Source organism: Atractosteus spatula, chromosome 17 (assembly GCF_055471065.1).
Source record: "Atractosteus spatula isolate fAtrSpa1 chromosome 17, fAtrSpa1.hap1, whole genome shotgun sequence".
Lineage (NCBI taxonomy): Eukaryota > Metazoa > Chordata > Actinopteri > Semionotiformes > Lepisosteidae > Atractosteus > Atractosteus spatula.
Window position 1 is genome coordinate 804,152 of NC_142722.1, and position 71,684 is coordinate 875,835.

Genomic DNA, 71,684 nt, shown 5'->3' on the forward strand with positions numbered 1-71,684 from the left:
CCCAGTGTGCAGATGTTGTCAAAACGTGTTTTTCGGCAGAAATAAACACGTTTTGGCAACTTTGGTCACCCCCATGTAACTTATGGGGCAGGAACAGCACACTTTTCAAAACGTGTTTTTCAGCCGAGAAAAACACGTTTTTTAAACTTTGGAATGCCAGTGTAGCTGCCTGGCTCAGAAGAGCACACTGAGTCAGCCCTTAACCCCAGTGTGCAGAAGTTGTCAAAACGTGTTTTTCGGCAGAAATAAACACATTTTGGCAACTTTGGTCACCCCCATGTAACTTATGGGGCAGAAACAGCACACTTTTTAAAACGTGTTTTTCAGCCGCAATAAACGCGCTTTTTTCAAACTTTGGAATCCCAGTGTAACTGCCTGGCTCAGAAGAGCACACTGAGACAGCCCTTAACCCCAGTGTGCAGAAGTTGTCAAAATGTGTTTTTCGGCTGAAATAAACACGTTTTGGCAACTTTGGTAACCCCCATGTTACTTATAGGGCAGGAACAGCACACTTTTCAAAACGTGTTTTTCAGCCCGAAATGAACGCGTTTTCTCAGCCCTTGGAATCGCAGTGTAACTGCCTGGCTCAGAAGAACCCACTGAGTCAGCCCTTAACCCCAGTGTGCAGAAATTGTCAAAACGTGTTTTTCAGCAGAAATAAACACGTTTTGGCAACATTGGTCACCACCATGTAAATTATAGCGCAGGAACAGCACACTTTTCAAAACGTGTTTTTTAGCAGAAATAAACGTATTTTTTCAAACTTTTGAATCCCAGTGTAACTGCCTGGCTCAGAAGAGCACACTGAGTCAGCACTTTACCCTAGTGTGGAGAAGTTGTCAAAACGTGTTTTTCAGCAGAAATAAAGACATTTTGGCAACTTTGGTCACCCCCATGTAACTTATGGGGCAGGAACAGCACACTTTTCAAAACGTGTTTTTCAGCCGAGAAAAACACGTTTTTTAAACTTTGGAATGCCAGTGTAGCTGCCTGGCTCAGAAGAGCACACTGAGTCAGCCCTTAACCCCAGTGTGCAGAAGTTGTCAAAACGTGTTTTTCGGCAGAAATAAACACATTTTGGCAACTTTGGTCACCCCCATGTAACTTATGGGGCAGAAACAGCACACTTTTTAAAACGTGTTTTTCAGCCGCAATAAACGCGCTTTTTTCAAACTTTGGAATCCCAGTGTAACTGCCTGGCTCAGAAGAGCACACTGAGACAGCCCTTAACCCCAGTGTGCAGAAGTTGTCAAAATGTGTTTTTCGGCTGAAATAAACACGTTTTGGCAACTTTGGTAACCCCCATGTTACTTATAGGGCAGGAACAGCACACTTTTCAAAACGTGTTTTTCAGCCCGAAATGAACGCGTTTTCTCAGCCCTTGGAATCGCAGTGTAACTGCCTGGCTCAGAAGAACCCACTGAGTCAGCCCTTAACCCCAGTGTGCAGAAATTGTCAAAACGTGTTTTTCAGCAGAAATAAACACGTTTTGGCAACATTGGTCACCACCATGTAAATTATAGCGCAGGAACAGCACACTTTTCAAAACGTGTTTTTTAGCAGAAATAAACGTATTTTTTCAAACTTTTGAATCCCAGTGTAACTGCCTGGCTCAGAAGAGCACACTGAGTCAGCACTTTACCCTAGTGTGGAGAAGTTGTCAAAACGTGTTTTTCAGCAGAAATAAAGACATTTTGGAAACTTTGGTCACCCCCATGTAACTTATGGGGCAGGAACAGCACACTTTTCAAAACGTGTTTTTCAGCCCGAATTAAACGCGTTTTCTCAGCCTTTGGAATCCCAGTGTAACTGCCTGGCTCAGAAGAGCCCACTGAGTCAGCCCTTAACCCTAGTGTGCAGAAGTTGTCAAAATGTGTTTTTCAGCAGAAATAAACACGTTTTGGCAACTTTGGTCACCCCCATGTAACTTATGGGGCAGGAACAGCACCCTTTTCAAAACGTGTTTTTCATCCCGAAATAAACGCGTTTTCTCTGCCTTCGGAATCCCTGTGTAACTGCTGGCTCAGAAGAGCCCACTGAGTGAGCCCTTAACCCCAGTGTGCAGATGTTGTCAAAACGTGTTTTTCAGCAGAAGTAAACACGTTTTGGCAACTTTGGAACCCCCATGTAACTTATGCGGCAGGAACAGCACACTTTTCAAAACGTGTTTTTCAGCCCGAAATAAACGCGTTTTTTCAAACTTTGGAATCCCAGTGTAACTGCCTGGCTCAGAAGAGCACACTGAGACAGCCCTTAACCCCAGTGTGCAGAAGTTGTCAAAACGTGTTTTTCGGCAGAAATAATGACATTTTGGAACTTTGGTCATCCCTATGTAACTTATGGGGCAGGAACAGCACACTTTTCAAAACGTGTTTTTCAGCCCGAAATAAACGCGTTTTCTCTGCCTTCGGAATCCCAGTGTAACTGCTGGCTCAGAAGAGCCCACTGAGTGAGCCCTTAACCCCAGTGATCAGAAATTGTAAAAACGTGTTTTTCAGCAGAAGTAAACACGTTTTGGCAACTTTGGTCACCCCCATGTAACTTACGGGGCAGGAACAGCACACTTTTCAAAACGTGTTTTTCAGCCGAAATAAACGCTTTTTTTCAAACTTTGGAATCCCAGTGTAACTGCTTGGATTAGAAAAGCAAACTGAGTCAGCCCTTAACCCCAGTGTACAGAAGTTGTCAAAAAGTGTTTTCGGCAGAAATAAACACGTTTTGGAAACATTGGTCACCCCCATGTAACTTATGGGGTAAGAACAGCACACTTTTGAAAACGTGTTTTTCATCTGAATAAACACGTTTTTTAAACTTTGGAATCCCAGTGTAGCTGCCTGGCTAAGAAGAGCACACTAAGACAGCCCTTAAACCCAGTGTGCAGAAGTTGTCAAAACGTGTTTTTCGGCAGAAATAAACACGTTTTGGCAACTTTGGTCACCCCCATGTAACTTATGGGGCAGAAACAGCACACTTTTCAAAACGTGTTTTTTAGCAGAAATAAACGTGTTTCTTCAAACTTTTGAATCCCAGTTTAGCTGCCTGGCTAAGAAGAGCACATTAAGTCAGCCCTTAAACCCAGTGTGCAGATGTTGTCAAAACGTGTTTTCCGGCAGAAATAAACATGTTTTGGCAACTTTGGTCACCCCCATGTAACTTATGGGGCAGGAACAGCACACTTTTTAAAACGTGTTTTTCAGCCGCAATAAACGCGTTTTTTTCATACTTTGGAATCCCATTGTAACTGCCTGGCTCAGAAGAGCACACTGAGACAGCCCTTAACCCCACTGTGCAGAAGTTGTCAAAACGTGTTTTTCAGCAGAAATAAAGACATTTTCAAACTTTGGTCACCCCCATGTAACTTATGGGGCAGGAACAGCACACTTTTCAAAACGTGTTTTTCATCTAAATAATCGCGTTTTTTCAAACTTTGGAATCCCAGTGTAACTGCCTGGCTCAGAAGAGCGGACTGAGTCAGCCCTTAACCCCAGTGTGCAGATGTTGTCAAAATCTGTTTTTCAGCAGAAATAAATACGTTTTGGCAACTTTGGTAACCCCCATGTAATATGTGGCAGGAACAACACACTTTTCAAAACGTGTTTTTCAGCCGAATTAAACGCCTTTTTTCAAACTTTGGAATCCAAGTGTAAATGCCTGGCTAAGAAGAGCACACTGAGACAGCCCTTAACCCCAGTGTGCAAAAGTTTTTAAAACGTGTTTTTCGGCAGAAATAAACACGTTTTGGCAACTTTGGTCACCCCCATGTAACTTATGGGGCAGGAACAGCACACTTTTCAAAACGTGTTTTTCAGCCCGAAATAAACGCGTTTTCTCAGCCCTTGGAATCGCAGTATAACTGCCTGGCTCAGAAGAGCCCACTGAGTCAGCCCTTAACCCCAGTGTGCAGAAGTTGTCAAAACTTGTTTTTCAGCAGAAATAAACACGTTTTGGCAACTTTGGTCACCCCCATGTACATTAGGGGGCAGGAACAGCACACTTTTCAAAACGTGTTTTTCAGCCCGCAATAAACGCGTTTTCTCAGCCTTTGGAATCCCAGTGTAACTGCTGGCTCAGAAGAGCCCACTGAGTGAGCCCTTAACCCCAGTGTGCAGATGTTGTCAAAACGTGTTTTTCAGCAGAAGTAAACACGTTTTGGCAACTTTGGAACCCCCATGTAACTTATGCGGCAGTAACAGCACACTTTTCAAAACGTGTTTTTCAGCCCGAAATAAACGCGTTTTTTCAAACTTTTGAATCCCTGTGTAACTGCCTGGCTCAGAAGAGCCCACTGAGTCAGCCCTTAACCCCAGTGTGCAGATGTTGTCAAAACGTGTTTTTCAGCAGAAGTAAACACGTTTTGGCACCATTGGAACCCCCATGTAACTTATGCGGCAGGAACAGCACACTTTTCAAAACGTGTTTTTCAGCCGAAAAAAACACGTTTTTTAAACTTTGGAATGCCAGTGTAGCTGCCTGGCTCAGAAGAGCACACTGAGTCAGCCCTTAACCCCAGTGTGCAGAAGTTGTCAAAACGTGTTTTTCGGCAGAAATAAACACATTTTGGCAACTTTGGTCACCCCCATGTAACTTATGGGGCAGAAACAGCACACTTTTTAAAACGTGTTTTTCAGCCGCAATAAACGCGTTTTTTGCAAACTTTGGAATCCCAGTGTAACTGCCTTGCTCAAAGAGCACACTGAGACAGCCCTTAACCCCACTGTGCAGAAATTGTCAAAACGTGTTTTTCAGCAGAAATAAACACGTTTTCTCAGCCCTTGGAAACGCAGTGTAACTGCCTGGCTCAGAAGAGCCCACTGAGTCAGCCCTTAACCCCAGTGTGCAGAAGTTGTCAAAATGTGTTTTTCGGCTGAAATAAACACGTTTTGGCAACTTTGGTCACCCCCATGTTACTTATAGGGCAGGAACAGCACAGTTTTCAAAACGTGTTTTTCAGCCCGAAATAAACGCGTTTTCTCAGCCTTTGGAATCCCAGTGTAACTGCCTGGCTCAGAAGAGCCCACTGAGTCAGCCCTTAACCCTAGTGTGCAGAAGTTGTCAAAATGTGTTTTTCAGCAGAAATAAACACGTTTTGGCAACTTTGGTCACACCCATGTAACTTATGGGGCAGGAACAGCACACTTTTCAAAACGTGTTTTTCAGCCGAGAAAAACACGTTTTTTAAACTTTGGAATGCCAGTGTAGCTGCCTGGCTCAGAAGAGCACACTGAGTCAGCCCTTAACCCCAGTGTGCAGAAGTTGTCAAAACGTGTTTTTCGGTAGAAATAAACACATTGTGGCAACTTTGGTCACCCCCATGTAACTTATGGGGCAGAAACAGCACACTTTTTAAAACGTGTTTTTCAGCCGCAATAAACGCGTTTTTTTCAAACTTTGGAATCCCAGTGTAACTGCCTGGCTCAGAAGAGCACACTGAGACAGCCCTTAACCCCAGTGTGCAGAAGTTGTCAAAACGTGTTTTTCAGCAGAAATAAAGACATTTTGGAACATTGGTCATCCCCATGTAACTTATGGGGCAGGAACAGCACACTTTTCAAAACGTGTTTTTCAGCCCGAAATAAACGCGTTTTCTCTGCCTTCGGAATCCCAGTGTAACTGCTGGCTCAGAAGAGCCCACTGAGTGAGCCCTTAACCCCAGTGTGCAGATGTTGTCAAAACGTGTTTTTCAGCAGAAGTAAACACGTTTTGGCAACTTTGGTCACCCCCATGTAACTTACGGGGCAGGAACAGCACACTTTTCAAAACGTGTTCTTCAGCCGAAATAAACGCTTTTTTTCAAACTTTGGAATCCCAGTGTAACTGCCTGGATTAGAAAAGCAAACTGAGTCAGCCCTTAACCCCAGTGTACAGAAGTTGTCAAAAAGTGTTTTCGGCAGAAATAAACACGTTTTGGAAACATTGGTCACCCCCATGTAACTTATGGGGTAAGAACAGCACACTTTTGAAAACGTGTTTTTCATCTGAATAAACACGTTTTTTAAACTTTGGAATCCCAGTGTAGCTGCCTGGCTAAGAAGAGCACACTAAGTCAGCCCTTAAACCCAGTGTGCAGAAGTTGTCAAAACGTGTTTTTCGGCAGAAATAAACACGTTTTGGCAACTTTGGTCACCCCCATGTAACTTATGGGGCAGAAACAGCACACTTTTCAAAACGTGTTTTTTAGCAGAAATAAACGTGTTTCTTCAAACTTTTGAATCCCAGTTTAGCTGCCTGGCTAAGAAGAGCACATTAAGTCAGACCTTAAACCCAGTGTGCAGATGTTGTCAAAACGTGTTTTCCGGCAGAAATAAACATGTTTTGGCAACTTTGGTCACCCCCATGTAACTTATGGGGCAGGAACAGCACACTTTTTAAAACGTGTTTTTCAGCCGCAATAAACGCGTTATTTTCATACTTTGGAATCCCATTGTAACTGCCTGGCTCAGAAGAGCACACTGAGACAGCCCTTAACCCCACTGTGCAGAAGTTGTCAAAACGTGCTTTTCGGCAGAAATAAACACATTTTGGCAACTTTGGTCACCCCCATGTAACTTATGGGGCAGGAACAGCACACTTTTCAAAACGTGTTTTTCATCTAAATAATCGCGTTTTTTCAAACTTTGGAATCCCAGTGTAACTGCCTGGCTCAGAAGAGCGCACTGAGTCAGCCCTTAACCCCAGTGTGCAGATGTTGTCAAAATGTGTTTTTCAGCAGAAATAAATACGTTTTGGCAACTTTGGTCACCCCCATGTAACTTATGGGGCAGGAACAACACACTTTTCAAAACGTGTTTTTCAGCCGAATTAAACGCCTTTTTTCAAACTTTGGAATCCAAGTGTAAATGCCTGGCTAAGAAGAGCACACTGAGACAGCCCTTAACCCCAGTGTGCAAAAGTTTTTAAAACGTGTTTTTCGGCAGAAATAAACACGTTTTGGCAACTTTGGTCACCCCCATGTAACTTACAGGGCAGGAACAGCACACTTTTCAAAACGTGTTCTTCAGCCGAAATAAACGCTTTTTTTCAAACTTTGGAATCCCAGTGTAACTGCCTGGATTAGAAAAGCAAACTGAATCAGCCCTTAACCCCAGTGTACAGAAGTTGTCAAAACGTGTTTTCCGGCAGAAATAAACACGTTTTTGCAACTTTGGTCACCCCCATGTAACTTATGGGGCAGGAACAGCACACTTTTCAAAACGTGTTTTTTAGCAGAAATAAAGGTGTTTCTTCAAACTTTTGAATCCCAGGTTAGCTGCCTGGCTAAGAAGAGCACACTAAGTCAGCCCTTAAACCCAGTGTGCAGATGTTGTCAAAACGTGTTTTTCGGCAGAAATAAACACGTTTTGGCAACTTTGGTCACCCCCATGTAACTTATGGGGCAGAAACAGCACACTTTTTAAAACGTGTTTTTCAGCCGCAATAAACGCGTTTTTTTCAAACTTTGGAATCCCAGTGTAACTGCCTGGCTCAGAAGAGCACACTGAGACAGCCCTTAACCCCAGTGTGCAGAAGTTGTCAAAACGTGTTTTTCAGCAGAAATAAAGACATTTTGGAACATTGGTCATCCCCATGTAACTTATGGGGCAGGAACAGCACACTTTTCAAAACGTGTTTTTCAGCCCGAAATAAACGCGTTTTCTCTGCCTTCGGAATCCCAGTGTAACTGCTGGCTCAGAAGAGCCCACTGAGTGAGCCCTTAACCCCAGTGTGCAGATGTTGTCAAAACGTGTTTTTCAGCAGAAGTAAACACGTTTTGGCAACTTTGGTCACCCCCATGTAACTTACAGGGCAGGAACAGCACACTTTTCAAAACGTGTTCTTCAGTCGAAATAAACGCTTTTTTTCAAACTTTGGAATCCCATTGTAACTGCCTGGATTAGAAAAGCAAACTGAATCAGCCCTTAACCCCAGTGTACAGAAGTTGTCAAAAAGTGTTTTCGGTAGAAATAAACACGTTTTGGAAACATTGGTCACCCCCATGTAACTTATGGGGTAAGAACAGCACACATTTGAAAACGTGTTTTTCATCTGAATAAACACGTTTTTTAAACTTTGGAATCCCAGTGTAGCTGCCTGGCTAAGAAGAGCACACTAAGTCAGCCCTTAAACCCAGTGTGCAGAAGTTGTCAAAACGTGTTTTTCGGCAGAAATAAACACGTTTTGGCAACTTTGGTCACCCCCATGTAACTTATGGGGCAGAAACAGCACACTTTTCAAAACGTGTTTTTTAGCAGAAATAAACGTGTTTCTTCAAACTTTTGAATCCCAGTTTAGCTGCCTGGCTAAGAAGAGCACATTAAGTCAGACCTTAAACCCAGTGTGCAGATGTTGTCAAAACATGTTTTCCGGCAGAAATAAACATGTTTTGGCAACTTTGGTCACCCCCATGTAACTTATGGGGCAGGAACAGCACACTTTTTAAAACGTGTTTTTCAGCCGCAATAAACGCGGTTTTTTCATACTTTGGAATCCCATTGTAACTGCCTGGCTCAGAAGAGCACACTGAGACAGCCCTTAACCCCAGTGTGCAGAAGTTGTCAAAACGTGCTTTTCGGCAGAAATAAACACATTTTGGCAACTTTGGTCACCCCCATGTAACTTATGGGGCAGGAACAGCACACTTTTCAAAACGTGTTTTTCATCTAAATAATCGCGTTTTTTCAAACTTTGGAATCCCAGTGTAACTGCCTGGCTCAGAAGAGCGCACTGAGTCAGCCCTTAACCCCAGTGTGCAGATGTTGTCAAAATGTGTTTTTCAGCAGAAATAAATACGTTTTGGCAACTTTGGTAACCCCCATGTAACTTATGTGGCAGGAACAACACACTTTTGAAAACGTGTTTTTCATCTAAATAAACGCGTTTTTTAAACTTTGGAATCCCAGTGTAGCTGCCTGGCTAAGAAGAGCATACTAAGTCAGCCCATAAACCCAGTGTGCAGAAGTTGTCAAAACGTGTTTTCCGGCAGAAATAAACACGTTTTGGCAACTTTGGTCACCCCCATGTAACTTATGGGGCAGGAACAGCACAGTTTTCAAAACGTGTTTTTTAGCAGAAATAAAGGTGTTTCTTCAATCTTTTGAATCCCAGGTTAGCTGCCTGGCTAAGAAGAGCACACTAAGTCAGCCCTTAAACCCAGTGTGCAGATGTTGTCAAAACGTGTTTTTCGGCAGAAATAAACACGTTTTGGCAACTTTGGTCACCCCCATGTAACTTATGGGGCAGGAACAGCACACTTTTCAAAACGTGTTTTTCAGCCGAGAAAAACTCGTTTTTTAAACTTTGGAATGCCAGTGTAGCTGCCTGGCTCAGAAGAGCACACTGAGTCAGCCCTTAACCCCAGTGTGCAGAATTTGTCAAAACGTGTTTATCGGCAGAAATAAACACATTTTGGAAACTTTGGTCACCCCCATGTAACTTATGGGGCAGAAACAGCACACTTTTTAAAACGTGTTTTTCAGCCGCAATAAACGCATTTTTTTCAAACTTTGGAATCCCAGTGTAACTGCCTGGCTCAGAAGAGCACACTGAGACAGCCCTTAACCCCAGTGTGCAGAAGTTGTCAAAACGTGTTTTTCAGCAGAAATAAAGACATTTTGGAACATTGGTCATCCCCATGTAACTTATGGGGCAGGAACAGCACACTTTTCAAAACCTGTTTTTCAGCCCGAAATAAATGCGTTTTCTCAGCCCTTGGAATGGCAGTGTAACTGCCTGGCTCAGAAGAGCCCACTGAGTCAGCCCTTAACCCCAGTGTGCAGATGTTGTCAAAACGTGTTTTTCAGCAGAAGTAAACACGTTTTGGCACCTTTGGAACCCCCATGTAACTTATGCGGCAGGAACAGCACACTTTTCAAAACGTGTTTTTCAGCTGAAAAAAACACGTTTTTTAAACTTTGGAATGCCAGTGTAGCTGCCTGGCTCAGAAGAGCACACTGAGTCAGCCCTTAACCCCAGTGTGCAGAAGTTGTCAAAACGTGTTTTTCGGCAGAAATAAACACATTTTGGAACTTTGGTCACCCCCATGTAACTTATGGGGCAGGAACAGCACACTTTTCAAAACGTGTTTTTCAGCCCGAAATAAACGCGTTTTCTCAGCCTTTGGAATCCACGTGTAACTGCCTGGTTCAGAAGAGCCCACTGAGTCAGCCCTTAACCCCAGTGTGCAGAAGTTGTCAAAACGTGTTTTCGGCAGAAATAAACACGTTTTGGCAACATTGGTCACCCCCATGTAACTTATGGTGCAAGAACAGCACACTTTTGAAAACGTGTTTTTCATCTAAATAAACGCGTTTTTTAAACTTTGGAATCCCAGTGTAGCTGCCTGGCTAAGAAGAGCACACTAAGTCAGCCCTTAAAACCAGTGTGCAGAAGTTGTCAAAACGTGTTTTTCGGCAGAAATAAACACGTTTTGGCAACCTTGGTCACCCCCATGTAACTTATAGGGCAGGAACAGCACACTTTTCAAAACTTGTTTTTCAGCCCGAAATAAACGCGTTTTCTCAGCCATTGGAATCGCAGTGTAACTGCCTGGCTCAGAAGAGCCCACTGAGTCAGCCCTTAACCCCAGTGTGCAGAAATTGTCAAAACGTGTTTTTCAGCAGAAATAAACACGTTTTGGCAACTTTGGTCACCCCCATGTAACTTATAGGGCAGGAACAGCACACTTTTCAAAACGTGTTTTTCAGCCTGAAATAAACGCGTTTTCTCAGCCCATGGAATCGCAGTGTAACTGCCTGGCTCAGAAGAGCCCACTGAGTCAGCCCTTAACCCCAGTGTGCAGATGTTGTCTAAACGTGTTTTTCAGCAGAAATAAAAACATTTTGGCAACTTTGGTCACCCCCATGTAACTTATAGGGCAGGAACACCACACTTTTCAAAATGTGTTTTTCAGCCCGGAATAAACGCGTTTTCTCAGCCCATGGAAACGCAGTGTAACTGCCTGGCTCAGAAGAGCACACTGAGACAGCCCTTAACCCCAGTGTGCAGAAGTTGTCAAAACGTGTTTTTCAGCAGAAATAAAGACATTTTGGAACTTTGGTCACCCCCATGTAACTTATGGGGCAGGAACAGCACACTTTTCAAAACCTGTTTTTCAGCCCGAAATAAATGCGTTTTCTAAGCCTTTGGAATCCCAGTGTAACTGCCTGGCTCAGAAGAGCCCATTGAGTCATCCCTTAACCCCAATGGGCAGAAGTTGTCAAAACGTGTTTTTAGGCAGAAATAAACACGTTTTGGCAACTTTGGTCACCCCCATGTAACTTACGGGGCAGGAACAGCACACTTTTCAAAACCTGTTTTTCAGCCCGGAATAAACGCGTTTTCTCAGCCCATGGAATCGCAGTTTAACTGCCTGGCTCAGAAGAGCACACTGAGACAGCCCTTAACCCCAGTGTGCAGAAGTTGTCAAAACGTGTTTTTCAGCAGAAATAAAGACATTTTGGAACTTTGGTCACCCCCATGTAACTTATGGGGCAGGAACAGCACACTTTTCAAAACCTGTTTTTCAGCCCGAAATAAATGCGTTTTCTCAGTCTTTGGAATCCCAGTGTAACTGCCTGGCTCAGAAGAGCCCACTGAGTCAGCCCTTAACCCCAGTGTGCAGATGATGTCAAAACGTGTTTTTCAGCAGAAGTAAACACGTTTTGGCACCTTTGGAACCCCCATGTAACTTATGCGGCAGGAACAGCACACTTTTCAAAACGTGTTTTTCAGCTGAAAAAAACACGTTTTTTAAACTTTGGAATGCCAGTGTAGCTGCCTGGCTCAGAAGAGCACACTGAGTCAGCCCTTAACCCCAGTGTGCAGAAGTTGTCAAAACGTGTTTTTCGGCAGAAATAAACATATTTTGGAACTTTGGTCACCCCCATGTAACTTATGGGGCAGGAACAGCACACTTTTCAAAACGTGTTTTTCAGCCCGAAATAAACGCGTTTTCTCAGCCTTTGGAATCCCCGTGTAACTGCCTGACTCAGAAGAGCCCACTGAGTCAGCCCTTAACCCCAGTGTGCAGAAGTTGTCAAAACGTGTTTTCGGCAGAAATAAACACGTTTTGGCAACTTTGGTCACCCCCATGTAACTTATAGGGCAGGAACAGCAGAGTTTTCAAAACGTGTTTTTCAGCCTGAAATAAACTCGTTTTCTCAGCCCTTGGAATCGCAGTGTAACTGCCTGGCTCTGAAGAGCCCACTGAGTCAGCCCTTTACCCCAGTGTGCAGATGTTGTCTAAACGTGTTTTTCAGCAGAAATAAACACATTTTGGCAACTTTGGTCACCCCCATGTAACTTATAGGGCAGGAACACCACACTTTTCAAAATGTGTTTTTCAGCCCGGAATAAACGCGTTTTCTCAGCCCATGGAAACGCAGTGTAACTGCCTGGCTCAGAAGAGCACTCTGAGACAGCCCTTAACCCCAGTGTGCAGAAGTTGTCAAAACGTGTTTTTCAGCAGAAATAAAGACATTTTGGAACTTTGGTCACCCCCATGTAACTTATGGGGCAGGAACAGCACACTTTTCAAAACCTGTTTTTCAGCCCGAAATAAATGCGTTTTCTAAGCCTTTGGAATCCCAGTGTAACTGCCTGGCTCAGAAGAGCCCACTGAGTCATCCCTTAACCCCAATGGACAGAAATTGTCAAAACGTGTTTTTAGGCAGAAATAAACACGTTTTGGCAACTTTGGTCACCCCCATGTAACTTACGGGGCAGGAACAGCACACTTTTCAAAACGTGTTTTTCAGCCCGAAATAAACGCGTTTTCTCAGACCTTGGAATCGCAGTGTAACTGCCTGGCTCAGAAGAGCCCACTGAGTCAGCCCTTAACCCCAGTGTGCAGATGTTGTCAAAACGTGTTTTTCAGCAGAAATAAACACATTTTGGCAACTTTGGTCACCCCCATGTAACTTATAGGGCAGGAACAGCACACTTTTCAAAATGTGTTTTTCAGCCCGGAATAAACGCGTTTTCTCAGCCCATGGAATCGCAGTGTAACTGCCTGGCTCAGAAGAGCCCACTGAGTCAGCCCTTAACCCCAGTGTGCAGAGGTTGTCAAAACATGCTTTTCAGCAGAAATAAACACGTTTTGGCAACTTTGGTCACCCCCATGTAAATTAGGGGGCAGGAACAGCACCCTTTTCAAAACGTGTTTTTCAGACCGAAATAAACGCGTTTTCTCAGCCCTTGGAATGGCAGTGTACCTGCCTGGCTCAGAAGAGCCCACTGAGTCAGCCCTTAACCCCAGTGTGCAGATGATGTCAAAACGTGTTTTTCAGCAGAAGTAAACACGTTTTGGCACCTTTGGAACCCCCATGTAACTTATGCGGCAGGAACAGCACACTTTTCAAAACGTGTTTTTCAGCTGAAAAAAACACGTTTTTTAAACTTTGGAATGCCAGTGTAGCTGCCTGGCTCAGAAGAGCACACTGAGTCAGCCCTTAACCCCAGTGTGCAGAAGTTGTCAAAACGTGTTTTTCGGCAGAAATAAACATATTTTGGAACTTTGGTCACCCCCATGTAACTTATGGGGCAGGAACAGCACACTTTTCAAAACGTGTTTTTCAGATCGAAATAAACGCGTTTTCTCAGCCTTTGGAATCCCCGTGTAACTGCCTGGCTCAGAAGAGCCCACTGAGTCAGCCCTTAACCCCAGTGTGCAGAAGTTGTCAAAACGTGTTTTCGGCAGAAATAAACACGTTTTGGCATCATTGGTCACCCCCATGTAACTTATGGGGCAGGAACAGCACACTTTTCAAAACTTGTTTTTCAGCCCGAAATAAACACGTTTTCTCAGCCTTTGGAATCGCAATGTAACTGCCTGGCTCAGAAGAGCCCACTGAGTCAGCCCTTAACCCCAGTGTGCAGAAATTGTCAAAACGTGTTTTTCAGCAGAAATAAACACGTTTTGGCAACTTTGGTCACCCCCATGTAACTTACAGGGCAGGAACAGCACACTTTTCAAAACGTGTTTTTCAGCCCGAAATAAACGCGTTTTCTCAGCCCTTGGAATCGCAGTGTAACTGCCTGGCTCAGAAGAGCACACTGAGACAGCCCTTAACCCCAGTGTGCAGAAGTTGTCAAAACGTGTTTTTCAGCAGAAATAAAGACATTTTGGAACTTTGGTCACCCCCATGTAACTTATGGGGCAGGAACAGCACACTTTTCAAAACCTGTTTTTCAGCCCGAAATAAATGCGTTTTCTCAGCCTTTGGAATCCCAGTGTAACTGCCTGGCTCAGAAGAGCCCACTGAGTCAGCCCTTAACCCCAGTGAGCAGAGGTTGTCAAAACATGCTTTTCAGCAGAAATAAACACGTTTTGGCAACTTTGGTCACCCCCATGTAAATTAGGGGGCAGGAACAGCACCCTTTTCAAAACGTGTTTTTCAGCCCGAAATAAACGCGTTTTCTCAGCCCTTGGAATCGCAGTGTAACTGCCTGGCTCTGAAGAGCCCACTGAGTCAGCCCTTAACCCCAGAGTGCAGAAATTGTCAAAACGTATTTTTCAGCAGAAATAAACACGTTCTGGCAACTTTATCACCCCCATGTAACTTATAGGGCAGGAACAGCACACTTTTCAAAACGTGTTTTTCAGCCCGAAATAAACGCGTTTTCACAGCCCATGGAATCGCAGTGTAACTGCCTGGCTCAGAAGAGCCCACTGAGTCAGCCCTTAACCCCAGTGTGCAGATGTTGTCTAAACGTGTTTTTCAGCAGAAATAAACACATTTTGGCAACTTTGGTCACCCCCATGTAACTTATAGGGCAGGAACAGCACACTTTTCAAAACGTGTTTTTCAGCCCGAAATAAACGCTTTTTCTCAGCCCTTGGAATCGCAGTGTAACTGCCTGGCTCAGAAGAGCCCACTGAGTCAGCCCTTAACCCCACTGTTTGTGCAGAAATTGTCAAAAACCTGTTTTTAAGCAGAAATAAACACGTTTTGGCAGCTTTGGTCACCCCCATGTAAATTATAGGGCAGGAACAGCACAGTTTTCAAAACGTGTTTTTCAGCCCGAAATAAACGCGTTTTCTAAGCCCTTGGAATCGCAGTGTAACTGCCTGGCTCAGAAGAGCCCACTGAGTCAGCCCTTAACCCCAATGTGCAGATGTTGTCTAAACGTGTTTTTCAGCAGAAATAAAAACATTTTGGCAACTTTGGTCACCCCCATGTAACTTATAGGGCAGGAACACCACACTTTTCAAAATGTGTTTTTCAGCCCGGAATAAACGCGTTTTCTCAGCCCATGGAAACGCAGTGTAACTGCCTGGCTCAGAAGAGCACACTGAGACAGCCCTTAACCCCAGTGTGCAGAAGTTGTCAAAACGTGTTTTTCAGCAGAAATAAAGACATTTTGGAACTTTGGTCACCCCAATGTAACTTATGGGGCAGGAACAGCACACTTTTCAAAACCTGTTTTTCAGCCCGAAATAAATGCGTTTTGTAAGCCTTTGGAATCCCAGTGTAACTGCCTGGCTCAGAAGAGCCCATTGAGTCATTCCTTAACCCCAATGGGCAGAAGTTGTCAAAACGTGTTTTTAGGCAGAAATAAACACGTTTTGGCAACTTTGGTCACCCCCATGTAACTTACGGGGCAGGAACAGCACACTTTTCAAAACGTGTTTTTCAGCCCGAAATAAACGCGTTTTCTCAGCCTTTGGAATCGCAGTGTAACTGCCTGGCTCAGAAGAGCCCACTGAGTCAGCCCTTAACCCCAGTGTGCAGAAATTGTCAAAACGTGTTTTTCAGCAGAAATAAACACGTTTTGGCAACTTTGGTCACCCCCATGTAACTTACAGGGCAGGAACAGCACACTTTTCAAAAAGTGTTTTTCAGCCCGAAATAAACGCGTTTTCTAAGCCCTTGGAATCGCAGTGTAACTGCCTGGCTCAGAAGATCGCTCTGAGTCAGCCGTTAACCCCAGTGTGCAGAAATTGTCAAAACGTGTTTTTCAGCAGAAATAAACACGTTTTGGCAACTTTGGTCACCCCCATGTAACTTATAGGGCAGGAACAGCACAGTTTTCAAAACGTGTTTTTCAGCCCGAAATAAACGCGTTTTCTCAGCCCTTGGAATCGCAGTGTAACTGCCTGGCTCTGAAGAGCCCACTGAGTCAGCCCTTAACCCCAGTGTGCAGATATTGTCAAAACGTGTTTTTCAGCAGAAGTAAACACGTTTTGGCACCTTTGGAACCCCCATGTAACTTATGCGGCAGGAACAGCACACTTTTCAAAACGTGTTTTTCAGCTGAAAAAAACACGTTTTTTAAACTTTGGAATGCCAGTGTAGCTGCCTGGCTCAGAAGAGCACACTGAGTCAGCACTTAACCCCAGTGTGCAGAAGTTGTCAAAACGTGTTTTTCGGCAGAAATAAACACGTTTTGGCAACTTTGTCACCCCCATGTAACTTATAGGGCAGGAACAGTACACTTTTCAAATCGTGTTTTTCAGACCGAAATAAACGTGTTTTCTCAGCCCTTGGAATCGCAGTGTAACTGCCTGGCTCTGAAGAGCCCACTGAGTCAGCCCTTAACCCCAGAGTGCAGAAATTGTCAAAACGTGTTTTTCAGCAGAAATAAAAACGTTTTGGCAACTTTGTCACCCCCATGTAACTTATAGGGCAGGAACAGAACACTTTTCAAAACGTGTTTTTCAGCCCGAAATAAACGCGTTTTCTCAGCCCTTGGAATCCCAGTGTAACTGCCTGGCTCAGAAGAGCCCACTGAGTCAGCCCTTAACCCCAGCGTGCAGAAATTGTCAAAACGTGTTTTTCGGCAGAAATAAACACATTTTGGCAACTTTGGTCAGCCCCATGTAACTTATGGGGTAGAAACAGCACACTTTTTAAAACGTGTTTTTCAGCCACAATAAATGCGTTTCTTTCAAACTTTGGAATCCCTGTGTAACTGCCTGGCTCAGAAGAGCCCACTGAGTCAGCCATTAACCCCAGTGGGCAGAAGTTGTCAAAACGTGCTTTTCAGCAGAAATAAACACGTTTTGGCAACTTTGGTCACCCCCATGTAACTTATGGGGCAGGAACAGCACAGTTTTCAAAACGTGTTTTTCAGCCCGAAATAAACGCGTTTTCACAGCCCTTGGAATCGCAGTGTAACTGCCTGGCTCAGAAGAGCCCACTGAGTCAGCCCTTAACCCCAATGTGCAGAAATTGTCAAACAGTGTTTTCGGCAGAAATAAACACGTTTTGGCAACATTGGTCACCTCCATGTAACTTATGGGGCAGGAGCAGCACCCTTTTCAAAACGTGTTTTTCAGCCCGAAATAAACGCGTTTTCTCAGCCTTTGGAATCCCAGTGTAACTGCTGGCTCAGAAGATCCCACTGAGTCAGCCCTTAACCCCAGTGTGCAGATGTTGTGAAAACGTGTTTTTCAGCAGAAGTAAACACGTGTTGGCAACTTTGGAACCCCCATGTAACTTATGCGGCAAGAAAAGCACACTTTTCAAAACGTGTTTTTCAGCCGAAAAAAAAGCTTTTTTTAAAACTTTGGAATGCCAGTGTAGCTGCCTGGCTCAGAAGACCACACTGAGTTAGCCCTTAACCCCAGTGTGCAGAAGTTGTCAAAACGTGTTTTTCGGCAGAAATAAACACATTTTGGCAACTTTGGTCACCCCCATGTAACTAATGGGGCAGAAACAGCACACTTTTTAAAACGTGTTTTTCAGCCGCAATAAACGCGTTTTTTTCAAAATCTGGAATCCCAGTGTAACTGCCTGGCTCAGAAGAGCCCACTGAGTCAGCCCTTAACCCCAGTGGGCAGAAGTTGTCAAAACTTGCTTTTCAGCAGAAATAAACATGTTTTGGCAACTTTGGTCACCCACATGTAAATTAGGGGGCAGGAACAGCACCCATTTCAAAACGTGTTTTTCAGCCCGAAATAAAAGCGTTTTTTCAGCCTTTTGAATCCCAGTGTAACTGCCTGGCTCAGAAGAGCCCACTGAGTAGGCCCTTAACCCCGGTCTGCAGATGTTGTCAAAACGTGTTTTTCAGGAGAAATAAATACGTTTTGGCAACTTTGGTCACCCCCATGTAACTTATGGGGCAGGAACAACACACTTTTGAAAACGTGTTTTTCATCTAAATAAACGCGTTTTTTAAACTTTGGAATCCCAGTGTTACTGCCTGGATTAGAAAAGCACACTAAGTCAGCCTTTAACCCCAGTGTGCAGAAGTTGTCAAAACATGTTTTCGGCAGAAATAAACACGTTTTGGCAACATTGGTCACCCCCATGTAACTTATGGGGCAAGAACAGCACACTTTTGAAAACGTGTTTTTCATCTAAATAAACGCGTTTTTTAAACTTTGGAATCCCAGTGTAGCTGCCTGGCTCAGAAGAGCCCACTGAGTGAGCCCTTAACCCCAGTGTGTAGATGTTGTCAAAACGTGTTTTTCAGCAGAAGTAAACACGTTTTGGCAACTTTGGTCACCCCCATGTAACTTTTGGGGCAGGAACAGCACACTTTTCAAAACGTGTTTTTCAGCCCGAAATAAACGCGTTTTCTCAGCCTTTGGAATCCCAGTGTAACTGCCTGGCTCAGAAGAGCCCACTGAGTGAGCCCTTAACCCCAGTGTGTAGAAGTTGTCAAAACGTGCTTTTCAGCTGAAATAAACAGGTTTTGGCAACTTTGGTCACCCTCATGTAAATTAGGGGGCAGGAACAGCACCCTTTTCAAAACGTGTTTTTCAGTCCGAAATAAACACGTTTTCTCAGCCTTTGGAATCCCAGTGTAACTGCCTGGCTCAGAAGAGCCCACTGAGTCAGCCCTTAACCCTAGTGTGCAGAAGTTGTCAAAAAGTGTTTTTCAGCAGAAATAAACACGTTTTGGCAACTTTGGTCACCCCCATGTAACTTATGGGGCAGGAACAGCACACTTTTCAAAACGTGTTTTTCATCTGAATAAACGCGTTTTCTCAGCCTTTGGAATCCCAGTGTAACTGCCTGCCTCAGAAGAGCCCACTGAGTCAGCCCTTAACCCCAGTGTGCAGAAGTTGTCAAAATGTGTTTTTCGGCAGAAATAAACACGTTTTGGCAACTTTGGTCACCACCGTGTAACTTATGGGGCAGGAACAAAACACTTTAAAAAACGTGTTTTTCAGCCCGAAATAAACGCGTTTTTTCAGCCTTTTGAATCCCAGTGTAACTGCCTGGCTCAGAAGAGCCCACTGAGTAGGCCCTTAACCCCAGTGTGCAGAAGTTGTCAAAACGTGTTTTTCAGCAGAAATAAACACGTTTTGGCAACTTTGGTCACCCCCATGTAAATTAGGGGGCAGGAACAGCACACTTTTCAAAACGTGTTTTTCAGCCGAAATAAACACGTTTTTTCAAACTTTGGAATCCCAGTGTAACTGCCTGGATTAGAAAAGGAAACTGAGTCAGCCTTTAACCCCAGTGTGCAGAAGTTGTCAAAACGTGTTTTCAGCAGAAATAAACACGTTTTGGCAACATTGGTCACCCCCATGTAACTTATGGGGCAAGAACAGCACACTTTTGAAAACGTGTTTTTCATCTAAATAAACGCGTTTTTTAAACTTTGGAATCCCAGTGCAGCTGCCTGGCTAAGAAGAGCACACTAAGTCAGCCCTTAAACCCAGTGTGCAGAAGTTGTCAAAACGTGTTTTTTGGCAGAAATAAACACGTTTTGACAACTTTGGTCACCCTCATGTAACTTATAGGGCAGGAACAGCACACTTTTCAAAACGTGTTTTTCAACCTGAAATTAACGCGTTTTCTCAACCCATGGAATCGCAGTGTAACTGCCTGGCTCAGAAGAGCCCACTGAGTCAGCCCTTAACCCCACTGTGCAGAAATTGTCAAAAACCTGTTTTTCAGCAGAAATAAACACGTTTTGGCAGCTTTGGTCACCCCCATGTAAATTATAGGGCAGGAAAAGCACAGTTTTCAAAACGTGTTTTTCAGCCCGAAATAAACGCGTTTTCTCAGCCCTTGGAATCGCAGTGTAACTGCCTGGCTCAGAAGAGCCCACTGAGTCAGCCCTTAACCCCAGTGTGCAGAAGTTGTCAAAAAGTGTTTTTCAGCAGAAATAAACACGTTTTGGCAACTTTGGTCACCCCCATGTAACTTATGGGGCAGGAACAACACACTTTAAAAAACGTGTTTTTCAGCCCGAAATAAACGCGTTTTCTCAGGCTTTGCAATCCCAGTGTAACTGCCTGGCTCAGAAGAGCCCACTGAGTCAGTCCTTAACCCCAGTGTGCAGAAATTGTCAAAAAGTGTTTTTCAGCAGAAATAAACACGTTTTGGAAACTTTGGTCACCCCCATGTAACTTATGGGGCAGGAACAGCACACTTTTCAAAACGTGTTTTTCATCTAAATAAACACGTTTTTTCAAACTTTGGAATCCCATTGTAACTGCCTGGCTAAGAAGAGCACACTGAGTCAGCCCTTAACCCCAGTGTGCAGAAATTGTCAAAACGTGTTTTTCAGCAGAAATAAACACGATTTGGCAACTTTGATCACCCCCATGTAACTTATAGGGCAGGAACAGCACACTTTTCAAAACGTTTTTTTCAGCCCGAAATAAGCGCGTTTTCTCAGCCCTTGGAATCGCAGTGTAACTCCCTGGCTCAGAAGAGCCCACTGAGTAAGCCCTTAACCCTAGTGTGCAGAAATTGTCAAAACGTGTTTTTCAGCAGAAATAAACACGTTTTGGCAACTTTGGTCACCCCCATGTAACTTATAGGGCAGGAACAGCACACTTTTCAAAATGTGTTTTTCAGCCTGAAATAAACGCGTTTTCTCAACCCTTGGAATCGCAGTGTAACTGCCTGCCTCAGAAGAGCCCACTGAGTCAGCCCTTAACCCCAGTGTGCAGAAATTGTCAAAACGTGTTTTTCAGCAGAAATAAACACGTTTAGGCAACTTTGGTCACCCCCATGTAAATTATAGCGCAGGAACAGCACAGTTTTCAAAACGTGTTTTTCAGCCCGAAATAAACGCGTTTTCTCAGCCCTTGGAATCGCAGTGTAACTGCCTGGCTCAGAAGAGCCCACTGAGTCAGCCCTTAACCCTAGTGTGCAGAAATTGTCAAAACGTCTTTTTCAGTAGAAATAAACACGTTTTGGCAGCTTTGGTCACCCCCATGTAAATTATAGGGCAGGAACAGCACAGTTTTCAAAACGTGTTTTTCAGCCCGAAATAAACGCGTTTTCTCAGCCCTTGGAATCGCAGTGTAACTGCCTGGCTCGGAAGAGCCCACTGAGTCAGCCCTTAACCCCATGTGCAGAAATTGTCAAAACGTGTTTTTCAGGAGAAATAAACACGTTTTTGCAACTTTGGTCACCCCCATGTAACTTTTAGGGCAGGAACAGCACAGTTTTCAAAACCTGTTTTTCAGCAAGAAATAAACGCGTTTTCTCAGCCCTTGGAATCCCACTGTAACTGCCTGGCTCAGAAGAGGCCACTGAGTCAGCCCTTAACCCCAGTGTGCAGAAATTGTCAAAACGTGTTTTCAGCAGAAATAAACACGATTTGGCAACTTTGGTCACCCCCATGTAACTTATTAGGCAGGAACAGCACAGTTTTCAAAACGTGTTTTTCAGCCCAAAATGAACGCGTTTTCTCAGCCCATGGAATCGCAGTGTAACTGCCTGGCTCAGAAGAGCCCACTGAGTAAACCCTTAACCCTAGTGTGCAGAAATTGTCAAAACGTGTTTTTCAGCAGAAATAAACACGTTTTGGCAACTTTGGTCACCCCCATGTAACTTATAGGGCAGGAACAGCACACTTTTCAAAATGTGTTTTTCAGCCTGAAATAAACGCGTTTTCTCAACCCTTGGAAGCGCAGTGTAACTGCCTGGCTCAGAAGAGCCCACTGAGTCAGCCCTTAACCCCAGTGTGCAGAAATTGTCAAAATGTGTTTTCAGCAGAAATAAACACGATTTGGCAACTTTGATCACCCCCATGTAACTTATAGGGCAGGAACAGCACACTTTTCAAAACGTTTTTTTCAGCCCGAAATAAGCGCGTTTTCTAGGCCCTTTGAATCGCAGTGTAACTGCCTGGCTCAGAAGAGCCCACTGAGTAAGCCCTTAACCCTAGTGTGCAGAAATTGTCAAAATGTGTTTTTCAGCAGAAATAAACACGTTTTGGCAACATTGGTCACCCCCATGTAACTTATAGGGCAGGAACAGCACACTTTTCAAAATGTGTTTTTCAGCCTGAAATAAACGCGTTTTCTCAACCCTTGGAATCGCAGTGTAACTGCCTGCCTCAGAAGAGCCCACTGAGTCAGCCCTTAACCCCAGTGTGCAGAAATTGTCAAAACGTGTTTTTCAGCAGAAATAAACACGTTTGGGCAACTTTGGTCACCCCCATGTAAATTATAGCGCAGGAACAGCACAGTTTTCAAAACGTGTTTTTCAGCCCGAAATAAACGCGTTTTCTCAGCCCTTGGAATCGCAGTGTAACTGCCTGGCTCAGAAGAGCCCACTGAGTCAGCCCTTAACCCTAGTGTGCAGAAATTGTTAAAACCTGTTTTTCAGTAGAAATAAACACGTTTTGGCAGCTTTGGTCACCCCCATGTAAATTATAGTGCAGGAACAGCACAGTTTTCAAAACGTGTTTTTCAGCCTGAAATAAACGCGTTTTCTCAACCCTTGGAAGCGCAGTGTAACTGCCTGGCTCAGAAGAGCCCACTGAGTCAGCCCTTAACCCCAGTGTGCAGAAATTGTCAAAATGTGTTTTCAGCAGAAATAAACACGATTTGGCAACTTTGATCACCCCCATGTAACTTATAGGGCAGGAACAGCACACTTTTCAAAACGTTTTTTTCAGCCCGAAATAAGCGCGTTTTCTCAGCCCTTTGAATCGCAGTGTAACTGCCTGGCTCAGAAGAGCCCACTGAGTAAGCCCTTAACCCTAGTGTGCAGAAATTGTCAAAATGTGTTTTTCAGCAGAAATAAACACGTTTTGGCAACTTTGGTCACCCCCATGTAACTTATAGGGCAGGAACAGCACACTTTTCAAAATGTGTTTTTCAGCCTGAAATAAACGCGTTTTCTCAACCCTTGGAATCGCAGTGTAACTGCCTGCCTCAGAAGAGCCCACTGAGTCAGCCCTTAACCCCAGTGTGCAGAAATTGTCAAAACGTGTTTTTCAGCAGAAATAAACACGTTTGGGCAACTTTGGTCACCCCCATGTAAATTATAGCGCAGGAACAGCACAGTTTTCAAAACGTGTTTTTCAGCCCGAAATAAACGCGTTTTCTCAGCCCTTGGAATCGCAGTGTAACTGCCTGGCTCAGAAGAGCCCACTGAGTCAGCCCTTAACCCTAGTGTGCAGAAATTGTTAAAACCTGTTTTTCAGTAGAAATAAACACGTTTTGGCAGCTTTGGTCACCCCCATGTAAATTATAGTGCAGGAACAGCACAGTTTTCAAAACGTGTTTTTCAGCCCGAAATAAACGCGTTTTCTCAGCCCTTGGAATCGCAGTGTAACTGCCTGGCTCAGAAGAGCCCACTGAGTCAGCCCTTAACCCCAGTGTGCAGAAATTGTCAAAACGTGTTTTTCAGCAGAAATAAACACGTTTTGGCAACTTTGGTCACCCCCATGTAACTTATAGGGCAGGAACAGCACAGTTTTCAAAACGTGTTTTTCAGCACGAAATAAACGCGTTTTCTCAGCCCTTGGAATCGCAGTGTAACTGCCTGGCTCAGAAGAGCCCACTGAGTCAGCCCTTAACCCCAGTGTGCAGAAATTGTCAAAACGTGTTTTTCAGCAGAAATAAACACGTTTTGGCAACTTTGGTCACCCCCATGTAACTTATAGGGCAGGAACAGCACACTTTTCAAAACGTGTTTTTCAGCCCGAAATAAACGCGTTTTCTCAGCCCTTGGAATCGCAGTGTAACTGCCTGGCTCAGAAGAGCCCTCTGAGTCAGCCCTTAACCCCAGTGTGCAGAAATTGTCAAAACGTGTTTTTCAGCAGAAATAAACGCGTTTTGACAACTTTGGTCACCCCCTTGTAACTTATAGGGCAGGAACAGCACAGTTTTCAAAACGTGTTTTTCAGCACGAAATAAACGCGTTTTCTCAGCCCTTGGAATCCCAGTGTAACTGCCTGGCTCAGAAGAGGCCACTGAGTCAGCCCTTAACCCCAGTGTGCAGAAATTGCCAAAACGTGTTTTTCAGCAGAAATAGACACGTTTTGGCAACTTTGGTCACCCCCATGTAACTTATAGGGCAGGAACAGCACACTTTTCAAAATGTGTTTTTCAGCCTGAAATAAACGCGTTTTCTCAACCCTTGGAATCGCAGTGTAACTGCCTGGCTCAGAAGAGCCCACTGAGTCAGCCCTTAACCCCAGTGTGCAGAAATTGTCAAAACGTGTTTTTCAGCAGAAATAAACACGTTTTGACAACTTTGGTCACCCCCATGTAACTTATAGGGCAGGAACCGCACCCATTTCAAAACGTGTTTTTCAGCCCGAAATAAACGCGTTTTCTCAGCCCTTGGAATCGCAGTGTAACTGCCTGGCTCAGAAGAGCCCACTGAGTCAGCCCTTAACCCCATGTGCAGAAATTGTCAAAACGTGTTTTTCAGGAGAAATAAACACGTTTTTGCAACTTTGGTAACCCCCATGTAACTTTTAGGGCAGGAACAGCACAGTTTTCAAAACGTGTTTTTCAGCACGAAATAAACGCGTTTTCTCAGCCCTTGGAATCGCAGTGTAACTGCCTAGCTCAGAAGAGCCCACTGAGTCAGCCCTTAACCCCAGTGTGCAGAAATTGTCAAAACGTGTTTTTCACCAGAAATAAACACGTTTTGGCAACTTTGGTCACCCCCATGTAACTTATAGGGCAGGAACAGCACACTTTTCAGAACGTGTTTTTCAGCCCGAAATAAACGCGTTTTCTCAGCCCTTGGAATCGCAGTGTAACTGCCTGGCTCAGAAGAGCCCTCTGAGTCAGCCCTTAACCCCAGTGTGCAGAAATTGTCAAAACGTGTTTTTCAGCAGAAATAAACGCGTTTTGACAACTTTGGTCACCCCCATGTAACTTATAGGGCAGGAACAGCATAGTTTTCAAAACGTGTTTTTCAGCACGAAATAAACGCGTTTTCTCAGCCCTTGGAATCGCAGTGTAACTGCCTGGCTCAGAAGAGCCCACTGAGTCAGCCCTTAACCCCAGTGTGCAGATATTGTCAAAACGTGTTTTTCAGCAGAAATAAACACGTTTTGGCAACTTTGGTCACCCCCATGTAACTTATAAGGCAGTAACAGCACACTTTTCAAAACGTGTTTTTCAGCCTGAAATAAACGCGTTTTCTCAACCCTTGGAATCGCAGTGTAACTGCCTGCCTCAGAAGAGCCCACTGAGTCAGCCCTTAACCCCAGTGGGAAGAAGTTGTCAAAACGTTCTTTTCAGCAGAAATAAACACGTTTTGGCAACTTTGGTCACCCCCATGTAACATAGGGCAGGAACAGCACAGTTTTCAAAACGTGTTTTTCAGCACGATATAAACGCATTTTCTCAGCCCTTGGAATCGCAGTGTAACTGCCTGGCTCAGAAGAGCCCTCTGAGTCAGCCCTTAACCCCAGTGTGCAGAAATTGTCAAAACGTGTTTTTCAGCAGAAATAAACACGTTTTGGCAACTTTGGTCACCCCATGTAACTTATAGGGCAGGAACAGCACACTTTTCAAAACGTGTTTCTCAGCCCGAAATAAACGCGTTTTCTCAGCCCTTGGAATCGCAGTGTAACTGCCTGGCTCAGAAGAGTCCACTGAGTCAGCCCTTAACCCCAGTGTGCAGAAATTGTCAAAAAGTGTTTTTCAGCAGAAATAAACACGTTTGGAAAACTTTGGTCACCCCCATGTAACTTATAGGGCAGGAACAGCACAGTTTTCAAAACGTGTTTTACATCCCGAAATAAACGCGTTTTCTCACACCTTGGAATCGCAGTGTAACTGCCTGGCTCAGAAGAGCCCACTGAGTCAGCCCTTAACCCCAGTGTGCAGAAATTGTCAAAACCTGTTTTTCAGCAGAAATAAACACGTTTTGGCAACTTTGGTCACCCCCATGTAACTTACAGGGCAGGAAGAGCACAGTTTTCAAAACGTGTTTTTCAGCCCAAAATAAACACGTTTTCTCAGCCCTTGGAATCGCAGTGTAACTGCCTGGCACAGAAGAGCCCACTGAGACAGCCCTTAACCCCAGTGGGCAGAAGTTGTCAAAACGTGCTTTTCAGCAGAAATAAACACGTTTTGGCAACTTTGGTAACCCTCATGTAAATTAGGGGGCAGGAACAGCACCCTTTTCAAAACGTGTTTTTCAGCCCGAAATAAACGCGTTTTCTCAGGCTTTTCAATCCCAGTGTAACTGCCTGGCTCAGAAGAGCCCACTGAGTCAGCCCTTAACCCCAGTGTGCAGAAATTGTCAAAAAGTGTTTTTCAGCAGAAATAAACACGTTTGGAAAACTTTGATCACCCCCATGTAACTTATAGGGCAGGAACAGCACACTTTTCAAAACGTTTTTTTCAGCCCGAAATAAGCGCGTTTTCTCAGCCCTTGGAATCGCAGTGTAACTGCCTGGCTCAGAAGAGCCCACTGAGTCAGCCCTTAACCCCAGTGTGCAGAAATTGTCAAAACGTGTTTTTCAGCAGAAATAAACACGTTTGGGCAACTTTGGTCACCCCCATGTAAATAATAGCACTGGAACAGCACAGTTTTCAAAACGTGTTTTTCAGCCCGAAATAAACGCGTTTTCTCAGCCCTTGGAATCCCAGTGTAACTGCCTGGCTCAGAAGAGGCCACTGAGTCAGCCCTTAACCCCAGTGTGCAGAAATTGCCAAAACGTGTTTTTCAGCAGAAATAGACACGTTTTGACAACTTTGGTCACCCCCATGTAACTTATTGGGCAGGAACAGCACAGTTCTCAAAACGTGTTTTTCAGCCCAAAATGAACGCGTTTTCTCAGCCCTTGGAATCGCAGTGTAAGTGCCTGGCTCAGAAGAGCCCACTGAGCAAGCCCTTAACCCTAGTGTGCAGAAATTGTCAAAACCTGTTTTTCAGTAGAAATAAACACGTTTTGGCAGCTTTGGTCACCCCCATGTAAATTATAGGGCAGGAACAGCACAGTTTTCAAAACGTGTTTTTCAGCCCGAAATAAACGCGTTTTCTCAGCCCTTGGAATCGCAGTGTAACTGCCTGGCTCGGAAGAGCCCACTGAGTCAGCCCTTAACCCCATGTGCAGAAATTGTCAAAACGTGTTTTTCAGGAGAAATAAACACGTTTTTGCAACTTTGGTCACCCCCATGTAACTTTTAGGGCAGGAACAGCACAGTTTTCAAAACGTGTTTTTCAGCACGAAATAAACGCGTTTTCTCAGCCCTTGGAATCGCAGTGTAACTGCCTGGCTCAGAAGAGCCCACTGAGTCAGCCCTTAACCCCAGTGTGCAGAAATTGTCAAAACGTGTTTTTCAGCAGAAATAAACAGGTTTTGGCAACTTTGGTCACCCCCATGTAAATAATAGCACAGGAACCGCACAGTTTTCAAAACGTATTTTTCAGCCCGAAATAAACGCGTTTTCTCAGCCCTTGGAATCCCAGTGTAACTGCCTGGCTCAGAAGAGGCCACTGAGTCAGCCCTTAACCCCAGTGTGCAGAAATTGCCAAAACGTGTTTTTCAGCAAAAATAGACACGTTTTGGCAACTTTGGTCGCCCCCATGTAACTTATTAGGCAGGAACAGCACAGTTTTCAAAACGTGTTTTTCAGCCCAAAATGAACGCGTTTTCTCAGCCCATGGAATCGCAGTGTAACTGCCTGCCTCAGAAGAGCCCACTGAGTCAGCCCTTAACCCCTTTGTGCAGAAATTGTCAAAACGTGTTTTTCAGCAGAAATAAACACGTTTGGGCAACTTTGGTCACCCCCATGTAAATTATAGCGCAGGAACAGCACAGTTTTCAAAACGTGTTTTTCAGCACGAAATAAAAGCGTTTTCCTAGCCCTTGGAATCGCAGTGTAACTGCCTGGCTCAGAAGAGCCCACTGAGTCAGCCCTTAACCCTAGTGTGCAGAAATTGTCAAAACCTGTTTTTGAGTAGAAATAAACACGTTTTGGCAGCTTTGGTCACCCCCATGTAAATTATAGGGCAGGAACAGCACAGTTTTCAAAACGTGTTTTTCAGCCCGAAATAAACGCGTTTTCTCAGCCCTTGGAATCGCAGTGTAACTGCCTGGCTCAGAAGAGCCCACTGAGTCAGCCCTTAACCCCTTGTGCAGAAATTGTCAAAACGTGTTTTTCAGGAGAAATAAACACGTTTTTGCAACTTTGGTAACCCCCATGTAACTTTTAGGGCAGGAACAGCACAGTTTTCAAAACGTGTTTTTCAGCACGAAATAAACGCGTTTTCTCAGCCCTTGGAATCGCAGTGTAACTGCCTAGCTCAGAAGAGCCCACTGAGTAGGCCCTTAACCCCAGTGTGCAGAAATTGTCAAAACGTGTTTTTCAGCAGAAATAAACACGTTTTGGCAACTTTGGTCACCCCCATGTAACTTATAGGGCAGGAACAGCACACTTTTCAAAACGTGTTTTTCAGCCCGAAATAAACGCGTTTTCTCAGCTCTTGGAATCGCAGTGTAACTGCCTGGCTCAGAAGAACCCTCTGAGTCAGCCCTTAACCCCAGTGTGCAGAAATTGTCAAAACGTGTTTTTCAGCAGAAATAAACGCGTTTTGACAACTTTGGTCACCCCCATGTAACTTATAGGGCAGGAACAGCATAGTTTTCAAAACGTGTTTTTCAGCACGAAATAAACGCGTTTTCTCAGCCCTTGGAATCGCAGTGTAACTGTCTGGCTCAGAAGAGCCCACTGAGTCAGCCCTTAACCCCAGTGTGCAGAAATTGTCAAAACGTGTTTTTCAGCAGAAATAAACAGGTTTTGGCAACTTTGGTCACCCCCATGTAAATTAGGGGGCAGGAACAGCACCCTTTTCAAAACGCGTTTTTCAGCCCTAAATAAACGCGTTTTCTCAACCCTTGGAATCGCAGTGTAACTGCCTGCCTCAGAAGAGCCCACTGAGTCAGCCCTTAACCCCAGTGGGCAGAAGTTGTCAAAACGTTCTTTTCAGCAGAAATAAACACGTTTTGGCAACTTTGGTCACCCCCATGTAACATAGGGCAGGAACAGCACAGTTTTCAAAACGTGTTTTTCAGCCCGAAATAAACGCGTTTTCTCAGCCCTCGGAATCGCAGTGTAACTGCCTGGCACAGAAGACTCCACTGAGTCAGCCCTTAACCCCAGTGTGCAGAAATTGTCAAAACGTGTTTTTCTGCAGAAATAAACACGTTTGGAAAACTTTGGTCACCCCCATGTAACTTATAGGGCAGGAACAGCACAGTTTTCAAAACGTGTTTTTCAGCCCGAAATAAACGCGTTTTCTCAGCCCTTGGAATCGCAGTGTAACTGCCTGGCTCAGAAGAGCCCACTGAGTCAGCCCTTAACCCCAGGGTGCAGAAATTTTCAAAACGTTCTTTTCTTCAGAAATAAACACGTTTTGGCAACTTTGGTCACCCCCATGTAACTTATGGGGCAGAAACAGCACACTTTTTAAAACGTGTTTTTCAGCCGCAATAAACGCGTTTTTTTCAAACTTTGGAATCCCAGTGTAACTGCCTGGCTCAGAAGAGCACACTGAGACAGCCCTTAACCCCAGTGTGCAGAAGTTGTCAAAACGTGTTTTTCAGCAGAAATAAAGACATTTTGGAACATTGGTCATCCCCATGTAACTTATGGGGCAGGAACAGCACACTTTTCAAAACGTGTTTTTCAGCCCGAAATAAACGCGTTTTCTCTGCCTTCGGAATCCCAGTGTAACTGCTGGCTCAGAAGAGCCCACTGAGTGAGCCCTTAACCCCAGTGTGCAGATGTTGTCAAAACGTGTTTTTCAGCAGAAGTAAACACGTTTTGGCAACTTTGGTCACCCCCATGTAACTTACAGGGCAGGAACAGCACACTTTTCAAAACGTGTTCTTCAGTCGAAATAAACGCTTTTTTTCAAACTTTGGAATCCCATTGTAACTGCCTGGATTAGAAAAGCAAACTGAATCAGCCCTTAACCCCAGTGTACAGAAGTTGTCAAAAAGTGTTTTCGGTAGAAATAAACACGTTTTGGAAACATTGGTCACCCCCATGTAACTTATGGGGTAAGAACAGCACACATTTGAAAACGTGTTTTTCATCTGAATAAACACGTTTTTTAAACTTTGGAATCCCAGTGTAGCTGCCTGGCTAAGAAGAGCACACTAAGTCAGCCCTTAAACCCAGTGTGCAGAAGTTGTCAAAACGTGTTTTTCGGCAGAAATAAACACGTTTTGGCAACTTTGGTCACCCCCATGTAACTTATGGGGCAGAAACAGCACACTTTTCAAAACGTGTTTTTTAGCAGAAATAAACGTGTTTCTTCAAACTTTTGAATCCCAGTTTAGCTGCCTGGCTAAGAAGAGCACATTAAGTCAGACCTTAAACCCAGTGTGCAGATGTTGTCAAAACATGTTTTCCGGCAGAAATAAACATGTTTTGGCAACTTTGGTCACCCCCATGTAACTTATGGGGCAGGAACAGCACACTTTTTAAAACGTGTTTTTCAGCCGCAATAAACGCGGTTTTTTCATACTTTGGAATCCCATTGTAACTGCCTGGCTCAGAAGAGCACACTGAGACAGCCCTTAACCCCAGTGTGCAGAAGTTGTCAAAACGTGCTTTTCGGCAGAAATAAACACATTTTGGCAACTTTGGTCACCCCCATGTAACTTATGGGGCAGGAACAGCACACTTTTCAAAACGTGTTTTTCATCTAAATAATCGCGTTTTTTCAAACTTTGGAATCCCAGTGTAACTGCCTGGCTCAGAAGAGCGCACTGAGTCAGCCCTTAACCCCAGTGTGCAGATGTTGTCAAAATGTGTTTTTCAGCAGAAATAAATACGTTTTGGCAACTTTGGTAACCCCCATGTAACTTATGTGGCAGGAACAACACACTTTTCAAAACGTGTTTTTCAGCCGAATTAAACGCCTTTTTTCAAACTTTGGAATCCAAGTGTAAATGCCTGGCTAAGAAGAGCACACTGAGACAGCCCTTAACCCCAGTGTGCAAAAGTTTTTAAAACGTGTTTTTCGGCAGAAATAAACACATTTTGGCAACTTTGGTCACCCCCATGTAAATTATGGGGCAGGAACAGCACACTTTTCAAAACGTGTTTTTTAGCAGAAATAAATGTATTTTTTCAAACTTTTGAATCCCAGTGTAACTGCCTGGCTCAGAAGAGCACACTGAGTCAGCACTTTACCCTAGTGTGGAGAAGTTGTCAAAACGTGTTTTCGGCAGAAATAAACACGTTTTGGAAACATTGGTCACCCCCATGTAAATTATGGGGCAAGAACAGCACACTTTTCAAAACGTGTTTTTCATCTAAATAAACGCGTTTTTTAAACTTTGGAATCCCAGTGTAGCTGCCTGGCTAAGAAGAGCATACTAAGTCAGCCCATAAACCCAGTGTGCAGAAGTTGTCAAAACGTGTTTTTCGGCAGAAATAAACACGTTTTGGCAACTTTGGTCACCCCCATGTAACTTATGGGGCAGAAACAGCACACTTTTCAAAACGTGTTTTTTAGCAGAAATAAACGTGTTTCTTCAAACTTTTGAATCCCAGTTTAGCTGCCTGGCTAAGAAGAGCACATTAAGTCAGACCTTAAACCCAGTGTGCAGATGTTGTCAAAACATGTTTTCCGGCAGAAATAAACATGTTTTGGCAGCTTTGGTCACCCCCATGTAACTTATGGGGCAGGAACAGCACACTTTTTAAAACGTGTTTTTCAGCCGCAATAAACGCGTTTTTTTCATACTTTGGAATCCCATTGTAACTGCCTGGCTCAGAAGAGCACACTGAGACAGCCCTTAACCCCAGTGTGCAGAAGTTGTCAAAACGTGCTTTTCGGCAGAAATAAACACATTTTGGCAACTTTGGTCACCCCCATGTAACTTATGGGGCAGGAACAGCACACTTTTCAAAACGTGTTTTTTAGCAGAAATAAATGTATTTTTTCAAACTTTTGAATCCCAGTGTAACTGCCTGGCTCAGAAGAGCACACTGAGTCAGCACTTTACCCTAGTGTGTTGAAGTTGTCAAAACGTGTTTTTCAGCAGAAATAAAGACTTTTTGGAAACTTTGGTCACCCCCATGTAACTTATGGGGCAGGAACAGCACACTTTTCAAAATGTGTTTTTCAGCCCGAATTAAACGCGTTTTCTCAGCCTTTGGAATCCCAGTGTAACTGCCTGGCTCAGAAGAGCCCACTGAGTCAGCCCTTAACCCTAGTGTGCAGAAGTTGTCAAAATGTGTTTTTCAGCAGAAATAAACATGTTTTGGCAACTTTGGAACCCCCATGTAACTTATGCGGCAGTAACAGCACACTTTTCAAAACGTGTTTTTCATCCCGAAATAAACGCGTTTTTTCAAACTTTGGAATCCCAGTGTAACTGCCTGGATTAGAAAAGCAAACTGAGTCAGCCCTTAACCCCAGTGTACAGAAGTTGTCAAAATGTGTTTTCGGCAGAAATAAACACGTTTTGGAAACATTGGTCACCCCCATGTAACTTATGGGGCAAGAACAGCACACTTTTGAAAACGTGTTTTTCATCTAAATAAACGCGTTTTTTAAACTTTGGAATCCCAGTGTAGCTGCCTGGCTAAGAAGAGCATACTAAGTCAGCCCATAAACCCAGTGTGCAGAAGTTGTCAAAACGTGTTTTCCGGCAGAAATAAACACGTTTTGGCAACTTTGGTCACCCCCATGTAACTTATGGGGCAGGAACAGCACAGTTTTCAAAACGTGTTTTTTAGCAGAAATAAAGGTGTTTCTTCAATCTTTTGAATCCCAGGTTAGCTGCCTGGCTAAGAAGAGCACACTAAGTCAGCCCTTAAACCCAGTGTGCAGATGTTGTCAAAACGTGTTTTTCGGCAGAAATAAACACGTTTTGGCAACTTTGGTCACCCCCATGTAACTTATGGGGCAGGAACAGCACACTTTTCAAAACGTGTTTTTCAGCCGAGAAAAACACGTTTTTTAAACTTTGGAATGCCAGTGTAGCTGCCTGGCTCAGAAGAGCACACTGAGTCAGCCCTTAACCCCAGTGTGCAGAATTTGTCAAAACGTGTTTATCGGCAGAAATAAACACATTTTGGAAACTTTGGTCACCCCCATGTAACTTATGGGGCAGAAACAGCACACTTTTTAAAACGTGTTTTTCAGCCGCAATAAACGCATTTTTTTCAAACTTTGGAATCCCAGTGTAACTGCCTGGCTCAGAAGAGCACACTGAGACAGCCCTTAACCCCAGTGTGCAGAAGTTGTCAAAACGTGTTTTTCAGCAGAAATAAAGACATTTTGGAACATTGGTCATCCCCATGTAACTTATGGGGCAGGAACAGCACACTTTTCAAAACCTGTTTTTCAGCCCGAAATAAATACGTTTTCTCAGCCCTTGGAATGGCAGTGTAACTGCCTGGCTCAGAAGAGCCCACTGAGTCAGCCCTTAACCCCAGTGTGCAGATGTTGTCAAAACGTGTTTTTCAGCAGAAGTAAACACGTTTTGGCACCTTTGGAACCCCCATGTAACTTATGCGGCAGGAACAGCACACTTTTCAAAACGTGTTTTTCAGCTGAAAAAAACACGTTTTTTAAACTTTGGAATGCCAGTGTAGCTGCCTGGCTCAGAAGAGCACACTGAGTCAGCCCTTAACCCCAGTGTGCAGAAGTTGTCAAAACGTGTTTTTCGGCAGAAATAAACACATTTTGGAACTTTGGTCACCCCCATGTAACTTATGGGGCAGGAACAGCACACTTTTCAAAACGTGTTTTTCAGCCCGAAATAAACGCGTTTTCTCAGCCTTTGGAATCCACGTGTAACTGCCTGGTTCAGAAGAGCCCACTGAGTCAGCCCTTAACCCCAGTGTGCAGAAGTTGTCAAAACGTGTTTTCGGCAGAAATAAACACGTTTTGGCAACATTGGTCACCCCCATGTAACTTATGGTGCAAGAACAGCACACTTTTGAAAACGTGTTTTTCATCTAAATAAACGCGTTTTTTAAACTTTGGAATCCCAGTGTAGCTGCCTGGCTAAGAAGAGCACACTAAGTCAGCCCTTAAAACCAGTGTGCAGAAGTTGTCAAAACGTGTTTTTCGGCAGAAATAAACACGTTTTGGCAACCTTGGTCACCCCCATGTAACTTATAGGGCAGGAACAGCACACTTTTCAAAACTTGTTTTTCAGCCCGAAATAAACGCGTTTTCTCAGCCATTGGAATCGCAGTGTAACTGCCTGGCTCAGAAGAGCCCACTGAGTCAGCCCTTAACCCCAGTGTGCAGAAATTGTCAAAACGTGTTTTTCAGCAGAAATAAACACGTTTTGGCAACTTTGGTCACCCCCATGTAACTTATAGGGCAGGAACAGCACACTTTTCAAAACGTGTTTTTCAGCCTGAAATAAACGCGTTTTCTCAGCCCATGGAATCGCAGTGTAACTGCCTGGCTCAGAAGAGCCCACTGAGTCAGCCCTTAACCCCAGTGTGCAGATGTTGTCTAAACGTGTTTTTCAGCAGAAATAAAAACATTTTGGCAACTTTGGTCACCCCCATGTAACTTATAGGGCAGGAACACCACACTTTTCAAAATGTGTTTTTCAGCCCGGAATAAACGCGTTTTCTCAGCCCATGGAAACGCAGTGTAACTGCCTGGCTCAGAAGAGCACACTGAGACAGCCCTTAACCCCAGTGTGCAGAAGTTGTCAAAACGTGTTTTTCAGCAGAAATAAAGACATTTTGGAACTTTGGTCACCCCCATGTAACTTATGGGGCAGGAACAGCACACTTTTCAAAACCTGTTTTTCAGCCCGAAATAAATGCGTTTTCTAAGCCTTTGGAATCCCAGTGTAACTGCCTGGCTCAGAAGAGCCCATTGAGTCATCCCTTAACCCCAATGGGCAGAAGTTGTCAAAACGTGTTTTTAGGCAGAAATAAACACGTTTTGGCAACTTTGGTCACCCCCATGTAACTTACGGGGCAGGAACAGCACACTTTTCAAAACCTGTTTTTCAGCCCGGAATAAACGCGTTTTCTCAGCCCATGGAATCGCAGTTTAACTGCCTGGCTCAGAAGAGCACACTGAGACAGCCCTTAACCCCAGTGTGCAGAAGTTGTCAAAACGTGTTTTTCAGCAGAAATAAAGACATTTTGGAACTTTGGTCACCCCCATGTAACTTATGGGGCAGGAACAGCACACTTTTCAAAACCTGTTTTTCAGCCCGAAATAAATGCGTTTTCTCAGTCTTTGGAATCCCAGTGTAACTGCCTGGCTCAGAAGAGCCCACTGAGTCAGCCCTTAACCCCAGTGTGCAGATGATGTCAAAACGTGTTTTTCAGCAGAAGTAAACACGTTTTGGCACCTTTGGAACCCCCATGTAACTTATGCGGCAGGAACAGCACACTTTTCAAAACGTGTTTTTCAGCTGAAAAAAACACGTTTTTTAAACTTTGGAATGCCAGTGTAGCTGCCTGGCTCAGAAGAGCACACTGAGTCAGCCCTTAACCCCAGTGTGCAGAAGTTGTCAAAACGTGTTTTTCGGCAGAAATAAACATATTTTGGAACTTTGGTCACCCCCATGTAACTTATGGGGCAGGAACAGCACACTTTTCAAAACGTGTTTTTCAGCCCGAAATAAACGCGTTTTCTCAGCCTTTGGAATCCCCGTGTAACTGCCTGACTCAGAAGAGCCCACTGAGTCAGCCCTTAACCCCAGTGTGCAGAAGTTGTCAAAACGTGTTTTCGGCAGAAATAAACACGTTTTGGCAACTTTGGTCACCCCCATGTAACTTATAGGGCAGGAACAGCAGAGTTTTCAAAACGTGTTTTTCAGCCTGAAATAAACTCGTTTTCTCAGCCCTTGGAATCGCAGTGTAACTGCCTGGCTCTGAAGAGCCCACTGAGTCAGCCCTTTACCCCAGTGTGCAGATGTTGTCTAAACGTGTTTTTCAGCAGAAATAAACACATTTTGGCAACTTTGGTCACCCCCATGTAACTTATAGGGCAGGAACACCACACTTTTCAAAATGTGTTTTTCAGCCCGGAATAAACGCGTTTTCTCAGCCCATGGAAACGCAGTGTAACTGCCTGGCTCAGAAGAGCACACTGAGACAGCCCTTAACCCCAGTGTGCAGAAGTTGTCAAAACGTGTTTTTCAGCAGAAATAAAGACATTTTGGAACTTTGGTCACCCCCATGTAACTTATGGGGCAGGAACAGCACACTTTTCAAAACCTGTTTTTCAGCCCGAAATAAATGCGTTTTCTAAGCCTTTGGAATCCCAGTTTAACTGCCTGGCTCAGAAGAGCCCACTGAGTCATCCCTTAACCCCAATGGACAGAAATTGTCAAAACGTGTTTTTAGGCAGAAATAAACACGTTTTGGCAACTTTGGTCACCCCCATGTAACTTACGGGGCAGGAACAGCACACTTTTCAAAACGTGTTTTTCAGCCCGAAATGAACGCGTTTTCTCAGACCTTGGAATCGCAGTGTAACTGCCTGGCTCAGAAGAGCCCACTGAGTCAGCCCTTAACCCCAGTGTGCAGATGTTGTCAAAACGTGTTTTTCAGCAGAAATAAACACATTTTGGCAACTTTGGTCACCCCCATGTAACTTATAGGGCAGGAACAGCACACTTTTCAAAATGTGTTTTTCAGCCCGGAATAAACGCGTTTTCTCAGCCCATGGAATCGCAGTGTAACTGCCTGGCTCAGAAGAGCCCACTGAGTCAGCCCTTAACCCCAGTGTGCAGAGGTTGTCAAAACATGCTTTTCAGCAGAAATAAACACGTTTTGGCAACTTTGGTCACCCCCATGTAAATTAGGGGGCAGGAACAGCACCCTTTTCAAAACGTGTTTTTCAGACCGAAATAAACGCGTTTTCTCAGCCCTTGGAATGGCAGTGTACCTGCCTGGCTCAGAAGAGCCCACTGAGTCAGCCCTTAACCCCAGTGTGCAGATGATGTCAAAACGTGTTTTTCAGCAGAAGTAAACACGTTTTGGCACCTTTGGAACCCCCATGTAACTTATGCGGCAGGAACAGCACACTTTTCAAAACGTGTTTTTCAGCTGAAAAAAACACGTTTTTTAAACTTTGGAATGCCAGTGTAGCTGCCTGGCTCAGAAGAGCACACTGAGTCAGCCCTTAACCCCAGTGTGCAGAAGTTGTCAAAACGTGTTTTTCGGCAGAAATAAACATATTTTGGAACTTTGGTCACCCCCATGTAACTTATGGGGCAGGAACAGCACACTTTTCAAAACGTGTTTTTCAGATCGAAATAAACGCGTTTTCTCAGCCTTTGGAATCCCCGTGTAACTGCCTGGCTCAGAAGAGCCCACTGAGTCAGCCCTTAACCCCAGTGTGCAGAAGTTGTCAAAACGTGTTTTCGGCAGAAATAAACACGTTTTGGCATCATTGGTCACCCCCATGTAACTTATGGGGCAGGAACAGCACACTTTTCAAAACGTGTTTTTCAGATCGAAATAAACGCGTTTTCTCAGCCTTTGGAATCCCCGTGTAACTGCCTGGCTCAGAAGAGCCCACTGAGTCAGCCCTTAACCCCAGTGTGCAGAAGTTGTCAAAACGTGTTTTCGGCAGAAATAAACACGTTTTGGCATCATTGGTCACCCCCATGTAACTTATGGGGCAGGAACAGCACACTTTTCAAAACTTGTTTTTCAGCCCGAAATAAACACGTTTTCTCAGCCTTTGGAATCGCAATGTAACTGCCTGGCTCAGAAGAGCCCACTGAGTCAGCCCTTAACCCCAGTGTGCAGAAATTGTCAAAACGTGTTTTTCAGCAGAAATAAACACGTTTTGGCAACTTTGGTCACCCCCATGTAACTTACAGGGCAGGAACAGCACACTTTTCAAAACGTGTTTTTCAGCCCGAAATAAACGCGTTTTCTCAGCCCTTGGAATCGCAGTGTAACTGCCTGGCTCAGAAGAGCACACTGAGACAGCCCTTAACCCCAGTGTGCAGAAGTTGTCAAAACGTGTTTTTCAGCAGAAATAAAGACATTTTGGAACTTTGGTCACCCCCATGTAACTTATGGGGCAGGAACAGCACACTTTTCAAAACCTGTTTTTCAGCCCGAAATAAATGCGTTTTCTCAGCCTTTGGAATCCCAGTGTAACTGCCTGGCTCAGAAGAGCCCACTGAGTCAGCCCTTAACCCCAGTGAGCAGAGGTTGTCAAAACATGCTTTTCAGCAGAAATAAACACGTTTTGGCAACTTTGGTCACCCCCATGTAAATTAGGGGGCAGGAACAGCACCCTTTTCAAAACGTGTTTTTCAGCCCGAAATAAACGCGTTTTCTCAGCCCTTGGAATCGCAGTGTAACTGCCTGGCTCTGAAGAGCCCACTGAGTCAGCCCTTAACCCCAGAGTGCAGAAATTGTCAAAACGTATTTTTCAGCAGAAATAAACACGTTCTGGCAACTTTATCACCCCCATGTAACTTATAGGGCAGGAACAGCACACTTTTCAAAACGTGTTTTTCAGCCCGAAATAAACGCGTTTTCACAGCCCATGGAATCGCAGTGTAACTGCCTGGCTCAGAAGAGCCCACTGAGTCAGCCCTTAACCCCAGTGTGCAGATGTTGTCTAAACGTGTTTTTCAGCAGAAATAAACACATTTTGGCAACTTTGGTCACCCCCATGTAACTTATAGGGCAGGAACAGCACACTTTTCAAAACGTGTTTTTCAGCCCGAAATAAACGCTTTTTCTCAGCCCTTGGAATCGCAGTGTAACTGCCTGGCTCAGAAGAGCCCACTGAGTCAGCCCTTAACCCCACTGTTTGTGCAGAAATTGTCAAAAACCTGTTTTTAAGCAGAAATAAACACGTTTTGGCAGCTTTGGTCACCCCCATGTAAATTATAGGGCAGGAACAGCACAGTTTTCAAAACGTGTTTTTCAGCCCGAAATAAACGCGTTTTCTAAGCCCTTGGAATCGCAGTGTAACTGCCTGGCTCAGAAGAGCCCACTGAGTCAGCCCTTAACCCCAATGTGCAGATGTTGTCTAAACGTGTTTTTCAGCAGAAATAAAAACATTTTGGCAACTTTGGTCACCCCCATGTAACTTATAGGGCAGGAACACCACACTTTTCAAAATGTGTTTTTCAGCCCGGAATAAACGCGTTTTCTCAGCCCATGGAAACGCAGTGTAACTGCCTGGCTCAGAAGAGCACACTGAGACAGCCCTTAACCCCAGTGTGCAGAAGTTGTCAAAACGTGTTTTTCAGCAGAAATAAAGACATTTTGGAACTTTGGTCACCCCCATGTAACTTATGGGGCAGGAACAGCACACTTTTCAAAACCTGTTTTTCAGCCCGAAATAAATGCGTTTTGTAAGCCTTTGGAATCCCAGTGTAACTGCCTGGCTCAGAAGAGCCCATTGAGTCATTCCTTAACCCCAATGGGCAGAAGTTGTCAAAACGTGTTTTTAGGCAGAAATAAACACGTTTTGGCAACTTTGGTCACCCCCATGTAACTTACGGGGCAGGAACAGCACACTTTTCAAAACGTGTTTTTCAGCCCGAAATAAACGCGTTTTCTCAGCCTTTGGAATCGCAGTGTAACTGCCTGGCTCAGAAGAGCCCACTGAGTCAGCCCTTAACCCCAGTGTGCAGAAATTGTCAAAACGTGTTTTTCAGCAGAAATAAACACGTTTTGGCAACTTTGGTCACCCCCATGTAACTTACAGGGCAGGAACAGCACACTTTTCAAAAAGTGTTTTTCAGCCCGAAATAAACGCGTTTTCTAAGCCCTTGGAATCGCAGTGTAACTGCCTGGCTCAGAAGATCGCTCTGAGTCAGCCGTTAACCCCAGTGTGCAGAAATTGTCAAAACGTGTTTTTCAGCAGAAATAAACACGTTTTGGCAACTTTGGTCACCCCCATGTAACTTATAGGGCAGGAACAGCACAGTTTTCAAAACGTGTTTTTCAGCCCGAAATAAACGCTTTTTCTCAGCCCTTGGAATCGCAGTGTAACTGCCTGGCTCTGAAGAGCCCACTGAGTCAGCCCTTAACCCCAGTGTGCAGATATTGTCAAAACGTGTTTTTCAGCAGAAGTAAACACGTTTTGGCACCTTTGGAACCCCCATGTAACTTATGCGGCAGGAACAGCACACTTTTCAAAACGTGTTTTTCAGCTGAAAAAAACACGTTTTTTAAACTTTGGAATGCCAGTGTAGCTGCCTGGCTCAGAAGAGCACACTGAGTCAGCACTTAACCCCAGTGTGCAGAAGTTGTCAAAACGTGTTTTTCGGCAGAAATAAACACGTTTTGGCAACTTTGTCACCCCCATGTAACTTATAGGGCAGGAACAGTACACTTTTCAAATCGTGTTTTTCAGACCGAAATAAACGTGTTTTCTCAGCCCTTGGAATCGCAGTGTAACTGCCTGGCTCTGAAGAGCCCACTGAGTCAGCCCTTAACCCCAGAGTGCAGAAATTGTCAAAACGTGTTTTTCAGCAGAAATAAAAACGTTTTGGCAACTTTGTCACCCCCATGTAACTTATAGGGCAGGAACAGCACACTTTTCAAAACGTGTTTTTCAGCCCGAAATAAACGCGTTTTCTCAGCCCTTGGAATCCCAGTGTAACTGCCTGGCTCAGAAGAGCCCACTGAGTCAGCCCTTAACCCCAGCGTGCAGAAATTGTCAAAACGTGTTTTTCGGCAGAAATAAACACATTTTGGCAACTTTGGTCAGCCCCATGTAACTTATGGGGTAGAAACAGCACACTTTTTAAAACGTGTTTTTCAGCCACAATAAATGCGTTTCTTTCAAACTTTGGAATCCCTGTGTAACTGCCTGGCTCAGAAGAGCCCACTGAGTCAGCCATTAACCCCAGTGGGCAGAAGTTGTCAAAACGTGCTTTTCAGCAGAAATAAACACGTTTTGGCAACTTTGGTCACCCCCATGTAACTTATGGGGCAGGAACAGCACAGTTTTCAAAACGTGTTTTTCAGCCCGAAATAAACGCGTTTTCACAGCCCTTGGAATCGCAGTGTAACTGCCTGGCTCAGAAGAGCCCACTGAGTCAGCCCTTAACCCCAATGTGCAGAAATTGTCAAAACGTGCTTTTCAGCAGAAATAAACACGTTTTGGCAACTTTGGAACCCCCATGTAACTTATGCGGCAGGAACAGCACACTTTTCAAAATGTGTTTTTCAGCCGAAATAAACGCGTCTTTTCAAACTTTGGAATCCCAGTGTAACTGCATGGATTACAAAAGCAAACTGAGTCAGCCCTTAACCCCAGTGTGCAGAAGTTGTCAAACAGTGTTTTCGGCAGAAATAAACACGTTTTGGCAACATTGGTCACCTCCATGTAACTTATGGGGCAGGAGCAGCACCCTTTTCAAAACGTGTTTTTCAGCCCGAAATAAACGCGTTTTCTCAGCCTTTGGAATCCCAGTGTAACTGCTGGCTCAGAAGATCCCACTGAGTCAGCCCTTAACCCCAGTGTGCAGATGTTGTGAAAACGTGTTTTTCAGCAGAAGTAAACACGTGTTGGCAACTTTGGAACCCCCATGTAACTTATGCGGCAAGAAAAGCACACTTTTCAAAACGTGTTTTTCAGCCGAAAAAAAAGCTTTTTTTAAAACTTTGGAATGCCAGTGTAGCTGCCTGGCTCAGAAGACCACACTGAGTTAGCCCTTAACCCCAGTGTGCAGAAGTTGTCAAAACGTGTTTTTCGGCAGAAATAAACACATTTTGGCAACTTTGGTCACCCCCATGTAACTAATGGGGCAGAAACAGCACACTTTTTAAAACGTGTTTTTCAGCCGCAATAAACGCGTTTTTTTCAAAATCTGGAATCCCAGTGTAACTGCCTGGCTCAGAAGAGCCCACTGAGTCAGCCCTTAACCCCAGTGGGCAGAAGTTGTCAAAACTTGCTTTTCAGCAGAAATAAACATGTTTTGGCAACTTTGGTCACCCACATGTAAATTAGGGGGCAGGAACAGCACCCATTTCAAAACGTGTTTTTCAGCCCGAAATAAAAGCGTTTTTTCAGCCTTTTGAATCCCAGTGTAACTGCCTGGCTCAGAAGAGCCCACTGAGTAGGCCCTTAACCCCGGTCTGCAGATGTTGTCAAAACGTGTTTTTCAGGAGAAATAAATACGTTTTGGCAACTTTGGTCACCCCCATGTAACTTATGGGGCAGGAACAACACACTTTTGAAAACGTGTTTTTCATCTAAATAAACGCGTTTTTTAAACTTTGGAATCCCAGTGTTACTGCCTGGATTAGAAAAGCACACTAAGTCAGCCTTTAACCCCAGTGTGCAGAAGTTGTCAAAACATGTTTTCGGCAGAAATAAACACGTTTTGGCAACATTGGTCACCCCCATGTAACTTATGGGGCAAGAACAGCACACTTTTGAAAACGTGTTTTTCATCTAAATAAACGCGTTTTTTAAACTTTGGAATCCCAGTGTAGCTGCCTGGCTCAGAAGAGCCCACTGAGTGAGCCCTTAACCCCAGTGTGTAGATGTTGTCAAAACGTGTTTTTCAGCAGAAGTAAACACGTTTTGGCAACTTTGGTCACCCCCATGTAACTTTTGGGGCAGGAACAGCACACTTTTCAAAACGTGTTTTTCAGCCCGAAATAAACGCGTTTTCTCAGCCTTTGGAATCCCAGTGTAACTGCCTGGCTCAGAAGAGCCCACTGAGTGAGCCCTTAACCCCAGTGTGTAGAAGTTGTCAAAACGTGCTTTTCAGCTGAAATAAACAGGTTTTGGCAACTTTGGTCACCCTCATGTAAATTAGGGGGCAGGAACAGCACCCTTTTCAAAACGTGTTTTTCAGTCCGAAATAAACACGTTTTCTCAGCCTTTGGAATCCCAGTGTAACTGCCTGGCTCAGAAGAGCCCACTGAGTCAGCCCTTAACCCTAGTGTGCAGAAGTTGTCAAAAAGTGTTTTTCAGCAGAAATAAACACGTTTTGGCAACTTTGGTCACCCCCATGTAACTTATGGGGCAGGAACAGCACACTTTTCAAAACGTGTTTTTCATCTGAATAAACGCGTTTTCTCAGCCTTTGGAATCCCAGTGTAACTGCCTGCCTCAGAAGAGCCCACTGAGTCAGCCCTTAACCCCAGTGTGCAGAAGTTGTCAAAATGTGTTTTTCGGCAGAAATAAACACGTTTTGGCAACTTTGGTCACCACCGTGTAACTTATGGGGCAGGAACAAAACACTTTAAAAAACGTGTTTTTCAGCCCGAAATAAACGCGTTTTTTCAGCCTTTTGAATCCCAGTGTAACTGCCTGGCTCAGAAGAGCCCACTGAGTAGGCCCTTAACCCCAGTGTGCAGAAGTTGTCAAAACGTGTTTTTCAGCAGAAATAAACACGTTTTGGCAACTTTGGTCACCCCCATGTAAATTAGGGGGCAGGAACAGCACACTTTTCAAAACGTGTTTTTCAGCCGAAATAAACACGTTTTTTCAAACTTTGGAATCCCAGTGTAACTGCCTGGATTAGAAAAGGAAACTGAGTCAGCCTTTAACCCCAGTGTGCAGAAGTTGTCAAAACGTGTTTTCAGCAGAAATAAACACGTTTTGGCAACATTGGTCACCCCCATGTAACTTATGGGGCAAGAACAGCACACTTTTGAAAACTTTCTTTTTCATCTAAATAAACGCGTTTTTTAAACTTTGGAATCCCAGTGCAGCTGCCTGGCTAAGAAGAGCACACTAAGTCAGCCCTTAAACCCAGTGTGCAGAAGTTGTCAAAACGTGTTTTTTGGCAGAAATAAACACGTTTTGACAACTTTGGTCACCCTCATGTAACTTATAGGGCAGGAACAGCACACTTTTCAAAACGTGTTTTTCAACCTGAAATAAACGCGTTTTCTCAACCCATGGAATCGCAGTGTAACTGCCTGGCTCAGAAGAGCCCACTGAGTCAGCCCTTAACCCCACTGTGCAGAAATTGTCAAAAACCTGTTTTTCAGCAGAAATAAACACGTTTTGGCAGCTTTGGTCACCCCCATGTAAATTATAGGGCAGGAAAAGCACAGTTTTCAAAACGTGTTTTTCAGCCCGAAATAAACGCGTTTTCTCAGCCCTTGGAATCGCAGTGTAACTGCCTGGCTCAGAAGAGCCCACTGAGTCAGCCCTTAACCCCAGTGTGCAGAAGTTGTCAAAAAGTGTTTTTCAGCAGAAATAAACACGTTTTGGCAACTTTGGTCACCCCCATGTAACTTATGGGGCAGGAACAACACACTTTAAAAAACGTGTTTTTCAGCCCGAAATAAACGCGTTTTCTCAGGCTTTGCAATCCCAGTGTAACTGCCTGGCTCAGAAGAGCCCACTGAGTCAGTCCTTAACCCCAGTGTGCAGAAATTGTCAAAAAGTGTTTTTCAGCAGAAATAAACACGTTTTGGAAACTTTGGTCACCCCCATGTAACTTATGGGGCAGGAACAGCACACTTTTCAAAACGTGTTTTTCATCTAAATAAACACGTTTTTTCAAACTTTGGAATCCCATTGTAACTGCCTGGCTAAGAAGAGCACACTGAGTCAGCCCTTAACCCCAGTGTGCAGAAATTGTCAAAACGTGTTTTTCAGCAGAAATAAACACGATTTGGCAACTTATATCACCCCCATGTAACTTATAGGGCAGGAACAGCACACTTTTCAAAACGTTTTTTTCAGCCCGAAATAAGCGCGTTTTCTCAGCCCTTGGAATCGCAGTGTAACTCCCTGGCTCAGAAGAGCCCACTGAGTAAGCCCTTAACCCTAGTGTGCAGAAATTGTCAAAACGTGTTTTTCAGCAGAAATAAACACGTTTTGGCAACTTTGGTCACCCCCATGTAACTTATAGGGCAGGAACAGCACACTTTTCAAAATGTGTTTTTCAGCCTGAAATAAACGCGTTTTCTCAACCCTTGGAATCGCAGTGTAACTGCCTGCCTCAGAAGAGCCCACTGAGTCAGCCCTTAACCCCAGTGTGCAGAAATTGTCAAAACGTGTTTTTCAGCAGAAATAAACACGTTTAGGCAACTTTGGTCACCCCCATGTAAATTATAGCGCAGGAACAGCACAGTTTTCAAAACGTGTTTTTCAGCCCGAAATAAACGCGTTTTCTCAGCCCTTGGAATCGCAGTGTAACTGCCTGGCTCAGAAGAGCCCACTGAGTCAGCCCTTAACCCTAGTGTGCAGAAATTGTCAAAACGTCTTTTTCAGTAGAAATAAACACGTTTTGGCAGCTTTGGTCACCCCCATGTAAATTATAGGGCAGGAACAGCACAGTTTTCAAAACGTGTTTTTCAGCCCGAAATAAACGCGTTTTCTCAGCCCTTGGAATCGCAGTGTAACTGCCTGGCTCGGAAGAGCCCACTGAGTCAGCCCTTAACCCCATGTGCAGAAATTGTCAAAACGTGTTTTTCAGGAGAAATAAACACGTTTTTGCAACTTTGGTCACCCCCATGTAACTTTTAGGGCAGGAACAGCACAGTTTTCAAAACCTGTTTTTCAGCAAGAAATAAACGCGTTTTCTCAGCCCTTGGAATCCCACTGTAACTGCCTGGCTCAGAAGAGGCCACTGAGTCAGCCCTTAACCCCAGTGTGCAGAAATTGTCAAAACGTGTTTTCAGCAGAAATAAACACGATTTGGCAACTTTGGTCACCCCCATGTAACTTATTAGGCAGGAACAGCACAGTTTTCAAAACGTGTTTTTTAGCCCAAAATGAACGCGTTTTCTCAGCCCATGGAATCGCAGTGTAACTGCCTGGCTCAGAAGAGCCCACTGAGTAAACCCTTAACCCTAGTGTGCAGAAATTGTCAAAACGTGTTTTTCAGCAGAAATAAACACGTTTTGGCAACTTTGGTCACCCCCATGTAACTTATAGGGCAGGAACAGCACACTTTTCAAAATGTGTTTTTCAGCCTGAAATAAACGCGTTTTCTCAACCCTTGGAAGCGCAGTGTAACTGCCTGGCTCAGAAGAGCCCACTGAGTCAGCCCTTAACCCCAGTGTGCAGAAATTGTCAAAATGTGTTTTCAGCAGAAATAAACACGATTTGGCAACTTTGATCACCCCCATGTAACTTATAGGGCAGGAACAGCACACTTTTCAAAACGTTTTTTTCAGCCCGAAATAAGCGCGTTTTCTCAGCCCTTTGAATCGCAGTGTAACTGCCTGGCTCAGAAGAGCCCACTGAGTAAGCCCTTAACCCTAGTGTGCAGAAATTGTCAAAATGTGTTTTTCAGCAGAAATAAACACGTTTTGGCAACTTTGGTCACCCCCATGTAACTTATAGGGCAGGAACAGCACACTTTTCAAAATGTGTTTTTCAGCCTGAAATAAACGCGTTTTCTCAACCCTTGGAATCGCAGTGTAACTGCCTGCCTCAGAAGAGCCCACTGAGTCAGCCCTTAACCCCAGTGTGCAGAAATTGTCAAAACGTGTTTTTCAGCAGAAATAAACACGTTTGGGCAACTTTGGTCACCCCCATGTAAATTATAGCGCAGGAACAGCACAGTTTTCAAAACGTGTTTTTCAGCCCGAAATAAACGCGTTTTCTCAGCCCTTGGAATCGCAGTGTAACTGCCTGGCTCAGAAGAGCCCACTGAGTCAGCCCTTAACCCTAGTGTGCAGAAATTGTTAAAACCTGTTTTTCAGTAGAAATAAACACGTTTTGGCAGCTTTGGTCACCCCCATGTAAATTATAGTGCAGGAACAGCACAGTTTTCAAAACGTGTTTTTCAGCCTGAAATAAACGCGTTTTCTCAACCCTTGGAAGCGCAGTGTAACTGCCTGGCTCAGAAGAGCCCACTGAGTCAGCCCTTAACCCCAGTGTGCAGAAATTGTCAAAATGTGTTTTCAGCAGAAATAAACACGATTTGGCAACTTTGATCACCCCCATGTAACTTATAGGGCAGGAACAGCACACTTTTCAAAACGTTTTTTTCAGCCCGAAATAAGCGCGTTTTCTCAGCCCTTTGAATCGCAGTGTAACTGCCTGGCTCAGAAGAGCCCACTGAGTAAGCCCTTAACCCTAGTGTGCAGAAATTGTCAAAATGTGTTTTTCAGCAGAAATAAACACGTTTTGGCAACTTTGGTCACCCCCATGTAACTTATAGGGCAGGAACAGCACACTTTTCAAAATGTGTTTTTCAGCCTGAAATAAACGCGTTTTCTCAACCCTTGGAATCGCAGTGTAACTGCCTGCCTCAGAAGAGCCCACTGAGTCAGCCCTTAACCCCAGTGTGCAGAAATTGTCAAAACGTGTTTTTCAGCAGAAATAAACACGTTTGGGCAACTTTGGTCACCCCCATGTAAATTATAGCGCAGGAACAGCACAGTTTTCAAAACGTGTTTTTCAGCCCGAAATAAACGCGTTTTCTCAGCCCTTGGAATCGCAGTGTAACTGCCTGGCTCAGAAGAGCCCTCTGAGTCAGCCCTTAACCCCAGTGTGCAGAAATTGTCAAAACGTGTTTTTCAGCAGAAATAAACGCGTTTTGACAACTTTGGTCACCCCCTTGTAACTTATAGGGCAGGAACAGCACAGTTTTCAAAACGTGTTTTTCAGCACGAAATAAACGCGTTTTCTCAGCCCTTGGAATCCCAGTGTAACTGCCTGGCTCAGAAGAGGCCACTGAGTCAGCCCTTAACCCCAGTGTGCAGAAATTGCCAAAACGTGTTTTTCAGCAGAAATAGACACGTTTTGGCAACTTTGGTCACCCCCATGTAACTTATAGGGCAGGAACAGCACACTTTTCAAAATGTGTTTTTCAGCCTGAAATAAACGCGTTTTCTCAACCCTTGGAATCGCAGTGTAACTGCCTGGCTCAGAAGAGCCCACTGAGTCAGCCCTTAACCCCAGTGTGCAGAAATTGTCAAAACGTGTTTTTCAGCAGAAATAAACACGTTTTGACAACTTTGGTCACCCCCATGTAACTTATAGGGCAGGAACCGCACCCATTTCAAAACGTGTTTTTCAGCCCGAAATAAACGCGTTTTCTCAGCCCTTGGAATCGCAGTGTAACTGCCTGGCTCAGAAGAGCCCACTGAGTCAGCCCTTAACCCCATGTGCAGAAATTGTCAAAACGTGTTTTTCAGGAGAAATAAACACGTTTTTGCAACTTTGGTAACCCCCATGTAACTTTTAGGGCAGGAACAGCACAGTTTTCAAAACGTGTTTTTCAGCACGAAATAAACGCGTTTTCTCAGCCCTTGGAATCGCAGTGTAACTGCCTAGCTCAGAAGAGCCCACTGAGTCAGCCCTTAACCCCAGTGGGAAGAAGTTGTCAAAACGTTCTTTTCAGCAGAAATAAACACGTTTTGGCAACTTTGGTCACCCCCATGTAACATAGGGCAGGAACAGCACAGTTTTCAAAACGTGTTTTTCAACACGATATAAACGCATTTTCTCAGCCCTTGGAATCGCAGTGTAACTGCCTGGCTCAGAAGAGCCCTCTGAGTCAGCCCTTAACCCCAGTGTGCAGAAATTGTCAAAACGTGTTTTTCAGCAGAAATAAACACGTTTTGGCAACTTTGGTCACCCCATGTAACTTATAGGGCAGGAACAGCACACTTTTCAAAACGTGTTTCTCAGCCCGAAATAAACGCGTTTTCTCAGCCCTTGGAATCGCAGTGTAACTGCCTGGCTCAGAAGAGTCCACTGAGTCAGCCCTTAACCCCAGTGTGCAGAAATTGTCAAAAAGTGTTTTTCAGCAGAAATAAACACGTTTGGAAAACTTTGGTCACCCCCATGTAACTTATAGGGCAGGAACAGCACAGTTTTCAAAACGTGTTTTACATCCCGAAATAAACGCGTTTTCTCACACCTTGGAATCGCAGTGTAACTGCCTGGCTCAGAAGAGCCCACTGAGTCAGCCCTTAACCCCAGTGTGCAGAAATTGTCAAAACCTGTTTTTCAGCAGAAATAAACACGTTTTGGCAACTTTGGTCACCCCCATGTAACTTACAGGGCAGGAAGAGCACAGTTTTCAAAACGTGTTTTTCAGCCCAAAATAAACACGTTTTCTCAGCCCTTGGAATCGCAGTGTAACTGCCTGGCACAGAAGAGCCCACTGAGACAGCCCTTAACCCCAGTGGGCAGAAGTTGTCAAAACGTGCTTTTCAGCAGAAATAAACACGTTTTGGCAACTTTGGTAACCCTCATGTAAATTAGGGGGCAGGAACAGCACCCTTTTCAAAACGTGTTTTTCAGCCCGAAATAAACGCGTTTTCTCAGGCTTTTCAATCCCAGTGTAACTGCCTGGCTCAGAAGAGCCCACTGAGTCAGCCCTTAACCCCAGTGTGCAGAAATTGTCAAAAAGTGTTTTTCAGCAGAAATAAACACGTTTGGAAAACTTTGATCACCCCCATGTAACTTATAGGGCAGGAACAGCACACTTTTCAAAACGTTTTTTTCAGCCCGAAATAAGCGCGTTTTCTCAGCCCTTGGAATCGCAGTGTAACTGCCTGGCTCAGAAGAGCCCACTGAGTCAGCCCTTAACCCCAGTGTGCAGAAATTGTCAAAACGTGTTTTTCAGCAGAAATAAACACGTTTGGGCAACTTTGGTCACCCCCATGTAAATAATAGCACTGGAACAGCACAGTTTTCAAAACGTGTTTTTCAGCCCGAAATAAACGCGTTTTCTCAGCCCTTGGAATCCCAGTGTAACTGCCTGGCTCAGAAGAGGCCACTGAGTCAGCCCTTAACCCCAGTGTGCAGAAATTGCCAAAACGTGTTTTTCAGCAGAAATAGACACGTTTTGACAACTTTGGTCACCCCCATGTAACTTATTGGGCAGGAACAGCACAGTTCTCAAAACGTGTTTTTCAGCCCAAAATGAACGCGTTTTCTCAGCCCTTGGAATCGCAGTGTAAGTGCCTGGCTCAGAAGAGCCCACTGAGCAAGCCCTTAACCCTAGTGTGCAGAAATTGTCAAAACCTGTTTTTCAGTAGAAATAAACACGTTTTGGCAGCTTTGGTCACCCCCATGTAAATTATAGGGCAGGAACAGCACAGTTTTCAAAACGTGTTTTTCAGCCCGAAATAAACGCGTTTTCTCAGCCCTTGGAATCGCAGTGTAACTGCCTGGCTCGGAAGAGCCCACTGAGTCAGCCCTTAACCCCATGTGCAGAAATTGTCAAAACGTGTTTTTCAGGAGAAATAAACACGTTTTTGCAACTTTGGTCACCCCCATGTAACTTTTAGGGCAGGAACAGCACAGTTTTCAAAACGTGTTTTTCAGCACGAAATAAACGCGTTTTCTCAGCCCTTGGAATCGCAGTGTAACTGCCTGGCTCAGAAGAGCCCACTGAGTCAGCCCTTAACCCCAGTGTGCAGAAATTGTCAAAACGTGTTTTTCAGCAGAAATAAACAGGTTTTGGCAACTTTGGTCACCCCCATGTAAATAATAGCACAGGAACCGCACAGTTTTCAAAACGTATTTTTCAGCCCGAAATAAACGCGTTTTCTCAGCCCTTGGAATCCCAGTGTAACTGCCTGGCTCAGAAGAGGCCACTGAGTCAGCCCTTAACCCCAGTGTGCAGAAATTGCCAAAACGTGTTTTTCAGCAAAAATAGACACGTTTTGGCAACTTTGGTCGCCCCCATGTAACTTATTAGGCAGGAACAGCACAGTTTTCAAAACGTGTTTTTCAGCCCAAAATGAACGCGTTTTCTCAGCCCATGGAATCGCAGTGTAACTGCCTGCCTCAGAAGAGCCCACTGAGTCAGCCCTTAACCCCTTTGTGCAGAAATTGTCAAAACGTGTTTTTCAGCAGAAATAAACACGTTTGGGCAACTTTGGTCACCCCCATGTAAATTATAGCGCAGGAACAGCACAGTTTTCAAAACGTGTTTTTCAGCACGAAATAAACGCGTTTTCCTAGCCCTTGGAATCGCAGTGTAACTGCCTGGCTCAGAAGAGCCCACTGAGTCAGCCCTTAACCCTAGTGTGCAGAAATTGTCAAAACCTGTTTTTGAGTAGAAATAAACACGTTTTGGCAGCTTTGGTCACCCCCATGTAAATTATAGGGCAGGAACAGCACAGTTTTCAAAACGTGTTTTTCAGCCCGAAATAAACGCGTTTTCTCAGCCCTTGGAATCGCAGTGTAACTGCCTGGCTCAGAAGAGCCCACTGAGTCAGCCCTTAACCCCTTGTGCAGAAATTGTCAAAACGTGTTTTTCAGGAGAAATAAACACGTTTTTGCAACTTTGGTAACCCCCATGTAACTTTTAGGGCAGGAACAGCACAGTTTTCAAAACGTGTTTTTCAGCACGAAATAAACGCGTTTTCTCAGCCCTTGGAATCGCAGTGTAACTGCCTAGCTCAGAAGAGCCCACTGAGTAGGCCCTTAACCCCAGTGTGCAGAAATTGTCAAAACGTGTTTTTCAGCAGAAATAAACACGTTTTGGCAACTTTGGTCACCCCCATGTAACTTATAGGGCAGGAACAGCACACTTTTCAAAACGTGTTTTTCAGCCCGAAATAAACGCGTTTTCTCAGCTCTTGGAATCGCAGTGTAACTGCCTGGCTCAGAAGAACCCTCTGAGTCAGCCCTTAACCCCAGTGTGCAGAAATTGTCAAAACGTGTTTTTCAGCAGAAATAAACGCGTTTTGACAACTTTGGTCACCCCCATGTAACTTATAGGGCAGGAACAGCATAGTTTTCAAAACGTGTTTTTCAGCACGAAATAAACGCGTTTTCTCAGCCCTTGGAATCGCAGTGTAACTGTCTGGCTCAGAAGAGCCCACTGAGTCAGCCCTTAACCCCAGTGTGCAGAAATTGTCAAAACGTGTTTTTCAGCAGAAATAAACAGGTTTTGGCAACTTTGGTCACCCCCATGTAAATTAGGGGGCAGGAACAGCACCCTTTTCAAAACGCGTTTTTCAGCCCTAAATAAACGCGTTTTCTCAACCCTTGGAATCGCAGTGTAACTGCCTGCCTCAGAAGAGCCCACTGAGTCAGCCCTTAACCCCAGTGGGCAGAAGTTGTCAAAACGTTCTTTTCAGCAGAAATAAACACGTTTTGGCAACTTTGGTCACCCCCATGTAACATAGGGCAGGAACAGCACAGTTTTCAAAACGTGTTTTTCAGCCCGAAATAAACGCGTTTTCTCAGCCCTCGGAATCGCAGTGTAATTGCCTGGCACAGAAGACTCCACTGAGTCAGCCCTTAACCCCAGTGTGCAGAAATTGTCAAAACGTGTTTTTCTGCAGAAATAAACACGTTTGGAAAACTTTGGTCACCCCCATGTAACTTATAGGGCAGGAACAGCACAGTTTTCAAAACGTGTTTTTCAGCCCGAAATAAACGCGTTTTCTCAGCCCTTGGAATCGCAGTGTAACTGCCTGGCTCAGAAGAGCCCACTGAGTCAGCCCTTAACCCCAGGGTGCAGAAATTTTCAAAACGTTCTTTTCTTCAGAAATAAACACGTTTTGGCAACTTTGGTCACCCCCATGTAACATAGGGCAGGAACAGCACAGTTTTCAAAACGTGTTTTTCAGCCCGAAATAAACGCGTTTTCTCAGCCCTTGGAATCGCAGTCTAACTGCCTGGCTCAGAAGAGCCCACTGAGTCAGCCCTTAACCCCAGTGTGCAGAAATTGTCAAAACGTGTTTTTCAGCAGAAATAAACACGTTTGGGCAACTTTGGTCACCCCCATGTAAATAATAGCACAGGAACAGCACAGTTTTCAAAACGTGTTTTTCAGCCCGAAATAAACGCGTTTTCTCAGCCCTTGGAATCCCAGTGTAACTGCCTGGCTCAGAAGAGGCCACTGAGTCAGCCTTTAACCCCAGTGTGCAGAAATTGCCAAAACGTGTTTTTCAGCAGAAATAGACACGTTTTGACAACTTTGGTCACCCCCATGTAACTTATTGGGCAGGAACAGCACAGTTTTCAAAACGTGTTTTTCAGCCCAAAATGAACGCGTTTTCTCAGCCCTTGGAATCGCAGTGTAAGTGCCTGGCTCAGAAGAGCCCACTGAGTAAGCCCTTAACCATAGTGTGCAGAAATTGTCAAAACCTGTTTTTCAGTAGAAATAAACACCTTTTGGCAGCTTTGGTCACCCCCATGTAAATTATAGGGCAGGAACAGCACAGTTTTCAAAACGTGTTTTTCAGCCCGAAATAAACGCGTTTTCTCAGCCCTTGGAATCGCAGTGTAACTGCCTGGCTCGGAAGAGCCCACTGAGTCAGCCCTTAACCCCATGTGCAGAAATTGTCAAAACGTGTTTTTCAGGAGAAATAAACACGTTTTTGCAACTTTGGTCACCCCCATGTAACTTTTAGGGCAGGAACAGCACAGTTTTCAAAACGTGTTTTTCAGCACGAAATAAACGCGTTTTCTCAGCCCTTGGAATCGCAGTGTAACTGCCTGGCTCAGAAGAGCCCACTGAGTCAGCCCTTAACCCCAGTGTGCAGAAATTGTCAAAACGTGTTTTTCAGCAGAAATAAACAGGTTTTGGCAACTTTGGTCACCCCCATGTAAATAATAGCACAGGAACAGCACAGTTTTCAAAACGTGTTTTTCAGCCCGAAATAAACGCGTTTTCTCAGCCCTTGGAATCCCAGTGTAACTGCCTGGCTCAGAAGAGGCCACTGAGTCAGCCCTTAACCCCAGTGTGCAGAAATTGTCAAAATGTGTTTTTCAGCAGAAATAAACACGTTTTGGCAACTTTGGTCACCCCCATGTAAATTATAGCGCAGGAACAGCACACTTTTCAAAACGTGTTTTTCAGCCCGAAATAAACGCGTTTTCTCAGCCCTTGGAATCGCAGTGTTACTGCCTGGCTCAGAAGAGCCCACTGAGTCAGCCCTTAACCCCAGTGTGCAGAAATTGTCAAAACGTATTTTTCAGCAGAAATAAACACGTTTTGGCAACTTTGGTCACCCCCATGTAAATTATAGCGCAGGAACAGCACACTTTTCAAAACGTGTTTTTCAGCCCGAAATAAACGCGTTTTCTCAGCCCTTGGAATCCAAGTGTAACTGCCTGGCTCAGAAGAGGCCACTGAGTCAGACCTTAACCCCAGTGTGCAGAAATTGTCAAAACGTGTTTTTCAGCAGAAATAAACACGTTTTGGCAACTTTGGTCACCCCCATGTAAATTATAGCGCAGGAACAGCACACTTTTCAAGACGTGTTTTTCAGCCCGAAATAAACGCGTTTTCTCAGCCCTTGGAATCGCAGTGTAACTGCCTGGCTCAGAAGAGCCCACTGAGTCAGCCCTTAACCGCAGTGTGCAGAAATTGTCAAAACGTGTTTTTCAGCAGAAATAAACACGTTTTGGCAACTTTGGTCACCCCCATATAACTTATAGGGCAGGAACAGCACACTTTTCAAAACGTGTTTTTCAGCCTGAAATAAACGCGTTTTCTCAGCCCTTGGAATCGCACTGTAACTGCCTGCCTCAGAAGAGTCCACTGAGTCAGCCCTTAACCCCAGTGTGCAGAAATTGTCAAAACGTGTTTTCAGCAGAAATAAACACGTTTTGGCAACTTTGGTCACCCCCATGTAACTTATAGGGAATGAACAGCACAGTTTTCAAAACGTGTTTTTCAGCCTGAAATAAACGCGTTTTCTCAACCCTTGGAATCGCAGTGTAACTGCCTGCCTCAGAAGAGCCCACTGAGTCAGCCCTTAACCCCAGTGTGCAGAAATTGTCAAAACGTGTTTTTCAGCAGAAATAAACACGTTTTGATAACTTTGGTCACCCCCATGTAACTTATAAGGCAGTAACAGCACACTTTTCAAAACGTGTTTTTCAGCCTGAAATAAACGCGTTTTCTCAACCCTTGGAATCGCAGTGTAACTGCCTGCCTCAGAAGAGCCCACTGAGTCAGCCCTTAACCCCAGTGGGAAGAAGTTGTCAAAACGTTCTTTTCAGCAGAAATAAACACGTTTTGGCAACTTTGGTCACCCCCATGTAACATAGGGCAGGAACAGCACAGTTTTCAAAACGTGTTTTTCAGCCCGATATAAACGCATTTTCTCAGCCCTTGGAATCGCAGTGTAACTGCCTGGCTCAGAAGAGCCCTCTGAGTCAGCCCTTAACCCCAGTGTGCAGAAATTGTCAAAACGTGTTTTTCAGCAGAAATAAACACGTTTTGGCAACTTTGGTCACCCCATGTAACTTATAGGGCAGGAACAGCACACTTTTCAAAACGTGTTTTTCAGCCCGAAATAAACGCGTTTTCTCAGCCCTTGGAATCGCAGTGTAACTGCCTGGCTCAGAAGAGTCCACTGAGTCAGCCCTTAACCCCAGTGTGCAGAAATTGTCAAAAAGTGTTTTTCAGCAGAAATAAACACGTTTGGAAAACTTTGGTCACCCCCATGTAACTTATAGGGCAGGAACAGCACAGTTTTCAAAACGTGTTTTACATCCCGAAATAAACGCGTTTTCTCACCTCTTGGAATCGCAGTGTAACTGCCTGGCTCAGAAGAGCCCACTGAGTCAGCCCTTAACCCCAGTGTGCAGAAATTGTCAAAACGTGTTTTTCAGCAGAAATAAACACGATTTGGCAACTTTGATCACCCCCATGTAACTTATAGGGCAGGAACAGCACACTTTTCAAAACGTGTTTTTCAGCCCCAAATAAGCGCGTTTTCTCAGCCCTTGGAATCGCAGTGTAACTGCCTGGCTCTGAAGAGCCCACTGAGTCAGCCTTTAACCCCAGTGTGCAGATATTGTCAAAACCTGTTTTTCAGCAGAAATAAACACGTTTTGGCAACTTTGGTCACCCCCATGTAACTTACAGGGCAGGAAGAGCACAGTTTTCAAAACGTGTTTTTCAGCCCAAAATAAACACGTTTTCTCAGCCCTTGGAATCGCAGTGTAACAGCCTGGCACAGAAGAGCCCACTGAGACAGCCCTTAACCCCAGTGGGCAGAAGTTGTCAAAACGTGCTTTTCAGCAGAAATAAACACGTTTTGGCAACTTTGGTAACCCTCATGTAAATTAGGGGGCAGGAACAGCACCCTTTTCAAAACGTGTTTTTCAGCCCGAAATAAACGCGTTTTCTCAGGCTTTTCAATCCCAGTGTAACTGCCTGGCTCAGAAGAGCCCACTAAGTCAGCCCTTAACCCCAGTGTGCAGAAATTGTCAAAAAGTGTTTTTCAGCAGAAATAAACACGTTTGGAAAACTTTGATCACCCCCATGTAACTTATAGGGCAGGAACAGCACACTTTTCAAAACGTTTTTTTCAGCCCGAAATAAGCGCGTTTTCTCAGCCCTTGGAATCGCAGTGCAACTGCCTGGCTCAGAAGAGCCCACTGAGTCAGCCCTTAACCCCAGTGTGCAGAAATTGTCAAAACGTGTTTTTCAGCAGAAATAGACACGTTTTGACAACTTTGGTCACCCCCATGTAACTTATTGGGCAGGAACAGCACAGTTTTCAAAACGTGTTTTTCAGCCCAAAATGAACGCGCTTTCTCAGCCCTTGGAATCGCAGTGTAAGTGCCTGGCTCAGAAGAGCCCACTGAGTAAGCCCTTAACCATAGTGTGCAGAAATTGTCAAAACCTGTTTTTCAGTAGAAATAAACACGTTTTGGCAGCTTTGGTGACCCCCATGTAAATTATAGGGCAGGAACAGCACAGTTTTCAAAACGTGTTTTTCAGCCCGAAATAAACGCGTTTTCTCAGCCCTTGGAATCGCAGTGTAACTGCCTGGCTCGGAAGAGCCCACTGAGTCAGCCCTTAACCCCATTTGCAGAAATTGTCAAAACGTGTTTTTCAGGAGAAATAAACACGTTTTTGCAACTTTGGTCACCCCCATGTAACTAATGGGGCAGAAACAGCACACTTTTTAAAACGTGTTTTTCAGCCGCAATAAACGCGTTTTTTTCAAAATTTGGAATCCCAGTGTAACTGCCTGGCTCAGAAGAGCCCACTGAGTCAGCCCTTAACCCCAGTGGGCAGAAGTTGTCAAAACTTGCTTTTCAGCAGAAATAAACACGTTTTGCCAACTTTGGTCACCACCGTGTAACTTATGGGGCAGGAACAACACACTTAAAAAACGTGTTTTTCAGCCCGAAATAAAAGCGTTTTTTCAGCCTTTTGAATCCCAGTGTAACTGCCTGGCTCAGAAGAGCCCACTGAGTAGGCCCTTAACCCCGGTCTGCAGATGTTGTCAAAACGTGTTTTTCAGCAGAAATAAATACGTTTTGGCAACTTTGGTCACCCCCATGTAACTTATGGGGCAGGAACAACACACTTTTCAAAACGTGTTTTTCAGCCGAAATAAACGCGTTTTTTCAATCTTTGGAATCCCAGTGTTACTGCCTGGATTAGGAAAGCAAACTGAGTCAGCCCTTAACCCCAGTGTGAAGAAGTTGTCAAAACGTGTTTTCGGCAGAAATAAACACGTTTTGGCAACATTGGTCACCCCCATGTAACTTATGGGGCAGGAACAGCACCCTTTTCAAAACGTGTTTTTCAGCCCGAAATAAACACGTTTTCTCAGCCTTTGGAATCCCAGTGTAACTGTCTGGCTCAGAAGAGCCCACTGAGTCAGCCCTTAACCCTAGTGTGCAGAAGTTGTCAAAACGTGTTTTTCAGCAGAAATAAACACGTTTTGGCAACTTTGGTCACCACCCTGTAACTTATAGGGCAGGAACAGCACAGTTTTCAAAACGTGTTTTTCAGCCCGAAATAAACGCGTTTTCTCAGCCCTTGGAATCGCAGTGTAACTGCCTGGCTCAGAAGAGCCCACTGAGTCAGCCCTTAACCCCAGGGTGCAGAAATTTTCAAAACGTTCTTTTCTTCAGAAATAAACACGTTTTGGCAACTTTGGTCACCCCCATGTAACATAGGGCAGGAACAGCACAGTTTTCAAAACGTGTTTTTCAGCCCGAAATAAACGCGTTTTCTCAGCCCTTGGAATCGCAGTGTAACTGCCTGGCTCAGAAGAGCCCACTGAGTCAGCCCTTAACCCCAGTGTGCAGATATTGTCAAAACCTGTTTTTCAGCAGAAATAAACACGTTTTGGCAACTTTGGTCACCCCCATGTAACTTATAAGGCAGTAACAGCACACTTTTCAAAACGTGTTTTTCAGCCTGAAATAAACGCGTTTTCTCAACCCTTGGAATCGCAGTGTAACTGCCTGCCTCAGAAGAGCCCACTGAGTCAGCCCTTAACCCCAGTGGGAAGAAGTTGTCAAAACGTTCTTTTCAGCAGAAATAAACACGTTTTGACAACTTTGGTCACCCCCATGTAACTTATTGGGCAGGAACAGCACAGTTTTCAAAACGTGTTTTTCAGCCCAAAATGAACGCGTTTTCTCAGCCCTTGGAATCGCAGTGTAAGTGCCTGGCTCAGAAGAGCCCACTGAGTAAGCCCTTAACCATAGTGTGCAGAAATTGTCAAAACCTGTTTTTCAGTAGAAATAAACACGTTTTGGCAGCTTTGGTCACCCCCATGTAAATTATAGGGCAGGAACAGCACAGTTTTCAAAACGTGTTTTTCAGCCCGAAATAAACGCGTTTTCTCAGCCCTTGGAATCGCAGTGTAACTGCCTGGCTCGGAAGAGCCCACTGAGTCAGCCCTTAACCCCATGTGCAGAAATTGTCAAAACGTGTTTTTCAGGAGAAATAAACACGTTTTTGCAACTTTGGTCACCCCCATGTATCTTTTAGGGCAGGAACAGCACAGTTTTCAAAACGTGTTTTTCAGCCCCAAATAAGCGCGTTTTCTCAGCCCTTGGAATCGCAGTGTAACTGCCTGGCTCTGAAGAGCCCACTGAGTCAGCCTTTAACCCCAGTGTGCAGATATTGTCAAAACCTGTTTTTCAGCAGAAATAAACACGTTTTGGCAACTTTGGTCACCCCCATGTAACTTACAGGGCAGGAAGAGCACAGTTTTCAAAACGTGTTTTTCAGCCCAAAATAAACACGTTTTCTCAGCCCTTGGAATCGCAGTGTAACAGCCTGGCACAGAAGAGCCCACTGAGACAGCCCTTAACCCCAGTGGGCAGAAGTTGTCAAAACGTGCTTTTCAGCAGAAATAAACACGTTTTGGCAACTTTGGTAACCCTCATGTAAATTAGGGGGCAGGAACAGCACCCTTTTCAAAACGTGTTTTTCAGCCCGAAATAAACGCGTTTTCTCAGGCTTTTCAATCCCAGTGTAACTGCCTGGCTCAGAAGAGCCCACTAAGTCAGCCCTTAACCCCAGTGTGCAGAAATTGTCAAAAAGTGTTTTTCAGCAGAAATAAACACGTTTGGAAAACTTTGATCACCCCCATGTAACTTATAGGGCAGGAACAGCACACTTTTCAAAACGTTTTTTTCAGCCCGAAATAAGCGCGTTTTCTCAGCCCTTGGAATCGCAGTGCAACTGCCTGGCTCAGAAGAGCCCACTGAGTCAGCCCTTAACCCCAGTGTGCAGAAATTGTCAAAACGTGTTTTTCAGCAGAAATAGACACGTTTTGACAACTTTGGTCACCCCCATGTAACTTATTGGGCAGGAACAGCACAGTTTTCAAAACGTGTTTTTCAGCCCAAAATGAACGCGCTTTCTCAGCCCTTGGAATCGCAGTGTAAGTGCCTGGCTCAGAAGAGCCCACTGAGTAAGCCCTTAACCATAGTGTGCAGAAATTGTCAAAACCTGTTTTTCAGTAGAAATAAACACGTTTTGGCAGCTTTGGTGACCCCCATGTAAATTATAGGGCCGGAACAGCACAGTTTTCAAAACGTGTTTTTCAGCCCGAAATAAACGCGTTTTCTCAGCCCTTGGAATCGCAGTGTAACTGCCTGGCTCGGAAGAGCCCACTGAGTCAGCCCTTAACCCCATTTGCAGAAATTGTCAAAACGTGTTTTTCAGGAGAAATAAACACGTTTTTGCAACTTTGGTCACCCCCATGTAACTAATGGGGCAGAAACAGCACACTTTTTAAAACGTGTTTTTCAGCCGCAATAAACGCGTTTTTTTCAAAATTTGGAATCCCAGTGTAACTGCCTGGCTCAGAAGAGCCCACTGAGTCAGCCCTTAACCCCAGTGGGCAGAAGTTGTCAAAACTTGCTTTTCAGCAGAAATAAACACGTTTTGCCAACTTTGGTCACCACCGTGTAACTTATGGGGCAGGAACAACACACTTAAAAAACGTGTTTTTCAGCCCGAAATAAAAGCGTTTTTTCAGCCTTTTGAATCCCAGTGTAACTGCCTGGCTCAGAAGAGCCCACTGAGTAGGCCCTTAACCCCGGTCTGCAGATGTTGTCAAAACGTGTTTTTCAGCAGAAATAAATACGTTTTGGCAACTTTGGTCACCCCCATGTAACTTATGGGGCAGGAACAACACACTTTTCAAAACGTGTTTTTCAGCCGAAATAAACGCGTTTTTTCAATCTTTGGAATCCCAGTGTTACTGCCTGGATTAGGAAAGCAAACTGAGTCAGCCCTTAACCCCAGTGTGAAGAAGTTGTCAAAACGTGTTTTCGGCAGAAATAAACACGTTTTGGCAACATTGGTCACCCCCATGTAACTTATGGGGCAGGAACAGCACCCTTTTCAAAACGTGTTTTTCAGCCCGAAATAAACACGTTTTCTCAGCCTTTGGAATCCCAGTGTAACTGTCTGGCTCAGAAGAGCCCACTGAGTCAGCCCTTAACCCTAGTGTGCAGAAGTTGTCAAAACGTGTTTTTCAGCAGAAATAAACACGTTTTGGCAACTTTGGTCACCACCCTGTAACTTATAGGGCAGGAACAGCACAGTTTTCAAAACGTGTTTTTCAGCCCGAAATAAACGCGTTTTCTCAGCCCTTGGAATCGCAGTGTAACTGCCTGGCTCAGAAGAGCCCACTGAGTCAGCCCTTAACCCCAGGGTGCAGAAATTTTCAAAACGTTCTTTTCTTCAGAAATAAACACGTTTTGGCAACTTTGGTCACCCCCATGTAACATAGGGCAGGAACAGCACAGTTTTCAAAACGTGTTTTTCAGCCCGAAATAAACGCGTTTTCTCAGCCCTTGGAATCGCAGTGTAACTGCCTGGCTCAGAAGAGCCCACTGAGTCAGCCCTTAACCCCAGTGTGCAGATATTGTCAAAACCTGTTTTTCAGCAGAAATAAACACGTTTTGGCAACTTTGGTCACCCCCATGTAACTTATAAGGCAGTAACAGCACACTTTTCAAAACGTGTTTTTCAGCCTGAAATAAACGCGTTTTCTCAACCCTTGGAATCGCAGTGTAACTGCCTGCCTCAGAAGAGCCCACTGAGTCAGCCCTTAACCCCAGTGGGAAGAAGTTGTCAAAACGTTCTTTTCAGCAGAAATAAACACGTTTTGACAACTTTGGTCACCCCCATGTAACTTATTGGGCAGGAACAGCACAGTTTTCAAAACGTGTTTTTCAGCCCAAAATGAACGCGTTTTCTCAGCCCTTGGAATCGCAGTGTAAGTGCCTGGCTCAGAAGAGCCCACTGAGTAAGCCCTTAACCATAGTGTGCAGAAATTGTCAAAACCTGTTTTTCAGTAGAAATAAACACGTTTTGGCAGCTTTGGTCACCCCCATGTAAATTATAGGGCAGGAACAGCACAGTTTTCAAAACGTGTTTTTCAGCCCGAAATAAACGCGTTTTCTCAGCCCTTGGAATCGCAGTGTAACTGCCTGGCTCGGAAGAGCCCACTGAGTCAGCCCTTAACCCCATGTGCAGAAATTGTCAAAACGTGTTTTTCAGGAGAAATAAACACGTTTTTGCAACTTTGGTCACCCCCATGTATCTTTTAGGGCAGGAACAGCACAGTTTTCAAAACGTGTTTTTCAGCACGAAATAAACGCGTTTTCTCAGCCCTTGGAATCGCAGTGTAACTGCCTGGCTCAGAAGAGCCCACTGAGTCAGCCCTTAACCCCAGTGTGCAGAAATTGTCAAAACGTGTTTTTCAGCAGAAATAAACAGGTTTTGGCAACTTTGGTCACCCCCATGTAAATAATAGCACAGGAACAGCACAGTTTTCAAAACGTGTTTTTCAGCCCGAAATAAACGCGTTTTCTCAACCCTTGGAATCGCAGTGTAACTGCCTGGCTCAGAAGAGGCCACTGAGTCAGACCTTAACCCCAGTGTGCAGAAATTGTCAAAACGTGTTTTTCAGCAGAAATAAACACGTTTTGGCAACTTTGGTCACCCCCATGTAAATTATAGCGCAGGAACAGCACACTTTTCAAGACGTGTTTTTCAGCCTGAAATAAACGCGTTTTCTCAACGCTTGGAATCGCAGTGTAACTGCCTGCCTCAGAAGAGCCCACTGAGTCAGCCCTTAACCCCAGTGGGAAGAAGTTGTCAAAACGTTCTTTTCAGCAGAAATAAACACGTTTTGATAACTTTGGTCACCCCCATGTAACTTATAAGGCAGTAACAGCACACTTTTCAAAACGTGTTTTTCAGCCTGAAATAAACGCGTTTTCTCAACCCTTGGAATCGCAGTGTAACTGCCTGCCTCAGAAGAGCCCACTGAGTCAGACCTTAACCCCAGTGGGAAGAAGTTGTCAAAACGTTCTTTTCAGCAGAAATAAACACGTTTTGGCAACTTTGGTCACCCCCATGTAACATAGGGCAGGAACAGCACAGTTTTCAAAACGTGTTTTTCAGCCCGATATAAACGCATTTTCACAGCCCTTGGAATCGCAGTGTAACTGCCTGGCTCAGAAGAGCCCTCTGAGTCAGCCCTTAACCCCAGTGTGCAGAAATTGTCAAAACGTGTTTTTCAGCAGAAATAAACACGTTTTGGCAACTTTGGTCACCCCATGTAACTTATAGGGCAGGAACAGCACACTTTTCAAAACGTGTTTTTCAGCCCGAAATAAACGCGTTTTCTCAGCCCTTGGAATCGCAGTGTAACTGCCTGGCTCAGAAGAGTCCACTGAGTCAGCCCTTAACCCCAGTGTGCAGAAATTGTCAAAAAGTGTTTTTCAGCAGAAATAAACACGTTTGGAAAACTTTGGTCACCCCCATGTAACTTATAGGGCAGGAACAGCACAGTTTTCAAAACGTGTTTTACATCCCGAAATAAACGCGTTTTCTCACCTCTTGGAATCGCAGTGTAACTGCCTGGCTCAGAAGAGCCCACTGAGTCAGCCCTTAACCCCAGTGTGCAGAAATTGTCAAAACGTGTTTTTCAGCAGAAATAAACACGATTTGGCAACTTTGATCACCCCCATGTAACTTATAGGGCAGGAACAGCACACTTTTCAAAACGTGTTTTTCAGCCCCAAATAAGCGCGTTTTCTCAGCCCTTGGAATCGCAGTGTAACTGCCTGGCTCTGAAGAGCCCACTGAGTCAGCCTTTATCCCCAGTGTGCAGATATTGTCAAAACCTGTTTTTCAGCAGAAATAAACACGTTTTGGCAACTTTGGTCACCCCCATGTAACTTACAGGGCAGGAAGAGCACAGTTTTCAAAACGTGTTTTTCAGCCCAAAATAAACACGTTTTCTCAGCCCTTGGAATCGCAGTGTAACTGCCTGGCACAGAAGAGCCCACTGAGACAGCCCTTAACCCCAGTGGGCAGAAGTTGTCAAAACGTGCTTTTGAGCAGAAATAAACACGTTTTGGCAACTTTGGTAACCCTCATGTAAATTAGGGGGCAGGAACAGCACCCTTTTCAAAACGTGTTTTTCAGCCCGAAATAAACGCGTTTTCTCAGGCTTTTCAATCCCAGTGTAACTGCCTGGCTCAGAAGAGCCCACTAAGTCAGCCCTTAACCCCAGTGTGCAGAAATTGTCAAAAAGTGTTTTTCAGCAGAAATAAACACGTTTGGAAAACTTTGATCACCCCCATGTAACTTATAGGGCAGGAACAGCACACTTTTCAAAACGTTTTTTTCAGCCCGAAATAAGCGCGTTTTCTCAGCCCTTGGAATCGCAGTGTAACTGCCTGGCTCAGAAGAGCCCACTGAGTCAGCCCTTAACCCCAGTGTGCAGAAATTGTCAAAACGTGTTTTTCAGCAGAAATAGACACGTTTTGACAACTTTGGTCACCCCCATGTAACTTATTGGGCAGGAACAGCACAGTTTTCAAAACGTGTTTTTCAGCCCAAAATGAACGCGCTTTCTCAGCCCTTGGAATCGCAGTGTAAGTGCCTGGCTCAGAAGAGCCCACTGAGTAAGCCCTTAACCATAGTGTGCAGAAATTGTCAAAACCTGTTTTTCAGTAGAAATAAACACGTTTTGGCAGCTTTGGTGACCCCCATGTAAATTATAGGGCAGGAACAGCACAGTTTTCAAAACGTGTTTTTCAGCCCGAAATAAACGCGTTTTCTCAGCCCTTGGAATCGCAGTGTAACTGCCTGGCTCGGAAGAGCCCACTGAGTCAGCCCTTAACCCCATTTGCAGAAATTGTCAAAACGTGTTTTTCAGGAGAAATAAACACGTTTTTGCAACTTTGGTCACCCCCATGTAACTAATGGGGCAGAAACAGCACACGTTTTAAAACGTGTTTTTCAGCCGCAATAAACGCGTTTTTTTCAAAATTTGGAATCCCAGTGTAACTGCCTGGCTCAGAAGAGCCCACTGAGTCAGCCCTTAACCCCAGTGGGCAGAAGTTGTCAAAACTTGCTTTTCAGCAGAAATAAACACGTTTTGCCAACTTTGGTCACCACCGTGTAACTTATGGGGCAGGAACAACACACTTAAAAAACGTGTTTTTCAGCCCGAAATAAAAGCGTTTTTTCAGCCTTTTGAATCCCAGTGTAACTGCCTGGCTCAGAAGAGCGCACTGAGTAGGCCCTTAACCCCGGTCTGCAGATGTTGTCAAAACGTGTTTTTCAGCAGAAATAAATACGTTTCGGCAACTTTGGTCACCCCCATGTAACTTATGGGGCAGGAACAACACACTTTTCAAAACTTGTTTTTCAGCCGAAATAAACGCGTTTTTTCAATCTTTGGAATCCCAGTGTTACTGCCTGGATTAGAAAAGCAAACTGAGTCAGCCCTTAACCCCAGTGTGAAGAAGTTGTCAAAACGTGTTTTCGGCAGAAATAAACACGTTTTGGCAACATTGGTCACCCCCATGTAAAATATAGCGCAGGAACAGCACACTTTTCAAAACGTGTTTTTCAGCCCGAAATAAACGCATTTTCTCAGCCCTTGGAATCGCAGTGTAACTGCCTGGCTCAGAAGAGCCCACTGAGTCAGCCCTTAACCCCAGTGTGCAGAAATTGTCAAAACGTGTTTTTCAGCAGAAATAAACACGTTTTGGCAACTTTGGTCACCCCCATGTAAAATATAGCGCAGGAACAGCACACTTTTCAAAACGTATTTTTCAGCCCGAAATAAACGCGTTTTCTCAGCACTTGGAATCCCAGTGTAACTGCCTGGCTCAGAAGAGGCCACTGAGTCAGCCCTTAACCCCAGTGTGCAGAAATTGTCAAAACGTGTTTTTCAGCAGAAATAAACACGTTTTGGCAACTTTGGTCACCCCCATGTAACTTATAGGGTATGAACAGCACAGTTTTCAAAACGTGTTTTTCAGCCTGAAATAAACGCGTTTTCTCAACCCTTGGAAACGCAGTGTAACTGCCTGCCTCAGAAGAGCCCACTGAGTCAGCCCTTAACCCCAGTGTGCAGAAATTGTCAAAACGTGTTTTTCAGCAGAAATAAACACGTTTTGATAACTTTGGTCACCCCCATGTAACTTATAAGGCAGTAACAGCACACTTTTCAAAACGTGTTTTTCAGCCTGAAATAAACGCGTTTTCTCAACCCTTGGAATCGCAGTGTAACTGCCTGCCTCAGAAGAGCCCACTGAGTCAGCCCTTAACCCCAGTAGGAAGAAGTTGTCAATACGTTCTTTTCAGCAGAAATAAACACGTTTTGGCAACTTTGGTCACCCCCATGTAACATAGGGCAGGAACAGCACAGTTTTCAAAACGTGTTTTTCAGCCCGATATAAACGCATTTTCTCAGCCCTTGGAATCGCAGTGTAACTGCCTGGCTCAGAAGAGCCCTCTGAGTCAGCCCTTAACCCCAGTGTGCAGAAATTGTCAAAACGTGTTTTTCAGCAGAAATAAACACGTTTTGGCAACTTTGGTCACCCCATGTAACTTATAGGGCAGGAACAGCACACTTTTCAAAACGTGTTTTTCAGCCCGAAATAAACGCGTTTTCTCAGCCCTTGGAATCGCAGTGTAACTGCCTGGCTCAGAAGAGTCCACTGAGTCAGCCCTTAACCCCAGTGTGCAGAAATTGTCAAAAAGTGTTTTTCAGCAGAAATAAACACGTTTGGAAAACTTTGGTCACCCCCATGTAACTTATAGGGCAGGAACAGCACAGTTTTCAAAACGTGTTTTACATCCCGAAATAAACGCGTTTTCTCACCTCTTGGAATCGCAGTGTAACTGCCTGGCTCAGAAGAGCCCACTGAGTCAGCCCTTAACCCCAGTGTGCAGAAATTGTCAAAACCTGTTTTTCAGCAGAAATAAACACGTTTTGGCAACTTTGATCACCCCCATGTAACTTATAGGGCAGGAACAGCACACTTTTCAAAACGTGTTTTTCAGCCCAAAATAAACACGTTTTCTCAGCCCTTGGAATCGCAGTGTAACTGCCTGGCACAGAAGAGCCCACTGAGACAGCCCTTAACCCCAGTTGGCAGAAGTTGTCAAAACGTGCTTTTCAGCAGAAATAAACACGTTTTGGCAACTTTGGTAACCCTCATGTAAATTAGGGGGCAGGAACAGCACCCTTTTCAAAACGTGTTTTTCAGCCCGAAATAAACGCGTTTTCTCAGGCTTTTCAATCCCAGTGTAACTGCCTGGCTCAGAAGAGCCCACTGAGTCAGCCCTTAACCCCAGTGTGCAGAAATTGTCAAAAAGTGTTTTTCAGCAGAAATAAACACGTTTGGAAAACTTTGATCACCCCCATGTAACTTATAGGGCAGGAACAGCACACTTTTCAAAACGTTTTTTTCAGCCCGAAAAAAGCGCGTTTTCTCAGCCCTTGGAATCGCAGTGTAACTGCCTGGCTCAGAAGAGCCCACTGAGTCAGCCCTTAACCCCAGTGTGCAGAAATTGTCAAAACGTGTTTTTCAGCAGAAATAAACACGTTTGGGCAACTTTGGTCACCCCCATGTAAATAATAGCAAAGGAACAGCACAGTTTTCAAAACGTGTTTTTCAGCCCGAAATAAACGCGTTTTCTCAGCCCTTGGAATCCCAGTGTAACTGCCTGGCTCAGAAGAGGCCACTGAGTCAGCCCTTAACCCCAGTGTGCAGAAATTGTCAAAACGTGTTTTTCAGCAGAAATAGACACGTTTTGACAACTTTGGTCACCCCCATGTAACTTATTGGGCAGGAACAGCACAGTTTTCAAAACGTGTTTTTCAGCCCAAAATGAACGCGTTTTCTCAGCCCTTGGAATCGCAGTGTAAGTGCCTGGCTCAGAAGAGCCCACTGAGTAAGCCCTTAACCATAGTGTGCAGAAATTGTCAAAACCTGTTTTTCAGTAGAAATAAACACGTTTTGGCAGCTTTGGTGACCCCCATGTAAATTATAGGGCAGGAACAGCACAGTTTTCAAAACGTGTTTTTCAGCCCGAAATAAACGCGTTTTCTCAGCCCTTGGAATCGCAGTGTAACTGCCTGGCTCGGAAGAGCCCACTGAGTCAGCCCTTAACCCCATTTGCAGAAATTGTCAAAACGTGTTTTTCAGGAGAAATAAACACGTTTTTGCAACTTTGGTCACCCCCATGTAACTAATGGGGCAGAAACAGCACACTTTTTAAAACGTGTTTTTCAGCCGCAATAAACGCGTTTTTTTCAAAATTTGGAATCCCAGTGTAACTGCCTGGCTCAGAAGAGCCCACTGAGTCAGCCCTTAACCCCAGTGGGCAGAAGTTGTCAAAACTTGCTTTTCAGCAGAAATAAACACGTTTTGCCAACTTTGGTCACCACCGTGTAACTTATGGGGCAGGAACAACACACTTAAAAAACGTGTTTTTCAGCCCGAAATAAAAGCGTTTTTTCAGCCTTTTGAATCCCAGTGTAACTGCCTGGCTCAGAAGAGCCCACTGAGTAGGCCCTTAACCCCTGTCTGCAGATGTTGTCAAAACGTGTTTATCAGCAGAAATAAATACGTTTTGGCAACTTTGGTCACCCCCATGTAACTTATGGGGCAGGAACAACACACTTTTCAAAACGTGTTTTTCAGCCGAAATAAACGCGTTTTTTCAATCTTTGGAATCCCAGTGTTACTGCCTGGATTAGGAAAGCAAACTGAGTCAGCCCTTAACCCCAGTGTGAAGAAGTTGTCAAAACGTGTTTTCGGCAGAAATAAACACGTTTTGGCAACATTGGTCACCCCCATGTAACTTATGGGGCAGGAACAGCACCCTTTTCAAAACGTGTTTTTCAGCCCGAAATAAACACGTTTTCTCAGCCTTTGGAATCCCAGTGTAACTGTCTGGCTCAGAAGAGCCCACTGAGTCAGCCCTTAACCCTAGTGTGCAGAAGTTGTCAAAACGTGTTTTTCAGCAGAAATAAACACGTTTTGGCAACTTTGGTCACCCCCATGTAAAATATAGCGCAGGAACAGCACACTTTTCAAAACGTGTTTTTCAGCCCGAAATAAACGCGTTTTCTCAGCCCTTGGAATCGCAGTGTAACTGCCTGGCTCAGAAGAGCCCACTGAGTCAGCCCTTAACCCCAGTGTGCAGAAATTGTCAAAACGTGTTTTTCAGCAGAAATAAACACGTTTTGGCAACTTTGGTCACCCCCATGTAAAATATAGCACAGGAACAGCACACTTTTCAAAACGTGTTTTTCAGCCTGAAATAAACGCGTTTTCTCAGCCCTTGGAATCCCAGTGTAACTGCCTGCCTCAGAAGAGGCCACCGAGTCAGCCCTTAACGCCAGTGTGCAGAAATTGTCAAAACGTGTTTTTCAGCAGAAATAAACACGTTTTGGCAACTTTGGTCACCCCCATGTAACTTATAGGGTATGAACAGCACAGTTTTCAAAACGTGTTTTTCAGCCTGAAATAAACGCGTTTTCTCAACCCTTGGAAACGCAGTGTAACTGCCTGCCTCAGAAGAGCCCACTGAGTCAGCCCTTAACCCCAGTGTGCAGAAATTGTCAAAACGTGTTTTTCAGCAGAAATAAACAAGTTTTGATAACTTTGGTCACCCCCATGTACCTTATACGGCAGGAACAGCACAGTTTTCAAAACGTTTTTTTCAGCACGAAATAAAAGCGTTTTCTCAGCCCTTGGAATCGCAGTGTAACTGCCTGGCTAAGAAGAGCCTACTGAGTCAGCCCTTAACCCCAGTGTGCAGAAATTGCCAAAACGTGTTTTTCAGCAGAAATAAACACGTTATGGCAACTTTGGCCACCCCCATGTAACTTATTGTGCAGGAACAGCACAGTTTTCAAAACGTGTTTTTCAGCCCGAAATAAACGCGTTTTCTCAGCCCTTGGAATCCCAGTGTAACTGCCTGGCTCAGAAGAGCCCACTGAGTCAGCCCTTAACCCCAGTGTGCAGAAATTGTCAAAACGTGTTTTTCAGCAGAAATAAACACGTTTTGGCAACTTTGGTCACCCCCATGTAACTGATAGGGCAGGAACAGCACACTTTTCAAAACGTGTTTTTCAGCCTGAAATAAACGCGTTTTCTCAGCCCTTGGAATCCCAGTGTAACTGCCTGCCTCAGAAGAGGCCACCGAGTCAGCCCTTAACGCCAGTGTGCAGAAATTGTCAAAACGTGTTTTTCAGCAGAAATAAACACGTTTTGGCAACTTTGGTCACCCCCATGTAAATTATAGCGCAGGAACAGCACAGTTTTCAAAACGTGTTTTTCAGCCCGAAATAAACGCGTTTTCTCAGCCCTTGGAATCGCAGTGTAACTGCCTGGCTCAGAAGAGCCCACTGAGTCAGCCCTTAACCCCAGTGTGCAGAAATTGTCAAAACGTGTTTTTCAGCAGAAATAAACAAGTTTTGGCAACTTTGGTCAGCCCCATGTAACTTATAGGGCGGGAACAGCACACTTTTCAAAACGTGTTTTTTAGCCCGAAATAAACGCGTTTTCTCAGCCCATGGAATCGCAGTGTAACTGCCTGGCTCAGAAGAGCCCACTGAGTCAGCCCTTAACCCCAATGTGCAGAAATTGTCAAAACGTGCTTTTCAGCAGAAATAAACACGTTTTGGCAACTTTGGTCACCCCCATGTAACTGATAGGGCAGGAAGAGCACACTTTTCAAAACGTGTTTTTCAGCCTGAAATAAACGCGTTTTCTCAGCCCTTGGAATCGCAGTGTAACTGCCTGCCTCAGAAGAGTCCACTGAGTCAGCCCTTAACCCCAGTGTGCAGAAATTGTCAAAACGTGTTTTCAGCAGAAATAAACACGTTTTGGCAACTTTGGTCACCCCCATGTAACTTATAGGGCAGGAACAGCACAGTTTTCAAAACGTTTTTTTCAGCACAAAATAAACGCGTTTTCTCAGCCCTTGGAATCGCAGTGTAACTGCCTGGCTAAGAAGAGCCCACTGAGTCAGCCCTTAACCCCAGTGTGCAGAAATTGTCAAAACGTGTTTTTCAGCAGAAATAAACAGGTTTTGGCAACTTTGGTCACCCCCATGTAAAATATAGCGCAGGAACAGCACACTTTTCAAAACGAGTTTTTCAGCACGAAATAAACGCGTTTTCTCAGCACTTGGAATCCCAGTGTAACTGCCTGGCTCAGAAGAGGCCACCGAGTCAGCCCTTAACCCCAGTGTGCAGAAATTGTCAAAACGTGTTTTTCAGCAGAAATAAACACGTTTTGGCAACTTTGGTCACCCCCATGTAAATTATAGCGCAGGAACAGCACAGTTTTCAAAACGTGTTTTTCAGCCCGAAACAAACGCGTTTTCTCAGCCCTTGGAATCGCAGTGTAACTGCCTGGCTCAGAAGAGCCCACTGAGTCAGCCCTTAACCCCAGTGTGCAGAAATTGTCAAAACGTGTTTTTCAGCAGAAATAAACACGTTTTGGCAACTTTGGAACCCCCATGTAACTTATGCGGCAGGAACAGCACACTTTTCAAAATGTGTTTTTCAGCCGAAATAAACGCGTTTTTTCAAACTTTGGAATCCCAGTGTAACTGCATGGATTAGAAAAGCAAACTGTGTCAGCCCTTAACCCCAGTGTGCAGAAGTTGTCAAACAGTGTTTTCGGCAGATATAAACACGTTTTGGCAACATTGGTCACCCCCATGTAACTTATGGGGCAGGAGCAGCACCCTTTTCAAAACGTGTTTTTCAGCCCGAAATAAATGCGTTTTCTCAGCCTTTGGAATCCCAGTTTAACTGTTGGCTCAGAAGAGCCCACTGAGACAGCCCTTAACCCCAGTGTGCAGATGTTGTGAAAACATGTTTTTCAGCAGAAGTAAACACGTTTTGGCAACTTTGGAACCCCCATGTAACTTATGCGGCAGGAAAAGCACACTTTTCAAAACGTGTTTTTCAGCCGAAAAAAAAAGCTTTTTTTTAAACTTTGGAATGCCAGTGTAGCTGCCTGCCTCAGAAAATCACACTGAGTTAGCCCTTAACCCCAGTGTGCAGAAGTTGTCAAAACGTGTTTTTCGGCAGAAATAAACACATTTTGGCAACTTTGGTCACCCCCATGTAACTAATGGGGCAGAAACAGCACACTTTTTAAAACGTGTTT